At 35.5% G+C, this 72,089-nt stretch overlaps 1 protein-coding gene and 1 long non-coding RNA gene across 2 annotated transcripts; both read left to right on the forward strand.

Annotated features, from left to right (window-relative positions):
* Nucleotides 1-37,723: 37,723 nt before the first annotated feature.
* On the forward strand, nt 37,724-38,405 carry LOC131062478 (uncharacterized). The gene is made up of 2 exons (XR_009110894.2): nt 37,724-37,970; nt 38,053-38,405. It is a non-coding gene; the product is annotated as an uncharacterized LOC131062478 (long non-coding RNA).
* Nucleotides 38,406-57,437: 19,032 nt separating this feature from the next.
* Nucleotides 57,438-58,891, forward strand: LOC131062479 (3-dehydrosphinganine reductase TSC10A). Its single transcript, XM_057996141.2, has 4 exons — nt 57,438-57,700; nt 57,782-58,045; nt 58,182-58,329; nt 58,437-58,891. Exons 1-4 carry the CDS (start codon nt 57,479-57,481, stop codon nt 58,742-58,744), a joined length of 942 nt encoding a protein of 313 aa, XP_057852124.1. The 5' UTR covers nt 57,438-57,478; the 3' UTR covers nt 58,745-58,891.
* The last annotated feature ends 13,198 nt before the right edge of the window (nt 58,892-72,089 follow it).

Below are 72,089 nucleotides of genomic sequence, written 5' to 3' on the forward strand. Positions count from 1 at the left end.
TTTTATGTAGCAGGTGTTGGAAAGGATTACACTTATCTGCAAGTTGCGCTATGAATCTTCGTATGGACTGAAGTCTACCTTGTAAGGATCGAAGTTGACTGATATTTTTGGGTGGCGGCATGTCCAAGTTAGCCTTGACTTTTGCTGGATCGGCTTCGATTCCTCTTTTGGAAACAATGAATCCTAGGAGTTTCCCGGAGGTTACTCCAAAGACACATTTCTTGGGATTTAATCTTACTTTGACTGAAAGTATGTCCAAATGTGTATTTCAGTCTACTGATTTACCCAAGAGATCGTCAACATAATCTTCCACAGTTACGTGCATGAGATCATGAAAGATAGTAGTCATGGCTCTTTGATATGTAGCACCTGCATTTTTTAGCCCAAAGGGCATGACATTCTAGCAGAAAGTTCCCCAAGGACAAGTGAATGATGTTTTGTGTTGATCCTTGGGTGCGATCCTTATTTGATTATAACCAGAAAATCCATCCATTAATGATAACATTTCGTGACCTGCCGTGAGATCAACAATCAAGTCGATATTTGGTAATGGGAAGTCATCTTTTGGACAAGCTTTGTTGATATCTCTGAAATCTGTACATATTCTGATGCTGCGATCCGGTTTACTGACAGGTACTAAATTGGAGATCCATTCAGGATAATCAATTGGGCGTATGAATCCGACATCCAATAACTTCTCCAGCTCTGCTTTGACTAGTAATGCCACTTGTGGATGCATTTTTCTTAATTTCTGTTTCACTGGCTTTGCCCCCGGTTTGACTATCAAATGATGCATTACCAAATCCGGATCTAGTCCAGGCATATCAACATATGACCATGCAAAGTTGATTTGTCGTTCTTTGAAGAAGCTTATGAATTTTGACCTTTCGGACTCTATCAATGATTGAGCCAGGAATATATTGTGTGGAACCTCTTCCATACCAATGTTTGTTTTGATAGTCTCCTCTACCAGCATGGATGACTTTTCCTCATACGAGGCTGGGAGAATATCGAGCCTTCCATTTTCAGGTGCCTCAGAGAGGTTTTCGCCCTCAGATACGTCCTTTCTTTTTACTTTTTTTGGGATCAAATAGCGCCACGGTGTGGTTTTTTCCATAAGACCCTTGATTTGTTCTTATTTTCACATTTTTGTGACTGGAAGGTCCGACACCCTCACCAAAATATGCCATGTTGTTGAGTTCTATAGTGTACCCTGCTTTATGGTCCCCAGGGGGAAGATCATCTCGTATGCCAAGATAGTCAATAATAGCTTCATCATTTTGGAAGGTGTCAAATTGTGTTGGTCCTTCCTGATCCCAGTCAATGAGTTGGTGGTGGACAAGGGGAAGGCCTTTAATGTCTTCGGAGTTTGCGGGGTTAAGAGTGAAGATGTGGTTATATTCGGGTATGTCGAGGTAATTATCGAGGTCATCGATGGCACTCTCCTCATCAGTCTCGATCACAAGCGAATCCAAATTGTCATCACTAGTAGTGCATTCTGGGATAGGTGTTCTCATCCTATGTGATTTCGACCTAGAACCTTGAGACGAAGACTGTGCAGAATCCTCATGGTTTGTTTCTTGACCAACTCTGAACTTTTTATAAAATTCCTCTTTTTCTGTGGGTTCATCTGGCTCTCTGAATATCTTGGTGAGCTCATAGTCACTGGAGGATTTGTTTGAACCCCATTCCCATTCATTGGAGTCTGTGGAATAGCGATCCTCTTGTTGAACTTTGGCAACTTTGATTTGTGATGCCTTTTCTGTCCTTTTAGTGTGGATCTTGGAGGTTAGAAAACCAAGTCCCTTCGAGCGTTCCCTTTTTATAGTCAATTCAGGTTGTAAGGGTTCCATAATGCCTTCTTTTCGTAACCCAAGAGGGCTTTTTCCATCATACCCAAATTTTTGTAGAATCTTGAAGCCTTTGCCATATTTCTCACAGGGTATATTGATCTGATCTTGTGTGTCATCTTCAATGTCTTTGTAGAGAATTTTGTATAAACCTTCCTCTTCCAGTTCGCCCCATCTTTGAAAGGTAGTAGGATCCCATTTGAATACTATGATGGATATTTGCTTGCTAGGATGTGGCCTTCCATATTCTTTTGGAGAGCTCATGACTTGTCGTAAATACATGGTCTGATTTAAAGTGTATTCTCCCATGCCTTTGTCCTGAAATCTGCCTTTAAGTTCACCTTGTTTTGATGTCGAAGGTTTCAATGACTTAGGGTCAATGTATGCCGAAGAAGGAACAGCTTCACGATTACTGGGAATGATGGTCTCAGTATGTGATCTCAAGTTATTGCAATATATGAACGGATTAGGATCGCCGTTAACTGTTACCTCGACTCCGTTGTGAGGAAACTTAATGCATTGGTGATATGTCAACGGGACTGCCCTCATTTCATGAATCTAAGGACGTCCTAGCAATATATTATAAGTGAGCTCCAGATCTAGAACTTGACAAATCACATCCTTTGTAACTAGTCCAACTCTTAGAGGTAAGGTGACTGTGCCTTTAGATGAGCGCTCTTCATCGTCATATGCCTTGATGGTGATTTGATTTTTTGAATGCACAGCTTTATTGGAATATCCCAATTGTTTAATGGTGCTCAATGTACAAATGTTTAGACTAGCTCCTCCATCTATCAGGACTCGCTTTATTCTATGTTTGTGTATGAAGGCTTCAATATGTAATGGTGCATTATGTGGTTGACTTACAGAGGCGTCATCGGCTTCTGTGAATGTAAGGGAGTGTGGAATGGAAAGGCATCCCACCATGGCTTGAAACTGGTCCACGTTCAAATTAGTAGGGACAACAGTGTCTCTCAAGATTTTGTCAAGAATAGCTTTATGAGCGGGGGATATGCGTAAGAGCTCAAGGATGGAGATGAGCGCGGGTGTCTTCCCTAACTGTTCTACAAGGTCATACTCAAGTTTGGTAGATGAAGAAGTGGTGTTTTTAGTTGAGGCACCTGGCAAAGTAATTTTACCTCGACGGGTTGTAACATGACATTCAGAAGTAGGTTCGAAAGAAGATCCAACACCTTTTAAGACAATCTTGGGTCTCTGGGTAGAATTCTTAGACGTTTTGTCCTTGATGATAATAGTAGAGACACAATTGTCCTTTGAGATGTGATTGATGGTTGAATCATAGTTGTAGGATGTTCTGGTATAGTTGGTTTGGTCATCTGTGGCTTTAGCTTTTCCATTGTCATGCTTTGGGAATGGTTCCTTAAACATTTCATGTTCTTGATTGGATGAGTGTCCTTCAATCTCAATGTCACCTCTATTAATGAGATCCTGTACGATGTTCTTCAGTCGATGACAATTTCCTGTTTTATGACCCTTGCTTTTATGAAATTCACAATACTCATCATCATTCCACCAATTTGGTTTAACCTTTGGTTCATATGGAGGAAATTCTGGAACTGTGATCACTTTGTTTGCCACAAGATTTTTGAAGACTGATTCAAGTGGTTCTCCCAATGGAGTGTACTTCCTTCGTGATCTAGAAGTTGTTTGAGTACTCACTTGATTGTTTGTAGAACTTGATCCCAAAAAGATGAATTTGGGTCGCACTGTATTGGCATCAAAAACACCATCATTGACTATGTTCTTGTTTTTATTCCAAAATCTTGGCTTGTCTTTTCCTTTAAAGTCATCTTTGTTTTCCTTGAATATCTTAATGACTCCTTGTTCAATTAGAACCTTTTCTATTGCTAAGCCCTTTTCAATGACATCCTTGAAGGTGGACAAACAAGCTTTTCTTAGATCATAACCAATGTCTTTGTTAACATTCTGGGTGAACATTTCTACCATTTGTTTTTGTGGAATTTCACAAGAGCATCTGCTGGCTAGATTTCTCCATCTTTGTAAAAATGATGCAAAAGATTCTCCCTCTTTTTGCTTGGTGTTGCACAAAGTAGTGACTGATATGTCTGTCTCTATATTGTAGGATAAATGTTGAATAAATGCCTCTGCTAAGTCACCCCATGACTTAATACCAGGTGGGAGTTGGGAGAACCATTCCATAGCTTGATCGCCTGAGCTTTGTGGGAATAATCTCATCAAATATGTCTCTTCTGAAGCTACTTCAATGCAAGCTGTGAAAAACTGTCTTATGTGTGCCTTAGGATCCCCTTTTCCTCTATACTTATCAAACTTAGGCGTCACAAAGTGTGTAGGAAATGGAGGCATTGGAATGCTCTTGTCGAATGGATAAGGACATATGTCTCTCATTGTGTATGTTGGCTTTGGTGTATTTATGTCCTCCATTTTCTTTTGTAAGTCCCTGATTTGTTGCTCCAAATTGCTCTTAGGTGGAGATCAACTTCTTGAACCATACCCCATGTTTGAGGCACCAATTTGAGGAAGAGCATGTTGCATATATGGATGATATTGATCATACACATGTTCATATGGAGGAGGTCTATAATGGTGCTGCCTATATGGACCACTTGGTATAGATTCATGTTGAGGAACACCATATTTGTTTTGTGCATGTATGTCATACTCTACAGGTATGTCTTGTTCTAATGTGTTGCCCCCAAATTTGACATGGGTTTTCCTTGTGTCCAAATTTTGAGCATGCCTTTGAATATCCAATTGTTTTGGTGGTTGATCCTTAGCATTAGTATGTGATTGAGCATATCTATCTGCGTAAGACCTCCATAATGGTCTACGAAGGTAAGTATCATATGTTTGACCATGTGTATGTGGGACCTCTGGTTTTTGAAGCAAAGCTGATGGTGATTCAGGTACCATATATGGTCCTCTATTTCCTCCACTATTAGGTCTCCTTTGATCCATGTTGGAGTGAGTTTGTTGCAAAGGTCGATTTTCCATTATTTGAGACATGTCAAAATCATGAGGTATCTTGGCTCCACTTTGTGCCATCATTTGTAAGAAGTATTGTCTATCCCTCCTCATTATTTCCCCAACCAATCGATTGAAATGGGGATTCATAATGGATTCTTCCACATTTGCTGAATGTATTGAAAAATTGTCCATATTGTCATTGTGTGTAACATTGTTGTTTGTAGTGTCTGCGTTCTCCACATTTGGAATGTTTCTATAGACATCCATTTCAGGCAATGTAGTGTGATCAGTATTGAAAAATAAATCGTTGTCATACTCATAAGAACTCATGTTTGTGGACTCTTGAGCCTCTTTAGTTTCTCTCCTAGATTTTTGAAGACGGGTTTCAACCATGAACTAGGTATTGATCAAGATGTGTAAGACTAGATGAAAATGGAAAAAGTATGGAAGACCAAGAGTTGGATGGAATGTAAATGAATCTGAGGTGTACTTGCAAATGTCCAAAGTGTAAGACCAAGTATGTATGTAGTAGAGTAGGTGTGACTTCCAAAGAGAGGATAGTTTCTCTTGATGAGGTAAGCTGACCTTGACCCTAAGTAAGACCAAATGAGACCCAAAGGTAAGAAACCTTGATGAGGGACCACTTAGCAAAGTGTTGTTGTATGTAGTGTGTTGACAAAGTATGATGAGGACAAGCAAGTGACCTTTTGACTTAAGTTTAGACAAGTATGAATGTAAACTGAGATGTGAAGCAATGATGGACTATGTGAGACCCAAAGATAGGTTGAATGCTAGTTGAAACCTGAAGAAACAACCTAGGAAGCTCAAGAATTCCGAAACTGATTTCTTTTGTTTGCTGGACTGTGAAATTTTCTTGCAATTTTGAACACAGATGCTCCTGTATACTGCACAGACGCGGTTATCCAACTCAAACGTGTTTCTATTCAACACAGACGCTGTTACAAACATAGACGCTATTCTGTCCTTCACAGACGCGTTTAGATGACTCAGACGCGGTTAAAACAGACACATACGCGTTTTTGCAATTTTTTCCAATTTGTGAAGTCATTTTGTTGTGACTAAATCTGACTGTTTGACTATTTTTCGTGACAAGAGGACACAATGTTGATGAGGACTCAATGTTTGCAAGTGTTTAGATTGACAATGACTCCAAGAAAAGTGTGTTGTTTGATGGAAAATTGTTTTGCATACACTTGAAGACACAAAAGACACAATGTTTTGCTGTTTGGTCTTGAATGTTAAGTCAAGCACAATTCTTATGGCTGGCCAAGACAATAGTTGTTGATCCCACATGGGGTTTTACCCCCGAGGCTACACTATTCAGAGTGGATACCTAGATGCTTGACCTCACTGGCTCCACCCTCGGCACTCACTTCTCGGGTCAGCCAAGCATCAGTCCCCATGAAAACTCCCCATGGCAAACTTTGTATCTCTACTAAGAACCGTATGTGTGTGGGCTGCTACTAGAGGTCCGACCTCCTGCCCCAACAGCTAGAAGGATTTGGGCTTCTAAAACAAAAAGGTACTAGTAAGGGCATCCGCTCGTGTGGCCATACATGCAACACTTTCAGCTCTGTAAATACAGAAGGCTCCCAGCCGGTAGGGGTTACACCCTACAAATGATCAAATAAATTTAATCAAACGGGTTTATGGGGAGACATAGTGTCGGTATGAACTAATCAGCACACGTTATTCATAGTTTTCACCATGAATACATTTGATTATAGTGGTTCGGAAGAGGTGGGTTTTCCTCGCTACCACTTGGGTCGTTCTCTTCTCACTAGTAGTCCTAATGACCACACGGGAAGACAGGCCCTCTAAAGACTAAACAAAAAGAGCCTATTGCTCAAGACACAAAAGACAATGATTCAATTTTAGTGCACCAATTGAAGTGTTTGCTAGTCTATGAAAACAAGGCACACAATAAAAATCAAAAACTCTTGCCAAGGACCTACAACAAAGAGTTGTTAGTAGTTTGGGTTGTTTGAAATAATCACCCCTTCCTGCAAACACACAAGTTAGGTAAATTTTAAAACCCAAAAGACTTTGTGAAAATAGGGGCCTTCAACCAAACGATTTAGCTTCCAAGGCAAGCTGCACCAATTGTGTTAGCTAGATCTGAAAATGTTAGTCCAAAAATAAACCAGATCTGAAACCCTAAATGCAAAATCCGAAAACTGAATCAATAAAATTTCCAAAATTTTGAAACAGGCAATACATAGACGGGATTATTGCCTACGCAGACGCGACTCCGCAACAGAAACGCAGTTCTGTGAGACACAGACGCGATTAAAAACCACAGACGCGCTTTCTGTACACAGACGCGGGTGAAAACGACACAGACACGTTTCAGTAACACAGACGCGCCTCCCTGGAACCTACAAAATGAAATATGACCAAAACACAGACATGGATACAGCTGTCTCAGACATGCCAGAAAATCAAAAACGCGATCGGAAAGTGCGCAAACGCGAAAATACCAAAAAATGCTACCGAAAATGTCCGATCTGCAACTTCAAAAACACAAGACCTACAACAAGGGGGTTAAATGCAAAGGGACAAGCGTCCCACCGGGCGTGCCAAAATGTGTATGGTGAAAAATGGATAACAACAATAACAAAATTGAAAGGCTAAATGAATTCAACCACCAAACCCTAGCCTAACAACAACAAAGATCCACCATAACATATGAAGATTACCTAAGACAATGCAAATCAAATGAAATCACAAAGATTATACCATCACATGTCCAATAGGGTTTTGATCTCCATTCTTCCTATCTCCATTGATCTTGCTTGATATATTTGCTCTTAGATTTTATGTGCACAAGAGCTCAACAAAGAACGGAATGTAGTTGCAAGTAAGATCATAGTGTAGCCAAGTCTTCAGGTTTGTCGATTAGGTCATTAGGTCATTAGGGTTTGATAATGAAGGAAGCATCTCCTTAAATAGAAGACACTATATGAAATGGAGGGATAAGATTGAGAGGTGTAAAAGGAGGTTGGCTATGATTAGAGGATAGGTAGAAGAAATAATAAAATAATGAAAGAGGTAGGTAGTGTAGGAATTAAGAGATGAATGACATGTGTCATGTGTAGAAAAGGATAATGAATTAATTAAATAAACAAAGATTTATTTAATTAATAGAAGAAGTAGGATAATTAAATAAATAAGATATTTATTTAATTTAGGAAAACGATAATTTAAATAAATAAATGTATTTATTTAAATGAGAAATAAGGCTAGAAGAGGATAAATGAATTAATTAAATAAAAAAGATTTATTTAATTAATAGAAGAATTAGGCTTAGATAATTAAATAAATAAAATATTTATTTAATTAGACATGACAATTTTGGGTGTCTACACCGGCTAAATAACACGACATGCAACATTGAGCATGAAACCAACAATTTTGACATCCTAGAAGGCAGAGAACATCCAGGCCTATGACAAGTTGACGAGCATCTCGAACAAAATACTTTTTGGTGAGGTCTTTGACACCTCGAACATTCCATGAGATGTAATTCATGAAAAAATTTGCATATCTTCCTCGTCCCCAAAACAGGAGAAGCAATTGCACAAAAAATATGAACTAAGACTAGGAAGAGAGTCCCCATCGGAAATAACTCATCGTTTTTTTCTAAACCACCATCTGCAATCTCAACATGCCCATACGGGCTGCGAGATCAGCGCAAAGAGTGTGGAGTAGAAATCGCAGATGCAGCCTAAGGAGTGCGCATGCAAGGTGGTTGAGTGACACCCTCAAAAGAGTCCTTCCCCTACTAGTCAAGAGTTGAAACCAACGTGGGCGGCATAGAAACCGCCTGGGTAGATGGTGTCTGCGTAGGAGGTTTCGTCATCGGCTAAGAACTAGAACCAACGGAAGTCTTTTGGGCCGAAGGCACAAAGTTTTTGCCTTTGCGAACTACAATGGTCCATTCATCCTTCTTATCTCCCTCCACAAGTCGAGAGCCAGACTCCTTAATAAGGGCTTTTTTTTTCAGAATAGCCAAGGGACAATCCCTGATCTTGTGTTCCACCGACTGAAACCAATAACAAGTGTTGGGAAGGTTCAAATAAGACACCTTTTGGGTGAAGGTATTGCCTCCCACTTGGATATCAATAGTTTCTTTCATTTCGCGTGAAAGGTCGACCTCAACGCAAACCCTCTTTTAAGGGCGAGCATTAAAAAATCGGTCTGGCTCAAGACAAACAACTTTGCCAATAAATTGAGCAATGGTTTGCATGAAAGGCCAACAAGGCAAAGGAAGACCGGGGAACTCAACCCAAACCAGGACTCGCAACTTTTTGTCATCTAAGATAGAAAAGTTGTGAGACCAATGCTGAAAAACCATCTCCTTCGATATGAAACAAATGTCTCCTCATCACCAACAGTTCTTCATCTTCCAGTTTATTGTCTGATCTGGTGGGGTTTTCTTCCACCACTGCTACTTTTTTGGTATTCTCTGTCTTCTTACACTCGAATGCATGATGTCTTTCTCCTCCACACTTATAGAAAGTTCCTCTAAATGTCCTCTTGTCTTGTCTTCCAAAATTCTCATTTTGGTAACCATTCGGTTCTCTCCTCCAATAGAAATTTCTATCATCCTTCCGATATGAATTACCTTTTTTGTTCACTTCCTTGTCCTTGTTTTGATCTATACTAGTTCCTCTACCTCTAATATATCCTCTTCCTCCTTGAAATCTTCATACGGTAAACCTTCCACCTCTGCCTCTCTTCCTCTGCTCATGTCTTTTGTTTAAGTTCTCTTCTGCCTTTAGGGCATACTGGTAAGCCTCTTCAACACTCTCCAATTTGATCAAACTTAGTTCATCTTGTATATACATCCGCGATCCATTCAAATATCTTGAAACTTGTTCAACTTCATCATCAACATGTATGGATCTGATGTTCAACTTGTAAAATGCTTGAGTGTATTCCTTCACACAAGATTCCTTCTGTCTCAAATTTTGCAACTTCTGGAATAGATTCACTTGATAATCAACTGGCATAAACTTTGATTTCAACTTAGAAATCATCTGATCCCATGTCTTAATCTTCTCTTTACCTCTTCTGTATCTATCAACTTGCAAATGCTCCCACCAAAGAGATGCATGACCTTTTAACCAGGGACAGGCATATTTCACCTTCCTTTCTTTTACAGTGTTTTCAAAATTAAAATATTTCTCCATCTCCAAGATCCAATCCATAAATTCATCTGAATCCAACTTCCCATCATATTCTAGTGGGGTAAAATGGGGTTTAGTATTCGCCCTACTCAAAACCCTCAAAAACCTTTCCTCATTCGAATCAACCGCCGGTGGGTTTGCTTGTTCTATCGGGGCTTCTTCACCTTCATCTTCACTTACATCTTAGATATGTCGGCCTCTTCTCTAAGATATCTCCATAGCTTCCAATCGGGCTGCTATACCTCACAACATCTCCATCACAGCAGGGTCTACATTCCCACACACTCCACCATTCCCAGCTCCTCTTCGCACCATTGTTCACACTGGTCCTCTGTAGTTGTAGGTCGGATCCGCAATCCACCACCCTACAAAAAAAATCTCAGGACACACAAACTTCTGGAATGAAACTTCACTCCGATACCACTTGAAGCAGTCACCGGTGAGGAGGGACCTCAAAGAGATCAATTTGGACCGGTCAGCAAGAGTAAAAACAACAGAAACACAAAGATATGATGAAGGGAATGCAGTGCAGATTGTTTTATTTCATGAAAATTGATTACAACCAACTGGTAGCAATCGAATTATAGCATAATTGGCTCACAGGCCTAGTAGAACATACAGAATAGGTCACAATCGAGACCTTGAATCTTAAGATCTATCCTCTACGCACAGTCTCGCTACGTGATTCTTTGATTTATTACATTCTAATGTGCAATTATAATTATATATATCGATCCAAAGGATCTGGTCTGCCCAAAAGGGAACCGAACCCAAAGAACAAGACATAACATGTAAAATCAACAAGGTTGGCCTCTGCCAAGAGATTCCTCCGAAAAATACAAAGGATGAAGTGTAGATCACGGAAAAAGGTCGGCCACATGCCAAGGAACATCAAAATCAATTCCTAAGGCTCCACAAGCTTCAAAAGGGGATCCGGTAGATCACCAAAACAGGTCCAGGCAACCAGTAACAAGAAATTGTCAACCTGTAACAAAAAACTGTCAAGGAAACCGATAGCGATATCTTGTCAGAAAATGATCCAAATGCGATGCAGTCTGGAAATAAGATATTCGATCAATCCAACTCCATAGGATCTGGTGAGCCAAAACCAGGGTAGATAGAAAGAAAATTTGAAACTACAAACAGAAAACAAACAGAAAGGAAAATGTTTTTGGTTGATGCAAGATTGCTATGAACCAGGGATGCTCCTACATCACCTATTTTTATAAATGTTAATTTATATGCCATTATGTTGCTAAATTTTATTTATTTCCTATAATGAAATGATAGTGTTTAATTGATGTGCATTACACATGGCTATATTTTATACTTTCATGGACTAATAATAATGTCTTCATTGTAAATTTAAAAGAAGCATCTAGAAAATTGTAAGACATGTAAGAAACAATCTTTTATCTTTGTTAAAATTTGGTTATCATTTTAGATTTGGGGAGTTTTTCCATCATTTAGTGGGTTGTTTTTGTCCTCTAGTGAAGTTGAACAACCAAATTCATAAGAAAATACCTTGAACCTTGTAAAAGAATTCTTGCAACTCTTGAACACATTTCTTGAATTTTCTTTTCTTGTTGACATATTGATTCATGGTTTTAGCTAATGGTTTTAGAGAACCATGTATGGTTCTGAAATTGATTAAACTAGGAGAGGGACCAAACCTAATACATACCAGGGTGGAACTCACAAGCAACGAGCCCACCAACACCTACAAAGAGGAAAACCCTTTGTAGAAAGAGAGGCTTTCAACCAAATCACTCAACTAGTGGGACCAAGGATTCTAAGTCCTCAAAGGCTTACACTTTCAAAATAGAGGGCTTTAGTAGATTGCACTAAACCATATTTCAACCAAAACCCCTTGTGCTAGCAACAAGCCAACCAAGAGAAAAAAATAAGTTTTAAAAGACTTCTTGCAACCTGTCCTTTCTAAATAGGGAGGAGACCACAAGGGTCTCAATAGAAGTTGGTTTTGAAAGGCACACAAAAACCTTTTGACATAAACACATATCCAATGAATATGAACACAATACAAAAAAGATACAATGTGGATAAGATTAAGCAAACCAATAGGGTTTTGAAAGGCATCCCTAAACCTTTTATAATATTAGATCCTTGTAGGAAACAAATCATGGCCTGCCTCAATAGGACCACAATCGGCAACAATAGTAATCAAAGCATGATGGACAATGACAAAAAAGAGCCACTAACCATCAAATCACAAACAACCCAATAATCAGTAGAAATTCCATGAGTGAGAGACCTAGAGGGAAAACCAAAAATGCATAAGTGATGGGAGGAACAAGGGGTAAAATTAGAATTCTTCCACAATGAAAGTAGCCTCTAAAAGTAGCAAGAGTCGAACACTGTAGCAGGCAAATAAAGGATAAATCCCTCTCTAGATAGGCACCCATAGGGTAACCAACCCTCAACATACATCCAAGGTAAACCACCCACAACACAAGGAAAAATACCACCAAAAGAAACAACTCCATCATGAAGAACAAAAGTAACACCTCCTAAACCCCCAACATAAGAAAAACCCTAATTTATGAACACCGCAACTTCAAGGATCATTTCCATAGGGTCATTGAAAGGAGCAGAGTGAAAGAAAATTTTAGTAATCAATCCAGATATGAAGAGATAACTAAGAGACAATCTCACAGAGTGAAGGAAAAAGATACCCTTCTAAAGAGACCCACAACACCAAAGGACAACATCCATCATAGCGTAATAGCCCCCTCCATGGGACCATTAGGACTGTACAAAGGAGACTGAAGCTCCACAGAATAGGGAAAGCAAGTTGTATGAAACTAGAGACAAGAGCCAAAACCTTCAACACAAAAGAGACAACAAAACATCTCAACCACCAAGAATAAGGCAAGCCCTTAGCAAGCAACCAAATATGAAACACCAACCACAACATTGCAACCCCATTGTGCAAGAGAAGACACATGGTGTGGAGAGAAGGCCACTCAAACCCCAATCTCACACACACACTAGAAAATCGAGAATGCAAGAGCTCCCATAACCATAAGACATAGCCTTGTCCAAACAAAAGTAGCAACAAGAGGGGGGAGGAAAATAATGGCCCCATCCAAGCGACAAATACAACAGCCACAACAAAGAATCTCTCACCCAAAATTTGTAGCCATCATAGTAGTAGCAAATAGAGGCCCAAGGAGAGAGTAATCGGCCAAAATAACCCACCAAGACAAAAACATATAAAAGAGTTTCCAAGATCCACCAGACCTCCAACCAAAAGCCATGAAAGGTAGGTCAAAAATAGACCCACACCTATCATTAAAAATTGGCCAATCTTCCATGGTCGCACCACGAAACAAGGGCCCAAGCCCCCCTGCCCCCCCAACACCATCAAAATCACCATCTCCCTCATCATCTTCCCTTGCATCTCCCTCACTAGTCAAAACTCTATCACCCAACCCGCTCCTACTCCCACTCATCTTTGTCTCAAAAACCATGTATGATTTCCTAGGATGTCTTTTGTGATTTGAGAAGTGAGGTGAGGAGTTTTCAATGTAGGTTAATGCTATTGGATTTCCTTTGCACAAGAAAGATGTGTATCACCATTTTATGACTCTAAGGGCACAAGTGTATTGTAGAATACTCTTTTTGTAAATTAATAGATGGGTTGAATGATTTGGTTTGTTGGATATTTTACCTAAAAATATTATCATGACCTATATTAGTATTTCTTTCTTCTATCTAATATTCTTATTTCTTGTTCCTAGAAATATTAATTTATATACCATTATGTTGCTAAAAATTAATTTAGAGGATTATGGTAAAAACTTATCTTCTTAATTTTCTTTATGAAACCATGGTTATATGCACTAGTATCAAATACATAGGCTCTAATACCAAAGGTTGGGGATTTTAAACTTATATCAAAACCATCAATTTATGACTTCAATGAATGAGATGCAAGGATTGGGCTAATATAATATAAATATATGAAACTTACATGTAAATATGAAATTAAGTTGCTTCAATGTGGAATTACCACTATTACATCCATCTTCTTTATGATCATAAAAATCAACAAACATGTCACGCTTATAAGCACTACCTTATACGAGCCTATAATAAAAATAAATAATGCATAACATCATCTTAAGATAACAAAAAATATGCACACGTCTAAAACATAAGAACATCATGTAACATAGGATTTATATGGAGAAACTCTTGCGAGATAAAAGTCCACCAAGAAGAGATACCAAGTATGCATTATCTTCAAATAAATGAGATTACAATACATTTAGTTTCATTCTCCTCTCTTCCTCAAATATGGAAGCATCTGTGTACTTGTGAAAAAACTCTTTATATCTCAACCTATCCTTGTTCCTGTAGAGTAACTCTACATTCAATTTCTCTTCATTTTTTTTCTACATCCTAGGAGCTGATTTTATAGACATGCCAAGAGCTATTAAAAAAAAACAAGGCATCCAATGAAAACTCTTCACTACAAATGTCCCAAACTCTTAGACTGCCTCCTCAAAATGTTGAAGGACACCAGCATTGGCTCCAATACTTTCCCTCCAACTTGGTCACCCAAACATGGAAGATAAAAATTACATTAATGCAATAAATGATTGATTTCCAAGAGACACTTGTCGTCTCTATTGGATATTGTTGCTGCTAGGATATGTTGTTGTCATTGATGTCAACATATTCCTGTGTTTTAGTGTTGCAGAGAACTATTTTGGTCTTCCGGTGTTTGCAGTGAGTTGATCTAGTTGGTTTATCTATTTTGGATGTTGAATCAACTAGAGATACTTCATTCTTTATTGATTCCATAATGCTATGTGATGATCCAATCGAGTTAAGGATTCTGGTATGGAGATTGGTTTTTAGTGTTCAGTGTTGCAGTGTTGTAGTGTTTGATCCATTGTGCTCTTGTATGATTATATCTTCTGTTGCAGATCTGTGAGAGTGTTTGGGATGTTCGTGTGTATCTTCATTTCAGATGGTTCATGATTTGATGCTCTGCAAGCTATCTTTCTTATATGAGTTGTTGTTGATAAGTGTTCTTGTGTGATAGCATGTTGATCAATGAGAATTTGAATAAATGGTGTTGGTGCAGCTATTGCGGATGGTTCTAACATGATTTTTGGTGTTTCCTAATTGTGTCCTATTTGTTTTGGTGCTCCGCATTGATCCTTGTGTGAGTTATTAAAGATCTTCTGGTTCTGATGATATTCTTCATGTTATGCAGTATTTTTGGTGGTGTAGCATGTTGCAGTTGATCTTGGCGAGATTTTCGATGGTGGTTCGCGTTCGAGGATTTGATTTGGGTCCGTGTTATGTTTTCTATGGCATTGTATTGGATTGGTGGTTAATTTATGTATCGGTTGATATTTTGTAATTAGGTGTTAAGGGTTTTGTCGATCTTGTAGTCAAGGTTGATGATTTGTATAAATAGGTGTTATATTTGTGCTTCAGTGATGAATGGGTGTTGAGTTTGCATTACTAGAGAGTGGTGTATGTGCAAATAAGTGAATTTATCTTTCAATGTTGTGTATTGAGTAGATATTATTGTAGGGAAGACAAATGTGCTTAACCAAAAATGTCATCAGGCATTAGCAGATGCTATCTTTGCAGTTCATCTTTACCGGATTACACTCTGAATTTTATTGTAAGGTAGTGAAACTTCCCTAAGGGTTGTAGCCTTATGGGTCATTGTAATTTGAGAAGTGAGCTCTAGGCTGTGTGACTGAATGCAGGTGCATTCCCCATTGTAATATTTACACATACTACTGCAAAGTATCATCTTATTGTGGGTAGGTTCCCACCGTGGTTTTTCCCTTAACCGGGTTTTCCATGTTAAAAATATTGGTATTATGTGTGTTGTTTTTATTGTTTTTATTGTCGTTATCTTTCTTTTTTTCTATAGTTGATCAAATCGGAGATAGTTCTTAATTCATTTAATTCAGTGAAAATTGATTCACCCCCCCCCCTCTCAGTTTTCCTTCCTTGTTGTTGCCAATAGTCTCTTCCAAGAATCCTCTTAGAGAATCCCAATAGTCGCTTATTTGTCCACTTTACATGCCATTAAATAGTCTATTCTAGGTGTTCATGTGTGGGGAAAACAATATTAAATATTCATGTCCACAAATCACCTTTACCACTACTAGTGGAACCCATCACCCATTATGAATGTATTACAAACAATAGTAAAAATAATTTTTATTTTTTTTCCAATACACTCTAAGTGTGTAGGGACACTATCAAAGGATGTTGGAACTATGCAATATGACATAGGATTTACAATGTAGATTGCACCTTAATCCTAACACTTGTTAGGAAATAGTTCTAGAGGTGCATAACAAGCTTACAATAACTACCACATGTTTTTTATTAATACAATAGAACCCATTATGTTTCCTATTGATTTTTTATGGAATGATATCTCTAGAAGAATATTAATCAATAGGTTTGATGCTAGACCGTTTTATTTATTTCTTACAATGAAATAACAATCTATAATTATTTCTCATTGCACATAGTTATATTTTTTCTTTCATAGGCATCTATAAATCTATTAATAGACTTCATCAACACAATGTAAGTATAGGTGTATCATAGGTTATCTTGTAGTGCCAAACTTGGTTAAGATTAGATTAAACCAATAGAGGATTGAACCATTACAAAACCGCTATATAAACAAGAAAGTGAGAAAAACCATGGGACCCATGAGGAGTGAGAGCCCAAAACCCGAGTACCATTTTCCAAAAAGAAACAAACCCTTCAGGCACCCAAAACCTGACACCACAAAACCTGAAAACTATAGTACAGATTATAAGCAAGTAGAGAAATAAATCAACAGACCACCAAAGGGACAAACTGATTTCCTACCTGGTGGGGGGCTGCTCAATCTTCCAATCTGGGCTCATAACCTTCACCTTATCAAAGAAGGAGAGCCTCTTGTTAGATCCTTTACTATATAAAATAGGAGGGACTTTGGAGTTGCTTACACCCTAGACATCGATGCCTTTAAACCAGTAGCAAGGCAAGAATCCAAATTTTGCTTCTTTCTTTCTTATATTTTGTCGATTTATTCCTAGATAGCCTATAAAGTTGTTGAATTCAATTTGAACATTCCATTATTATGAGTCATTACTTCTTCCATTTTCCTTTTAAGGGACACTTGGTTATTCTACAACATCTCGATAGCCACCATCATCTCCTTTCCACCCTCTTGATCAATCTTCTCACAAATCCCCTTTAGTTCCTCCTCCATTCCTTCCCATTTATCAATATTTTCAGCTAAATCTTTGGCCTCGGTCCAAACCCTCTAATAAAGTTAGTAGGCATGGATATCTTTATCCTCATCATGCCTTCAAATATTGGAATTACAGTATCTTGATATATTATAACCTATCACTTTCATCCTTTGATAAAAGAGTATTATTCTCTTGTAGATAATCTTGAAAGAGTCGGTATAAAATACTCTATACCATGTCAGCTATGAGAGATTAATACGTTTCTATAAAATAAAAAAATGATAGATTATAATAGATTAAGATTGTTGCAAATTTTATCATTGATGTAAAAGAGTGTTGTCATTATTATCAAAGATTGATGTTGTCCCATATCATTGCAAATGTTGTGTATATTGTTATTGATATCATTAGAATAGGTTAAATGGAAAATTTCAGTTGACATCTCTGGATTGGCATTTGGAAGCTCTATTTCATGGTGTGTAGGGGTTAAGATGGCTTGCTAGGGTTTTAATTTTTTTCCTTATTTACAAAACCCTAAAATAGTCTAGTCCTATTCATTTCTATTCTATTTTGTAGTTGACTGACTCTAGCTCATTCCCAGTTGCTTAAGTTATGTCTTAAGCCTTTTAACTTGTGTATGTGCCAAACCCATCATCCTAAGAAAGTGTCTATGTATTAACTTAAAATGCACACACATACGAAGGGCAGACAATTTTTTTTTAACGCCTCCCTTATACATAATACAATTGATGTCCTTGGATAGTCACAGGTTCATCCTAGAAATACCTTTGGTTTCAAACACTTGATATATCACTTGTAGATTGCTTTGGTACCGGATAGTTGCACTCACATGAGATCTTCCTTTTAAAGACAACTTAAGCTATTTATTCTTAAGTGACATGAGTCACATTTAAAGTGGGTGATATTTAAGAAGAGTCACATTAAACCCCAACTATTACATCTTGAAGAGCCTTTTTAAAGTAGGTAAAGCTTGTTAAATATGGTGTATTGACAAAAAGTGGCCTTCATTTCATGGCATGAGATAGAGAAGTGTGTGAATGATATCTACTCTTATAATGTGTGTCATTGAATACCTCCTAATAAATAATAAATGAAGACATTTAAAATGTATTAACATTCACTTAAAAGACTAAAGTTGCTCTTTCAAAAACCAATGTTATAAGTAAATTCTTACATAAGAAAATGTTACATTTATTGTTGAAGATGTGATCTTTTATCCAACCACTCCTTTTCTCTTTTTCTTTTTTTTGTGAATATACATATTATTATTTCTTAATTAATAGAATGAAAAATTCTACAAATAGTAAATATCCTTGTCTATTCATTTACGAAGTACTTCCTTCAATGGATCATAGCCTTAACGAACGTATCAACCTAAGGAAAGGTGGCACCCAAAGAGAGAGGACTGAAACCAAAGAAAGTCGGTGTATTAAGCAGTCTCTGATGGATCAAGGTGGATCAAGTGGAATTGATCTTGCCAGAACCTCCACTAAATTGGAGAAAGAAGAACAAAATCTTGCCAAAGATGATGGTACCAAACATTAATAATCAACTAAGGATTATCTTATTCCTTCATTCTAAGCTTATCTCAAGCAATGAAATCTTGATCTCTAATCTGGTTTTTACTTTTGAATAGGTTGCAGAGGTAGTAAAGGAGTATTTTTTTGAAGATCTGCATGCCATCGTCAGTCTAACTTGACAGGATTTGTCAATACTGTGCCCAAACATCCATTTCTATTTTTCTCATGACTGGCCTGACAGGACTAGTAAGTTGTTGGTAAACTTTTTCAGTCTTCATTTCATAAATTGTGAATGTCAGTTCAAAGTCCTAGTTATCATAACAACATTTATATCTAATCCAAGAAAGCATGTGTTTGGAAGATGTTTAACCATTTTATCATTCTACCTGTTATCCTTCTATACATAGGAGAGTACACTAAATTGTGTGCATATATATAAGATTGCTTTTTTTTAAGGTAGGCAACCTTACATTTTTCTCACTTTACCAGGCTAATACAACTAGTTGAAGTGGTATTCTAAAGTAAATACATTAGATAAAAGATTGTAATATATGTACATAGGATATTGCAGTTAAAGGATATATAAGAACAGCTCAAGCTCTTTGATCTTTTCTTTAATTTTCATTTATTCAAGTAATATTCAAATGTTACAATGCACCCGTGCCAAGAAGCTCAAATAATTTATTTAACAGAATATGTTACTGAATAAAATTGAAGATAATATTAAAGATATTCATAAAGTTATGCTTAATAAATCATACGTATAATCATTTCCTTAAGCCAACCAACTAGGGATCCATGAAGGATCACATTATGTAGGAGTAGGAAAAGGGAAGCCTATATATGAGAAAATAGTAGATAGAGTAGGGCCACTTTAGCAATAAGGTAACAAAATTACAAGAAGAATAATAAAATATGTAACAAAAAATACATTTAATAAAGAGAAGTTGAATGGTTTCACTTTATAGTGCCACTTTGAGATGACAACCTCCAAATAAAGCTTACGCTCTAATTACAAACATCTAAGTGCCTTCCATTTAAGACTTTAATACAATCTATAACTCAACTTGTTAAAAACAACTACTACCATCCCATACATGTGAGATAAGTACTTTATGATAACTAACTAGTGGGATGAGTTACATAACATAAATACACACCTTTATTTATTATTGTATAGCACGTTGGAATACAATGAATATGCACACCCAACTGGTACTCATAAATATATAGTAGAATAGTGCTCATTATATTGTCCCCATCAAAAGGATTTAATCTGAAATCTTGAAATGAGGAAACTTCGAGGGAAGGTTGGTTGGTTCCATGTAATATTTTTTGGTTGTATAACCTTCTATAAAATTAAAATATCAAATTTAGAATGAGTTTGAAGGTACTTGGTCAATTTGTCTAATATAACCTTAGTTCTAAAAGGATGGATTCTCTCCTCATCTAGTGTCCATTGCTCCATTGAAGTTACACTTATAATCCTAATGATGTTCTTGAGGTAAAAGACATGGAGATATGCATGGATTTCAACACAAGGTGGGAGTGCTAGCTTGTATTAGACCTCATTAATGTGTTGGATCACCTAAGTGTGGCCATAAAATTTGAGCACAACTTACGACCTTTCTCGTCCTACAAAAAAATCTACTTATAGGGATGGAGAGATACAAGGACCCAATCACAAATAGAAAAGGTGTGGTATATCTTATGTTGATGTAGCTACACTTTAATGAGATATTTTCTTGTGTTAATTGGTCTTGACAATCGAAGAAATTTGTATATAGCTGGCTCGGCTAGTAGCAACTATTGTGATCTTGAAATAACTTGAAATATAATTACCCAAGGAAGGTGTAAGAGTACCATAGAGGCCCTAGTAGGATGTCATCTTGAAAGGAACATGATAAGTAGTAATATATTGCCACTCAACAAAAGACACCCACTTAGCCTATTGTACATGTTGATTAGATGTAGAAAAATAGAAGTGAATCTCAAGGAAATTAATGACCTTTCTTTGGCATTTTTTGATGATTTTTTTTATATACCAAGAGGTCACCTACTTAGCTTAACTTCATCAATATGATCATAAAATAAATATTGTTTATAAATACAATGGGATAAATACAAACACATAACAAAATATAATATTTCAATGATCCTGGATGGGGTGCATCCTAGTTAACAATTTATTGCTTGTAGATTTCTTAGGTACCATTTTTTTTTCTCACATGGGATTTTCCTTCCAAACATGCTAGTATTCTTAGGCTACACGGGTCACATTTTCATGTAGCTACAATGCAATCAATTTTATTACTTGGATGGTAACTATGTATGGTAAGTTCAACATGGATTTAAAATAGGATATAAACAAATGCACCCCAATTATGCCAACAATTCATGGGAGAAATTATCTATGATATGATTTTCTAAACTTTTATTCAAATTGGGAAAATTTAAATGCTTTTAAATATTAAATAGAGGTTGATAAACAGCCATCACTAGGATAGTCAATGACTGATTGATCATCAATGACATTTCTAGGATATTTAATATGTATTTTGGAGATATATCCTATGGAAATCAAGGGTTAGGGGACAATAGAGGGATGCTTCTAATGTGTCCCCCCATCAACCAAGTATAATAAACACTAAAATGTATAGCTTATAATAATATTGGTGTAAGAAAATTGTTATAAGAAATCAATATCTATTGAGAAAAAGTTTATAAATGTGTGAAATCCTAAGAATAACTATTTTATTCAATAAGGTATATTCAAAGGAATACCTTATTTTTCTCAAATCTACACTCATGTAATTGCTGATTTTGGTATGTCTTAGAAAGTACTGCTCAAAGTTGAGAAAATCCAAGAGAATGGTGGTCACAAAACAAAATGAAGTAAATACCATTTAGTCCTTGACAATTAGTAAAGAGCTTGCAATTTAGTGCCTGACAATTAGTTAGCAAACACACAAATCCAACTGAATAAGATTAATTGGTAACAAAATAGATGTGCATTGTATGAAAGTGGCCTAGAATTAAGGGATCAACCCATATAAGTTAGACTCTAATTGATCTAAAGCATTTACTAGCAAGGAAGATCCATATTTTAATTTCAAATTTTATTTTATTTTTCACCATTATTTTTTAAGTTAAATATCATATCTATACTATTTAATTTTGTGATTTGACATTTCAATTTTAAATTTATAAGTTAAAAGTTTTTTTTTAATTGTTTAATAGCAACTAGGGGAAGCACCCTTATATTATATCAAAATGAATTAAAACCCACTAGAGGCCCTTAACAGACTTCAACAAAAAAGCAACTTCCCATCTCACACAAGAAGAGAACCCAATCCTAACCCTTACTAACTTCAAATTTGTGCCCCAAAAACCTACAAAGGAAACCCCATAAACAGGGTTCTGAACTACATTGGAAACAACAATACTAAGATTTTGCTCTATAGTTGGCATGAGAATGGTGAAGCATATTGAATGGGGTCTAAATTTTCTTCCTTTTAGTTGCATCACTGTCCAATTTTCTCCAACGCCATGTCCATCCCTCAGATCATCGAGAGAAACCCTAGCCCAAGGGGCGCAGTAGAAGAACACTTAGAGTTACCTCCCAACTCCATCATTGGGGAAGGAGTCATGACTGCCTTGTCACAATCCTTACCAACAAATGGTGACCCAATTGTGGTCCTCATCATGGTAACCTTTAGTGGGGTCAGCGTATCCACCTTGCACTATGCAAAACTTTCTGAGAACCAACCTCAGTAGCCAAATTAGTAGCAATAGTATTCCCCTCCTAACATGAATCCTCCTTCTCCACTCTATAGTGGTGAGGAGAGACATCCCTCCATCAAGTAGCGTGGTTATCTGTCTAATGTTCGGAACAATGGACAACTAAATGACCAACATTATAACATCTACGACAACGAAAGCTTCAAAATCTATAATCTCGTTCCAACATCTACCGGTGGTGTTCAGGGAGAGATCCACAGGAAGATCTTTTGTAATGTCTATTTCAACCAAAATCCAAAAATAGATTGTGTGCAGGTAATTTGAGGATCCCTCATCGATCTCCAAAATTTTTCCCAAGGAGTTGTCAATGGCTTGTCAATGGCTTCAAAGAAGGAATCCACTGCAAAACTGCACGAAAGATTCTCGAGTCTTACCTAGATTAGGATCGCGTAGAATCATTTAGAAGCTTGGTCGAAAGAGGGGTGCCAGATTTTTATAATTAGAAGGTGCTCATCGTAATCCCATTGATAGATGCAGAGAATCGTACGCCAATCCTAAAAGTCATCAAAGACCCTTACAAAGAACCCACGTGCACGTGGATAAATTTGAATGTCACTCTCTAGAATAGGCCTCCATGTGTCTGAAATCCATGTTGAAGCTTAGAAAGATTCAACTAGAGCCTTCTGAACCTATTAATAGGTCTTGTTTGTCAGCCTTAAAATACACACATTAAGCAACATATTAAATTTGGAAAATATCAGTCAATTTTGAAACCTAGAAATCAAAAACTTAATGTACCTGACTTAAGCCATCCAGACCTTGCCTAATAAACAAGCCTTCATTCTTGGAAACTTCAAGCGAAATAACCTCTCCCAACTCCACTTTCAGAGGGGACTTAGTTGTATACAACGGCATAGATAACAGAGGGGGTTCCAAATCCCTTTATGGTAGATCCCTTTCTGAGAGATAGCTATTTGTACCCACGGTAGAAAACCCCCTACGGACCTGGAAAAAGGCCCCACACCCCTAGAGCCAAACTCTACCCTAGAAGAAAATAAAAACTGATCACGGCGGTCAACCTTAATCCTCTTCCCATCCTCACCATTGCAAGATTGTAGGGGTGGCATGATGCATAACATCAGCAGAGGATCTGGTATCCCAAACAGATGAAATACGGACGCCATTAGCAGGGGATGTAGATCTTGCCGCTGCCATGGTAAACGACACCCAAACATCCCTTCAAAACCACTCAAAAACTCTAATTTTGGTAGCCTCTCGACTAATTTAGTAAAAGGAATTTTTTTTGTGTACACATTCCATTTTATTTCTTCTACTTCATTTTTTTTCCATTCACATAAGAAGGATTTGTGTTGTCGTTTTTTCACTGGACCATTTAAAAAAAAAATTACACTCTTCAATTGTCATACAATTAATACTAATTTAAAACCTCACCTCTACCAAAAAGTGGTCAATGATTATTTTGCACCTATTAACAAAAATTTACTTAAATTATCCATTACGATCTCAGTTACCGAGTTCGCTTGTTTGGTCCACATATTCGAACTGGGTTTGCCCAGGTTCGGGTTCACATAGGGTTCTCCCTGGGTACACCTTCGGTATGTACCCAGGTGTTTGGGTTTACCAAGTACAAATCCGGGTGTATCCAAAGGCGTTGAATGCCAAAACATAACAAAATAGACATTTTTTACCTTCTTTTGCAATTAAAAACCCTAAAAGAACACCTTCTATCATTGTGTTTTTGTCACACATTGATCAATGATGAAGTAGCATACTATTAAATGTATTTACTTTTATAATTCTAAATATTTCTTTAATTTTTTACATATAATGTGTATATATGTACTTATATATATACATGTATATATATACTTATCTGTGTGTGTACATATACATATACAAATAAATATGTACATATATATATATATACACACACACACATATACATATACATATATACATGTGTGTGTGTATAGACAAAGTTTACCCACAAATCTAAAGGGCCATATACATATATACATGTGTATGTGTGTATAGACATAGTTGACCCATGATTCTAAAGGGCAAAAATAAATTTACCCGAACCCATGAACTAGGTTCGTGTACTCAAGCTTGAACCTAAATCCGAACCGATAACTTAGATTACGATTAGTGATATTTAAGAATAAACTCACTAAATCCTCCAAACTCTTGTTAAAACATGTGGAGCTTTTTAAGTGTGCATATCCTTTTTGAGTTTTAAATCAAAACCTTCTATAGTTGGATTTTAGAGTTGTAGAAATGCTTAGGAGTAGTGATACATTAGTCAAATATTGAATGGTCCCCAAAAAAAATTAGAAAAAGAACACCTGAACAAACCTATAGGAGAATACAATAAATTGGGTGCATAAACTGGAGATAAATTTAATAAAGTAGAAAACTTTACATTTTCCCTACTTTAGTAGGCTAATACATGTAGGCAAAATATTATGCTATTAAAGTAAATACAATAAACATATTATTGAAACATATGTGTGAAATATTTTTCAATTAAAAGATATATATAAAGAGTGCTAAAGCTCTTTTATGTTCTGCTTAAATTTAATTTAACCAAGCATATACTCTTATACTACAATGCACCCATATAAAGAAATAAAAATGTTCATTTAGAGAGAATATTTTACTAAATAAAATAGAAAGAAATGATGAAGGTATTCATATAATTATTCTAGATAAATCACATATTTAAGCCTTTCCTTAAGCTATTTTTTTTTGTTGCAACTCTACCAACCAACTAGCTAATATATGAAAGATTACATAGAGAAAGAGAAGGAAAACAAAAGGTTATATACGAGCCAAAAGTAGAAAATACATTTGGGACACCTTAGCAACAATTTAACAAGTTTGTAAGAAGATTAATACATTGCACATTATAATATACATGATAGAGTGAAATTCAATGCTTTTATTATCTTGTAGTTCCACTTTGAGGTGGCAACCTCCAATTAAAATGTATACTCCAATTACACACATCTAAGGTTCTTTGCATTTGGGAAGTCATTATTGTTGGCATTAGATTGTCATTGATGTCAATAGTTGAGAAGATGCACTGGATAGACATGTGGAGATTAGATTTGATAGAGATGCAAGATGATGAAGTGTCCTAGAGGAAGATTAGATTGATAGAGATTGTGTTGTCTCAAGTTGGCAGAGGTGAGCATATTTCATTGTATGTGAGCAAGTTGAATATGCATGGAATTGGCATTTAGTCAAGGGCCACAAAGAATATAAAGAATACAATTGGAGTTAGCTATTGGATCTGGTAATTGGACAAAGAAGACAAAGGCCATTGAGTTGGTAAGGCATTGAGCAAACTGGTTTGACTCATAAAAAAGTGCAGTTGTAGTTATGCTAACACACCATGTTAGTCACACGTGGTTACAGGGAGTGTCGGTTGCACACTGTTACAGGGATAGCATAACACATCATGTTATCTCTATCACTATTTCACAATCAACTCTCTACCTTGACCAAAGGCAGCTGCAAAACCCTAACAAGGGATGTAAATAACACGACGGGTTAGTTGCCCCACCATCCCAAAGCAAGGAAGACTTAAGACATAAGTCTTTGCAGGTTAGTTTCCATTGTGATGGGTTAGTTGCCCCTCCATCCCGCAACAAGGAAGACTTAAGACAAAAGTCTCTACTGGGTAGTTTTCACTGTGACGGGTTAGTTGCCCACTATCCTGCGGCAAGATGGGCATGAGTAAAATGGTCATGCAGAGTAAAAAGAATAAAAGAAGATTCAAGCGCCCCAATATCCCACAACATTAGGGATGGAAGTAAATTACCTCGCGAGGTAACATAAAAGTGAAGCAAATGAGGTCCCTTGCTATCTCACGACAAGATAGTTGAGAGTAAAAAGACCTCGTGGGGAAACAAAAAACCAAAGCAAATGGTGTCCCTCACTATCCCGCGATGAGTAAAATTCAAGTGAAATGGTCTCGTGGGGTACCATAAATATGAAGTAAGAGGTGGCCCCCACTATCCCATGCTGAGGTAAACTAAAGAGAGATGACCTTGTAGGGTAATAAAAATTAAGGAGATTAAGGCTCCCCGTCATCCCACGGTGATGAAGAATGGAGAGAAGGTATCTTGCGAGGTAATATCCAATGTGATGAAACCTGTGGTCCCACCAGATCAAAGACAAGAAAACTAATGGAAGATGATCTCGTGGGGTATCGTGAAAGCGCATAACATGCATGTTAGTCGATGTACGGAATAGACCAGCACGTAGCCCGTGAATCCAATGTGGATTTCTTCTGCACGTGGACCTTTTGTGAGTAGAGGGATTTGTTGATAGGTCCCACCATCCACCATGGGGTTGAGTAACATGTGAATTCTCTTTGGACAAAATATTTGACTAGTCTATAAATATAAGAGCACACATATTAAAGGAGATTATTTTTTAGTTAATACGGAAAAAAAGAAATGGAGTTAATGTTGAATAGTGTTGCATTTAATCGATCATTTCAAGAATAGAGATTGCGTGTTAAAGAAAAATCCAACTGTAGAGATAGCTGAGAAAATAAAGAAGGTAGCATTTAATATGGATGGCTACCAGATTGAAATGAAGAGACAAGGTGGATCTTCTAGTGGCTCAAGAAGATTTTATTTGATTTTATTTTTGGAGGGAAAACTCTTGAGGTGAGTAGTTGACCAGGAAGTGGATTAAGTGGACATGTACAGTGGGAAAATAATGTAGGAGGTGTATGAGAGAGTGAGGCAGGTGTGTAGGTGAAGAATCTCTGCAAAAATAGAGGTTATAGAATAGAGAGAAAAGAAGAGAGCATTGAAAAGCATTTTCCGCAGGTGCACATAACATGACTCCAGTGCATAAATAACACCGTGGAAGAGATTGCATGCATAATGATCAAATCTAAAGAGGAGATAAGAGGTAGTTGAAAGACAAAAAGAAGAGTGCATAAAACTAGAGGATTAAGAAGAGAAGAGATTAGAGACCAGAGAGTAGTGAGCTATTGCATATAACACAAAAGGTTATACACACAGACTGGGGCAGAAAAAGAGGTCTGAACAGAGCAAAAACCAGAGAGTTGTATGTAGAGACAAGAAGGGGACAAAGAGAAGGGGAAAGAGGTTGTTAGTAAAGACCAGTGAGCAGAGGATTAAGCCTGCACAGGGGTTTCAATTAGTGAACCTAAGTTATAGGATGTGTGTTCATGGCATACTAAAGAATCCCCCTATTTTCAAAAAATATTGCCCTAAACTCCTTTTTTGTTACCCCCTCCCAATACACAACCTAAATTAAAAGCCCCCTAGTTTAACTAAATATTGTATTTTTTCATACATGGAATTTAAAACCCCCCTATTTTTCACTGATAAGAAATATATTGCACCCTCATTTTTGAGATATTAAACCCCCCAATATGAATGCACGTGATGTGATATTGCCCACCCAGTGAAGCCCCTATGTAAGCCTGTGAGCATGAAAGAGCATAATCATTCTCAGGTGCAGAAAACACGGTGCATTACAAAACCTCTTTTGTAACAAGGTGCTTAAATTGTATTTGAATACTTTTTCAATGTAATAGTCTGAGTGGGTGCTCATATAGGGGGTTGGTGCTCCTTTGGGTTGGTGCCCATAAATGTGTAATCAGATTTTTATTTATGAGGCTAGATTATAGTAGTAGACTCTAACAGCATTTCTCACCGAGGTTTTCCCCCACTCTGGGTTTTCCTTGTATATCTTGTGTTATGGGTTTGCCTTCTATGTGTGTGTGCATATTTATTTAGTATCTTTTCTCATAGTTGCTTGACCAGTTTTTAGAGTTTTAATCTTCTATAAAGTTCAAGTTTTTGAGTCACCACTGATTCACCACCCCCCCCCCCCCCCTCTCCCCCCTCTCAGTGATTCATATGTGTTCCTTCAATTACAATCTATGGAGCTTTGATAAAAAAAACCACTACCATACCATGCATGTTGGATAAGTACTTTACTCTTGCTAACTATTGATATGACTTATAAAACATATGTATTCTCACCTATTATTAACGAGGGTAAACATACAAAGAATATGCATCTACTTACTATTAACTAATATATAGTAGAATAGGGTTCATAATTTATTGCATCGCCCCTGAAAACATTTATCCTCAAACCTTGAAATGAGGAAATTCAGGGAGAATCTTTATTGGTTCCATGTGAAATATATTGGTTGCATATTTTTTATAAAATTAAAAAATCTTAATAGAATGAGTGTCAAGGTGCTTGGTTTATGTTCCCAATATAACGTCAAGTTCTAAAAGTATTGATGGACCCTCCTCATCAAATATGTATAGCTTAGAAGTTTCGTATGTAGTCCTTCTAATGTTCTCAAGGTGTTGGTAAATAGATTTGTCACTATGATTATTTCTCCAAAACTGGTCATATTTGCTTGAAGAGAAGTGACAACCGTTCCAACAATTGAAAACATCACTATAGAATAATAATATTCCTCTATGTTTGAGAGGGGAAACTCCCTTGTATGATGAGGTTTTAGAATTTTTTTGTACTTTTAACCTGAAAGTTCATAAAGGAGAAAGACAAAACTAAAAGAAATAGATAATGGAAACCTTGTTGGCAAATATACGAATTCCAAGTAAGACTTCATGAATGATAACTAATTACAAGGGGATTTATAGCACAAAATAAGTTTTGACATGCAATTATGAATAAAGAAAGATAATAAATCTCGATATACAAAGATATAAGCTACTTTAGCGCACCCAATTTGAGATACCAAGAAATGACTATGTATCATTGCACAATTGGCATAGATTGTTGATGGTTTGCTTGAATAAATAAAGGGATCATTCATTCAACATACAAGAAATAATAATTAACAATGTAGGAATACATTTAGAACATACGAACATATGCATTATTCATTATCATTTGAAACTATACAATTCCAAAACCCTTTTATACATAGTATCAAATCAAAAAGCATTAACATTTTCCCTCTAAACTTCTCTAGAGTTTCCTCTCAATAAGAGTCCCCCTTTTACATTACAAGCTGCCTTGTATTTATAGTCTTCATGAGAAAACTACCTAGTAACTAACTAATAACCACCCAATAATTACCCTGATAAATAACCCCTAACTTCATTTTTCTAAATATACATTGTTTTTGAAAATAATATACCTTATTTGGTTAGGTTTTTCGCCGCTTTTGTGCAAATAAGGTCCATTTTCTAACCTTTAGTTACAATAGTTGACATAAGTCACTTTTCAAAAAGATGATTGAAAAATAGTTGGAGTAAGTAATAATCTTTGTCAAGGTGGACATTGCATCTTCCTCCAATTCACAAGTCACTTATTCATCATCAATTTGATCTTCAATTAAATATACTCCAATTCAATTTGCTAAACATCCTTTTTGTTTCCATCAACCTATAATAATACATTTCCATCCTCTAAATAGTATGCAATGGCATCTCCACCTCAGTCAAACCCAAACATGCCACATTCATAAGGCTTTATGGAACATCATAACCAATGAATGAATTATGAGAAGATAAGGATTCTACATCTTAAATTCATGCATGGGCTAATACGGATGTTGTCAAGGCACTTCACATTATTAACTAATATTATGTATATATTACCACTTGATTGGAAAATATCATGATGATCTCTTCGATATCATTAATTTAATCACTTTTTTTTTTCTTAGAGTGATAGTCTCGTGTGCATGGAACATAAGCTTTGTTCCAATGTATAATAAAATGAATATACCACTAAGAATGGATAGATTTTGTTTTGAACCATCCATGAAATCAACCATTGTATGCCTATATATCCAATCTTGTTTTTCCATCATAAGGTATGACATGGTGCTAGCACCATCAATTGCACTTAATTTCATGAACAAGAAACCTTACAATCCAATTATTGTAAGATGCATTCCATTTTTTCCAAAATCCCTTCTTGTATAAAAAATAAGTTCATGTCTTTCACTCCTCTTTCATACCCTTTGTTGTTGAATTTCATTCCTGCAGAGTATGACCTTAACTCCAAGTTGGGGAATAAGTCTGAATTCCTCGATAGGAGCATGAATCTAATCAGGTGAAAATACACAGGACAAATTCTGCAGAATCATGGACAATGTTACTTTGACCTCCAGCAGTGCAAAGTTTTGGCCAATGTTGATCCTTGGGCCAAATCCGAATAAGATAAATGTCCTTGGATGCTTGGTAGAATTTGAAATTCCCTAGCTGAACCGCTCTGAATTGAACTCATGTACATCATACCCCCCATCAATCTCCATAGAGAATTTCCTCAAGTAGATAATTAATAATTTGGCCTTCATTTGGAGATGTACATGTATCATTTGCATGGTTTTTGGTAGTCGAAAAATAGGGCCAAATGCTTTGCACAACCCCATCTTGTTTCTTCATCTAGAAGATTTCTTTTTTGATGTATTTCTTTATAAAAGGTAATCTTGGAGATTATTGGTAATGTTATGTTTGTAGGTGAAGTGTTATGCTGCCGAAATTAATCCAGGTTGTGGGTTGCAATTGTAAACTATTGTTGAAGAAGCTAAGTGCTGATATTATATTGTAAAATTTTAATTACTGGAGTACAAAGTATTGTTCTTTTGGAGTGTGGGGTTTTTCACTCAAAAGGGTTTTCCGCATAATATATCTTGTTTTCATTATATTTATCTTTATGCATAATTTTTATTTACTTGTAAATGAGTTTCTGATTCTATAATATAATAATTCTAAAGAATATTTTCACCATCTCCCCCACTAGATTAGTGTTAGGAAGTTTTTTCCACACCTTATCTTCCATTCAGTTGGTATCAGAGCCTAGCCGATTTTGGTTTTGTTGTTGGGTAGCGGGTTTTTCTGTATTGATCTCAGCTTGAGTGGGAGATTTTATAGAGTATTTTGAAAATATTGTTGTAGGAATAAGATGGAAAACACATCCACAAAAGTTGATATGGAGAAGTTTAATGGCAGCAAATTCAAACTCTGGAAGTTGAAAATTGAAGATATGCTTGTGGATAGAGATATATGGGATACAATAATTGGAACAAAACCTCAAACCATGATGCAAGATGATTGAGATAAAATGAATTGGAAAGCCAAGGGTTTGATAAGACTTTGTCTAGTTGATTCGGTGCTACAAAATATCCTTGGGGAAAAGACTGTAGCTGCACTTTGGAAAATGTTTGGTGATATTTATCAAGGAAAATCCCTGGCAAGTAAGTTATTATTGAGAAAGAAGGTGTATTCTCTAAGGATAGAGGAAGGAGGATCTATAGCAGATCACATGAACATGTTCAACATGTTGGTTGCTTAGCTTAATTCTATCAATGACAAGATTGAAGATCAAGATAAATGTATATTTTTGTTATTTTATTTTCTAGACTCATGGGGTCACCTTGTGATGGCCATTGGAAGCACAACAATCACTTTTCAAGATGGATGATGTGGTTGGTTTATTGTTATCTGAAGAGATGTGAAGGAAAAATTCTGAGTCAGCTAAGGAGGCTCTTGTGGTTCGTGGTAGATCAAAAGAGAAAGGCAAGAATATGGAGAAGAAATATGAAAGAGGTAGATCCAAATCTCATGGGAGATCTAAGTCTCCTAGGAAGTCCAAGGAAAAATGTTGGAATTGCAGAAAACCAGTCATTTCCGTAAAGATTGTAAGGAGGAGAAAAATAAGAAGAAGAGACCCTTCGATTCAAATTCAGACAAATCCTCTTAAGATGATGGTGAACCATTTGTCGCAGCTTTGGCAATGCATGCATCAGAAGATGTGTGGCTAATAGATTTGGGTGCATCTTTTCACATGATCTCACATCGGGGTTGGTTTTGAAAGTATGAAGAATATGATGGTGGGAAGGTGTATCTTGGTGATGACTCTCATTTGAAATTTGTTGGTTGTGGAAGAGTCAAGATTAGATTCCCTAATGGTAGAGTGAAGGAGATCGATATCGTAATGCATATACCAGGTTTGGCACAAAATCTACTTTCTATAAGTAAGTTGAGTGATGTGGGTGTCCAAGTTAATATCTTGCAAGGTAGATACAAGATGACTAGAGGTTATATGGTGCTTTCTAAGGGTGTTCGGATAGGCACCTTTTATAAGTTGGATGCATGCACTTTATAGTAAAATAGTGTTGTTGTGGAGTCTAAGAAGAGGGCTCTACATTCTTCATCCCCACCATTAGATCGATTTGTGAAGAGGATTGTTTCTTCTACATCTAATCGTCATGATTTTTGGTTGCCTAAGGCTATCAATTCTTTGGAGATGAATCTCCCAGTGGAAAAGACAATGTTATGACACCAAACACTTGGTCACATTGGTGAGAAGGGTCTCAAAACCTTGAAAAATAAATTCCTTGTGAAGGGGCTTGATGATTGTAATCTTGAGTTCAATTTTTGTGAACACTTTATCTATGGTAAACAAAATCATATTCAGTTTTACTCTAGTTCTCCCAAAACTTTTTAGGTTGTTGGACTTGATACATTCTGATGTTTTTGGTCTTGTTAATGTTCTTTCAATATCAAACTCTGTGTATTTTCTGTCATTAATGGATGAATATAGTAGAAGGACATTTGTTTATTTTCTTAGAAGTAAATTTGAACTCTTTAGTCAGTTTAAGGAGTTTAAGGCTCTTGTTGGGAATCAAACTAGTAGAAAGATTAAGTATTTGAGGAAAAACAATAGTGGTGAGTTTTGTTTGATATATTTTGACAAGTTTTGTAAGGACCATGGGGTTGAGAGGCATAAGACAACTCCATACACCCCTTAGCAAAATGGAGTTGTTGAGAGGATGAACAAGACACTGATGGAGAGGGATAGGAGTATGTTTAGTGGTGTTGGAACAAAAAAATTGGGCTGAAGTTGTAGCCACTATTTGCTATCTAGTAAATAGCTCACCTATATTAGCACTTGTTGATAAGACACCTATGGAAGTATTTTCAAGAAAGAATCCCTTGATGAGACATCTCAGAGTATTTGGTTGTGAATCTTATGATCATGTTTCAAGTGAAAAGAGATCTAATTTTGAGAACAAGGAAGTAAAGTGTATCTTTATTGGCTATGGTGTCAGTGTAAAAGGGTACAAACTTTGGGATCTGGTACAAAGAAGGTTCTCTATAGAAGAAGTGTTATTTTTAGAGAGATGAAACCTTCCAATATTGAGCTACAACCAAAGAAAGAAGAGAAATAGAATTAGGAGGAAGTTGAAATTACTTTTACCTTTGAGAAAGAAGAACTACAAGCTCCTGGTGGACCCGATGATGTGGAGAGTTCTAGAAACTCTAAAAGTTTAGAAGAAGATGAATAACCTCAACCTTAGCATTTGAAGAGGTCTACTCATGATAGGCGACAACCTGATAAATATGGGTATTCACTAGATAGGTTTGGATGTTTATTGTTAGATTCTAGTTGTATTTTTGCTTTGATTTCTAACATTGGTGAGCCTAGGACTATTAGAGATGGTATGGGTATGCATGACACAAACTCCTAGATGGAAGCCATGAATGATGAGATGGCATATTTGAAGAAGAACAATACTTGGGATATGCAAACTTTTCTTAAAGGACGTAAGCCTGTGGGATGCAAATGGGTCTTCAAGCAAAAGTTAGGCCTTGATGGCAGTATTGAGAAGCATAAAGAATAATTGGTTGCAAACCTAGGTATTCTTAGGTTCAGGGAATAGATTATGGTAAAATTTTCTCTCCTATTGCAAAGATGACATCCATTAGGTTCTTGTTATCACTTGCTGCAATTCATGATTGGCAAAGCGAGCAAATGGATGTAAAGACAATATTCCTTCATGGGGATTTGGAAGAAGAGATTTCTATGTCACAACCAGAGCATTTTCATAGTGAAAGGTAAAGAAAATCTAGTTTGCAAGTTGAAAAAGTCTTTGTATGATTTGAAACAATATCCTAGGATTTGGTACCAAAAGTTTGATGCCTATGTGTTGAGTTTGGGTTTTTAGAGGTCTAAATGCAATCATTGTGTTTACTTCATAATTGATAATGGTTGCATTATATGTGGATGATATAAACTACTATTTGGAAATGGTTATTTAATTTTTGACTTGAAGTCTCAGTTGTCAGCACAGTTTGAGATGAAATATTTAGGTGCAGCTAGGTACATTCTTGGGATGAAAATCAGAAGAGAGAGATCTAACAGACAACATTGGTTGAGCCAAAGTAAGTATGTGGATTCAATGTTGGAGAGATTCAACGTGATAGCTTGTAGATCTATGATAGTTCCTTTTACAATGGGAACAAAATTATCTATGGAGGATTGTCCAAAATCTCCTTCTAAGGTGGACAACACAACCAATGTACCATATGCGAGTGTAGTTGGTAGTCTCATTTATGCTATGATTTATACAAGACTCGACATTTCCCAAGTAGTGGGAGTCCTGAATCGATATATGGCTAATCCTGGACAAGTGCATTAGGATGCAATTAAGAGAGTGTTAAGATATTTAAGGAGTACTTTTAAGTATTCCTCGTTCCATCATGGTTATCCTACTGGAACTTGGCATTTTGTAAGTATTCATGGATATGTGGATTCAGATTGGGCAGACAACATTGACAACAAAAGATCCACCATTGGTTATGTCTTCACCATAAATGGTGGTGCTATTAGTTGGATGAGTAATCGACAAGTTTTAGTCGCTTTGTCCACGACAGAAGAAAAGTATTGGCAGCTACTCATGCTTTTAAGGAATTCATTTGGCTTAGACAGTTGTGTTCAGACATTGGGTTTGATGTAGGATTGATTACCATTTGTTGTGACAGCCAGAGTTTTATTTTCTTAGCAAAGAATCCAACTTTCCATGCCAAATTGAAGCTCATTGATGTTCAATTTTATTTTCTTTGAGATATGGTAGATAATGGGAAGGTAAAATTGGAGAAGTTTGACACTTTGACAAATGTTGTGGATGCATTGATGAAACTAGTGAGCATAAAAAAGTTCATATGGTGTTTTAGTTCTATAGGCCTCAACCCCCTTGCAGTTGATCTATGGGCTACTTGAAAGGTCTTTGACAAGTGGGAGAATGTAGGGATTAAGGTGTCTCAAGCTTTGCAAATCCTAATATTGATTTTACATTTGTTTATTTATTATTTACCTACAAATATCTAGTCATCTAGTGGGACCCACAGGCTTGGTGGCATCCTACTTGGCGATGACTATATGACTCATGTTGCACATGTGGAGGTAGGCTTCCCACTTTGAGGATCTTGACAAGTGTCGGCATATGACATATTCTATGACATATTGGACAAGTGGCAGGAGATACCTTTTGCATGGAGAAGGTGGGTGCCCAAGTTGGGTTATGACGGGTTATAAGAGAATAAGCTAATATTAGCCATTTATGATGGATTCTCTTACAACTGTAAGTTTTATTAGTTATAATTGTTGTAAGATGTGTAAGAGCATATGTTATATCTCCAAATAGTAAATTTTGGGTGCCCAACTGAGGAGGTTTGAATGGACAGTCATTTGGAGACATACATTTGTTATTTGCATGTTTTTTGGAAGCCAAAAAATAGGGCCAAATGCTTTGCATGATCCTATCTTGTTGCTTCATCTAGAAGCTTCCTTCTTTGATGTATTTCTCTATAAAAATTAGTTGTGGAAAGTATTAATAATTTTATGTTTGTAGGTGCTACCAAAATTAATCCAAGTTGTGGGTTGTAGATGTAAACTCCTATTGAAGAAGGTAAGTATTGATATTGTATTGTAAGAATTTGATTACTAGTATACAAAGTACTGTGCTTTTGGAGTATGGTTTTTTTCACCCGAAAGGGTTTTCCCCATGATATATCGTGTGTTCATTGTGATTATCTTTATGCATGTTTGTTATATACTTGTAAATGTGCTTTTTGATTCTGTAATAGAAGATTTGTAAAGAAAATTTGCACTATCTCCCCCACTAGATTAGTGTTAGGAAGCATTTTTTGCACCTTATCTTCTTTTAAATTAAAAATTTTTTAATTAACATTTCATAAGTTAATCAAGGGTTAGAGGATAGTGGAGGAATACTTGTAAGGTTTTCTATATCCTTTCAACTTCCAGTATACAGGAAAACTCAAAAAAGTGTTAGAGGATGCATCCTTCTGTACCCTTGATTTAAAGACATTACATGTGCATTTATTATCATAAGCTATCAAGAGAACAATCCTATACATTACAAATTAAATAATTATAGGAATATTTCAATTTGGAGCATTAATAGGAATTCAATCTACATATAAGTCACCTCTAGATCATTTGCATTATCCAAGATTATTATTTTTATCATTTCTATGATCATAAACTTGATTCAATCAAAAGAGTTAGCTTAAGAGAACTTGGTTGTCACTATCAACAATTCTACAAGATATTTTTAAATACCATTTAGCTATTGACAATGGAACGACTTAAATCACACACACTAAGCTTACACTTCTAGGTTTAAAAGTGTTAAACACTCTGAGTTGACTGATATTTTCTTGACTTAATATGTTGCTTAATGTATGTGGTCACACTAAGAATACACTTCTAAGCTTAAAAGTGTTAAACACTCAGAGTTGACTAACATCCTCTAGACTTAATATGTTACTTATTGTGTATGGTTTAAGACTGACCCCTCTTAAAACACAAATCTAACCAAATTAGATTAATTGGTTACAAGATAGATGTGCATTGTGAAATAAAACTGACGGGCCAACCTTTAGAAGTTGGAGAATTTAATTGACCTTAGGTATTTACCAAGCAAGAAAGATCCATTCTTAGTATTAAGACAAGCAGATTTCAACGTCACGTTAATTTTTTACCACTATTTCTAAAGTTGGGTGGAGCTTATTAATGTATCAACTTAAGGAATGCTGACACCCACTGCGAAGAGAGAGGAGTTACTACCTGTAGCAGAAATGAATAACTCTGCAAAGACAGAGGAGTTATCAATGGACGAGTGAAACCAAAGAAAGTCGGTGTATTAACATTGAATAGTCTTCATGAACGTATCAACCTAAGTATATGTGTATTACTGCGAAGTGAGAGGAGTTCCCACGTGCAACAGATATAAATAACTCTTCATGAAACTAGTTAGGTATTCCATCGAAAAAAGCTCCTCTTTTCTTCTTTACTCCACTCCCACAGTTTTGTAATGAAGATTTCATCATCATGGCTGCAATCTCTGGAGGGCAAGCATATCCTCTTAACAGGTGGATCAAGTGGGATTGGTCTTGCCATTGCTAAAGAGTCTCTCTCAAGGAGCATTCGTCACAATTGTAGATAGAAGGTCCACTGAATTGGAGAAAGAAGAACAAAATTTTGCCGAAAATGGTGATATCAAACATAAAATATTAACCCAGGGTTGATCTTATTCCTTCATTTTAAGCTTATCTCAAGACTCTAAATCTTGATGTCTAATCTGTTTTTTTAAATTTTTGAATAGGTTGCAGATGTGGGTGTGTATGAAACTTTGGCAGAGGCAATAAATGAATCTTTTGAATGGAGAGCTGTTGACGTGCTGGTTTGCAATGCAGGTGTGGCAAAATTTGTACTTCTGGATGAGGGCAGGATTGAAGATCTGCATGACATCATTCAGACTAACTTGACAGGGGTTGTCAATACTTTGCATGTTGGGATTCCATTGATGAAGAAAAGAAGTCCCCAAACACCCATGTCCATTGTTCTCCTTGAATGTAAATAGGAGGGGGAAACCACTCCCAACTTCAATTGGAGATAATCAAAAGTCTTCTTGGGAAAAGGTTTTATAAAAATGTCTGCAATTTTTTGTAGTCTGAACATACTCCAACTTCACTTCTTTTTCAGAAACCTTCTCTCTTAGGAAATGATACTTAATTGTAATATGTGTTGTCCTTGAATGCATTACAAGAATCTTTGAAATATTTATGACAATTGTACAATCAAAAGGATTGGAAATGGGATCATCAAACTCTACTTTGATCTAATTCAATTTTTAACTCATCCATAAAACTTGAGTGCAACAAGAAATTGTTGCAACGTACTCCACTTTTGTTGTAGATAGTGACACTAAGCCTACTTTTTACTCAACCAAGATACAATAGTTTCACCAAGAAAGAAATATCCACCACTTGTATTATACTAGTCATCTACACCTAAATGACCCAATCTGCATTTGTGTATGCAATCAATGTGAAGTTTTCACTCTTAGAATACCACAAACTTAAGTTGAATGCAGCCTTTGGATATCTAAATATCATTTTTATTGCCTCAACATGGGTTTCCTTAGGTGTTGCCTAAAACTTAGCTATCATCCCCATTGCTTACATTACATCCATTCTAGACATAGTCACATACAAAAAACTACCAATCATTGACCTAAACAAGCTCTAATTTATTGGAGTGGATTCAACATCTTTGCTGAGTTTATACCTAGTTACCATAGGTGTACTCACCAATGTATAGTCTTCCATATTAAAATTACTCAAAAAAACATTATGGAGGACCTAGGATCTACATAAAGGACTCTACCAGCTTTCCAATCCCTAGTTGTTTGTAAAAAATGGAGTCTAGATCTGTAAGTTATGACCTTGGGAGTGCAAAACTAAACATATGACTTCACAAGCTTGCTACAGAAACTTAGTGCAAAATCTAAAGAAATTACTAAAGCTATTGGATCCATGTTGGAAACCGCTTTCTATTGATATCTTGTTTGCACAATTTTGACTCTATATGACCAAGTTATTGCCAAAAAATCACAAACAGGTCAAAAAGTAAACTAGGTTAAAAATGTAATACTTCCAAACTACCTTGATTACCACAAAAAAGCTCATGAAATATTATTTGAAACCTCTACCAAATTTAGAGTTGTGCAAAATTTACTGGTACTCGCAAAATTTAGGGCAGGCCTAGAGTCGTACTTGTCTGCATGTGTAGGCCTATGCAAGGAAGGTATGAACCTATAAGCTTTTGAAAAAATTTCCTTTTCACCAAAATTTAATTAAGTTCCAAAAAAAAAATTGCTATAAAAACTTGAGATTTTTTGAACCTACAAAAAAAACGTATATGTGGGATCCAGTTTTTTCCTGATGCAAGATGAGTACGGCACAGGTTTGTACAGATCTATACGATTGTACAAACTTTGAACTCTAACAATATGTCACCCAAAAAATTTTGCCTTGTTTTTTCCCATCTTGGATTTTAATGATTTGATAGGTGATCGGGTTTTTGGAGATTTTGAGCATGATGGTGATGTCCATTTCACTCTAAAATGCAACAAAAAAAAAATTCTAACCCCCAAATTTTGTCTCAATTTTTGTATGTTCAACTAAATTGATCCAAAACTTCAACTCCTTGTATTTTGATGAAACAACAATCGATCTATAGGTTTTATGGCACTCTATATGCAATGACAGTCTCTGTTTAAGCTCAATGTGAAAAAAAATAAAAAATCTCAAGGCTAGATCACTCAAGAATATTAACAGGGACTAAGCAAATTTTCTCTAATACCATGTATAAGTTGATGATTTACCAAGAACAAGTCAAGAATCATCTACAAGAATGCCAACTATCATATAGACAAATCAAGAAAGTATAATTTTCTCAACACAACCTAAGAATTATGTATTGATTGCATAAAAATATTGTGATTACAATGAATGAATGAATCCTTCTAAAAGGATGAATGAAACCCTAGATGCAAGATTAAATTAGTTAGTGTCAAGTGTCTTAATCATAATGAATGAGACCACTTAAGCTATTATTAGCCTAGTTTAATAAAAGAAAGAAACACCTAAATTGAATAAAGTAATTAAAGGACCTAATTAAATAAATAGTTAGATATTGTCCTAATTACTCTAACAACCTGTTGTGACATTTTTCACACATCACCCCATTACAAATGAGGACCCCTCTTTTTTTCTCTTAGTCTTAGGTTTTTCGAGGTTAGTTTGTTGAGTCTGATTCTTTGAATGATTGAGTTTGAGCTTGGTGAATGCATATGAAGGTTTGAGATTTAGCCATTAGCTTCTCTTTGACCTAGCTTGATGGCAAGATTTCGTTTGGACAAAGCATCTCCCCTGGACCGATAGTCTTTTCCTTGATTTGAAAGGATGATTGACAACATTTTGCCACCTTGCATTCACACGTTTTTGGACAATCTTCCATGGTCAACCAAATCAACGAATAAGAGGCTGTTTGTATTCATTTGGTACCATCCCCTTTGCGGTTTTGAAGGACAGACTCTTCATGGGCCAGACTGATTTTATCTTAGTCCGTCCCTCCTCATGGCAAATATACAACTTAAGCCTTGGACCCATCCTTACGTAGGATAGATTAGCAACTTAAGGGAATTGAGCTTGTCTCTATTTATGGTGAGAAGGTAACAAAGGGGTCATCAATTGGACTTTCTTCAAGATAAAAGATTGTTTCAAGTAGATCATTTCATCCTCCCATAGTGAATCGACGCCTTAGAAAATTTTAGATGCATCCTTACTTCACCCAAATGAGCGACTTAATCTTCAAGTTCGTCCCTGCACTGGCTTGTTCAACGACTTAAGAGTTGGGTTAGTCCCTGTCAAGGAGAGAAGAGCGACATAAGGATGATCAATCTGTCCATGGATGATCAATCTGTCCCTACCTTAGTGGAATTCGTGACATAAGAAGCTTCAAGTTTGTCCCTTCCTAGACCAAAACAACGACGTCCCTTGTCCAATGGAATCAATGACTTAAGGATCTAATCCATCCTTAGCTCATCAAGATTGGCGACATAAGCATGTGAATTTTTCCCTAATCACCCCAAATGTGCGACTTAAGGATCTAATCCGTCCTTACCCCAGATTAGTGAATTAAGGAACTACAAGGCATCCCTACCTAAGTGAAATCAACGACTTAAGAGTTGGTACGGTCCTTACCTAGATCAGATCAGTGACTTAAGGATTTAGCCCATCCTTGGACAAGCAAAAGGAGCGACATAAGTAATTCTTCCTTACTAACAAATGAAAAACCACATTTTATCAACCAAAAAAAATGCAATTCTTTTTTAGAATCCCAAATTTTAATTTTAAAAATTAAAATCCAAGTCGGTTGGCATAAGATCAATTGCAAAACATTTAATAAGTGTTGCCAAGTTAGCCAAATGAAGAGATGCGACCCTTCCTTATCGATGCGTATATAGTGTGTTGATCATTTCATTTGATCAAACATAAATTGAAGATATCTCAACAATTTTAGATTGAAGGACAACAACGATTATCAAAATGGATATTGTCAGCAGCGAATTTGATTTCTTCTACAACTTGTCCATGATATATAAATCCAACAACCTCGATCTTGATCAGACATTGTTCCAATTGTTATTGATGATCACAACGAACTACCTTATAGGGAAGACGATTTTGACACAAAATCCAGCAATCAATCAAGAGCACACTCATTTGAAAAAAGACAATTTTGTCAAAAGGAGCAATCGAACTGATATAATTAGTCTGTTATGAAATCAATGCAAATCAGACCTGTGGGAAACATAAGATCAAACATGAAGCAATCAAAATCAGACCTTAATATATATCATTTGGTCAGACAAAATCAGAGCATAAAGAGATGCAAGGTAAGAAAAACTGAGCATATGTTAGGTGTATTTAATGCCTTCTTGTTTGTTTTGTAGGTGACAAAGGAGGAAATCGAAAGGGCAGGCCTAAATGTAGGGAGATCAAAATGGCACTCAAAGGATTGTGGTTCAACATTGACACATTAGAGCCTAGTCAACAAGAAGATCCAAGTGAAGGTTGGAATGAGCTCACTAGGGAATGGAATCATGATCAAGAACTACAATGATCCATCAAGTTGATAACACAGGAAAGAAAGTTAAACTTCAATAGCACAAGAGGATGATAAGTCAAGAGTACATCAAGTGAGAGATATCTTAACCCAAAGGATAGGTTCAAGGAATCATCACATGGTCTACATCGAAATATCATCAAGGAAACAACTAGCAATGGGGCGAGCTGATCAAATCAAGTGATCAAGACAAGCGATAATTTCATGAGAGTTAATCAAAGTTAGAAGATCAATTTAAGCAAAGTCATCACCATATTGTCAGACACTTGGAAATGTTGAGTATCAAGAGATATGCCTCATTCATTCACACACTTGTGATGAGTTACAAAGAGAAAGCTAAGGTGGTGCCCAATCATCACACCTAATCAAGATATGGCATCTAGACTCAGTGCACCTAGCTCATCCAACAAAGAGGATAACTACTACATAGACATAAAGTTCAATGTAGCTAATGTCGTCATCTATTGGTTAATTATTCAAGGAAGGACATGTGTCCTATCAAATGTAATTTTATCATTGGTCAAACATTAAATGCTTTGTAATGGGTGTAACAAACCCTAAGTAGGGTTTCTATCTTTCAATCTTGGTCATTGATTGTGAATCAATCTCAGCCACTCAATTGTAATGAGAGCACTATATAAGGCTCAACTTCTTCATTTGTAAATAGTAGTAGTCTAACAATAGAGAGTGAATAGACAATTAATAGTAGTTGATAAATAGGAAGTAGCAGATAGTAAATAGTTAGAGTAGGAAGAGAAGGAAAAGGTTGTTGCCAAGACATTGTTGCAAAAGGGATGTAAATTTCATTGAAGACATGGTGAATTCTATGTGTTGATTCGACAATTTGCATGGTCTTTACTTCTCAATTTGATTTTCATGTTATTTAGATGAATGGAAGAAATTTGTGTGATTAATGGTGAAATTCATACATACATACTACTAATAGTTTGTCGATGGTAAAAGTGTCTTGCATAGTCAATTGGATCCATCTTAGCCAAGCTTAACTTTAATTATCGCTCCTTCATTGATATGCATCAACTTGGTGGTGTCTATGCTTGTGGTGTTGATTTGAAAATCATAAAGCTATCCTTAGAAGATTGCACTAGCCTTGTGGAGATATTCGTTTCATGTCAAAGCAAGACTTAGTTGGAGTTTCATCAAAGATTGTCCATTACTCTTACATTTCTAGAGTTTGATTAGCTTCCTAAACCGTTTTCCTTTTTTCATTTTTTTTTAATCAATTGAAATTCCTACATTCTAGCATCATTCGAGCATTAAAGCATTCAATGTGATTCCAACAATATCACATCATATACAACTAAGTCTATCCAAGAGCACGACAAGACCAGACATTTGAGAACCTTGGAATCGTCCCACTTGATCACGCAACTTAGCATTTGGGAGTCTTTGTTCAAGAGAGGATAGATTACTTAGTATTTTATTCTATGTTGCATAGTGTGTAAAAACACCATCAACACAACCCAAGTCCCCAATGGTGGGGGAATAGAAATAGTATCCTAAGAAACCGAACTAGTCAAAGCAAAAGGAAAAGGAAGCACCAAATGAGCAATTTGTTTGGTGAACCTAACTTATCTTACACCCCCTATATTTTTGTCCTTAATATTTTTATCAATCTTTTTTAATTATATGTCTTTCATTCTCGATTTAATTAGGTTTTGCATACCCCATCTATTATGTTCCTCACCATTTTTTAATTAGGCTTTGATCTTTTATCATATTATCTATCTATTTAGCCTCTACTTATCCATAAGCATTTATTTAAGAATGTTATTATTGAATACTAATTTATTTTCAAATATGAAAATTCCTTTAAAAAATTCACTTCTATATAAACACATTACCCTTGGTTTATTCTTTCTTTCATTTTAGGTATATGCATTGTATTTTTGTTGAAACATCATTTTCTAAAAAATAAAAGATAATATCTTGTTAATGACTTGTTATAAATATTGTGCAATGTCATGTTTAAACATAAAGTTGATACGTATGAAATCTTGCTACAAATAGCTATATTTGTGCTTTATGAGTTTATTTTCTTTCTGCTCAAGGTTGAGACAATTATGGGTTGCATTTGAGCAAGTTAAAGCTTTGGATGATGGTAGTTAGATACTTGAAATTAATTAAACATCATTTATGTCTATGATATGTTTGCATACAATGTTTTATATTTAGTAATTATCTTTTTTCCTTCTTATTTACCAATATGATCATTTTAATCAATTATGTTTGACATAATTTTTGTTTTACCTAATGTTTGTGCAAGGTGCCCTGGATTTACATATAATTCTCATATTTTTGATAAATATTTAATATGGCCATGATACCTTTATAGGGCCATTTTAAATGATAAAATATAATTAATATATGGAACACTAGAGTTTATATGTAGTTTTTAAAGTACAAGCACCACTTATTTCTCTTCTTCTTAGTAAGTAATATGTAATTGATAGTGACATAATTTATAAAGTAATTAATCTCTTATATTTATCAACATTTGATCAAAGTGTTCTTTTGAGAAGGAAAAACAAATATAAAGTTTGTGTTTTATTTTAAATCATTAATAATGTTTTAGGATAATTGTTAGAATAGGTAAATTTGATGAGAATGCAATTTATATATTATTAATTTATTTTATGTTTATTAATATTTATTTAAAATATATAATCTAATAAAATATATATTATAATTTAAAATATAAAAAATAATATGATTGAATAATAAGGCTTATGAAGTTATTTATTAATTATTAAAAATAAAAATCATTTATTAAGAGTGGTAAGAATAGTTCTTATAAGATTGTTATGAGATCTTCTCAGAGATAGAGAAAGTTTAATTGAAGATGGTAATGTGGTTTTGTCAATGTTTAAATGAATAATCACAAACCACTTAATTCATGGAAGTGTATAGTCATAATATAGCTCCATCAAAACATAAACATATTTAAAATTTTAAAACATTTGATTTAATATATCATATATTAGGAAAATTAGTGGGTTTGTGAAACATGGCACACCAAAAGAATAGGTTGTCATGACATGACAAATACACACAATGAGAGGATCCACAATAGAATGGAAATGGGTAGGTTCAGTGGGAGAGTAAAGTTGGGGGATGGGAATCGGGGACTATGCACCATGCAAATAAATTGATGATTCAATCCTAAAATTGATGTCATGAAGAATATGTGTACGAAAAGGTGCATCGAGAGAGAAATTATAAAGAATATTTGTACCAAAGCTAAGAACTAGAACTAGAAATTATGAAGAATATTTTTCATATCCATGAATTATTAGAGCGAGCATGTCTGGGTAGGAATTTTTATGCTAGGCATGGTCCTAGTTGTCTTCCTAGGTCGCCAGAACATTCAACACCCTACTATTGGAGTGCCATCTCTTGAGTGCCTTGAGTTCAAAAAATTATCAAACTTTGATGGACAAATTCTCAAAATATAGGGCACATATGAATGATCTGTTTGAACCCACGGGGTCACATGAGGCTCCTCTATAATAACCTATCTTGTATTATGATGAAACAAAGCCATTTTCTTAGGGTATCATTTTTTGTTGATGCAAATATTGTCAGTCACACGCAATGCAAAGTTGCAAGATAGGGTGAATTTCATTTTATTTGTCATATCTATGAAGCATCAGTGCAAGCATGTCTAAGTAGGCATTTTTATGCTAGGAATGGTATTGGTTAGCTTCCCAGGTCGCCCAAATGTTTAGTGCCCTACTATCGCGATGCCATCTCTTGAATGTCGTGAGTTCAAAAAATTGTCAAACTTTGATGGGTTATTTCTCAAAATATGGGGCACATACAAATAGTTAGTTTGAACCCATAGGGTCATGTGAGGCCCCTCTATAATAACCTATCTCAAATTTTGAAGAAACAAAGCTATTTTCTTAGGGCAACAATTTTTTTGTTCATGCAAATATCATCGAATGCATGCAATGCAAAGTTACAAGATAGGGTAAATTTCATTTTGTTTGTCGTATCCACAAACTATATGTGCGAGCGTGTCTAGGTAGGCATTTTTATGCTAGGCATGGTGTTGTTTTTCTTCCCATGTCGCCTGAACATCCAACACCCTACCGTAGTGATTCTATCCCTTAAGCATTTTGTTAATGCAAATATTGTCAGAAGCATGTAAAATTTACACATTAACAAAAGTATAACTTGCATGAATTTGAATTAGAATCATAGAATTTATCACAAAAAATTATTTATGCATTTATAATCATTTGGTTGTTTGTATATACAAAAATTGGCCCCTAAATAGGTACAAATTAGCTCATGGTCATCTATATACAAAATTGTGCCTCTAAATAGGTACAAATCAGCTCATGGTTGTCTATATACAAAATTTTGCCTCTAAATAGGTACAAATCAGCTCATGGTTGTCTACATATAAAATTTGGTCTCTAAATAGGTACAAATCAGCTCAAGGCCATCTATATACAAAATTTGACCTCGAAATAGGTACAAATCATCTTGTGGCCATCTATATACAAAATTTGGCCTCTAAATAGGTACAAAATCATCTCATGGCCATCTATATACAAAATTGTACCAAGGATATTACAAAATTTCCAAAATCATTCCTACCCTTTTGTAGAATCATTCTTGACCATACTTTTCCAACAGATTGAATACTTGCAATTGGCCCAAATTCAATTAATGAACCTTGTGGATAAGTTCTATTCCTTATTGTGTCAAGTATTGCCTCATGGTCAGATTCACAAACTTTCCATAAATTATTATTGAGTGGTCTACCACGATATTAATCAACTGAATATTTATTGCAACAAGAATGTTAGAGTAATGAACAATATGTTTATGTGTGTCAAAGTCCTCGAACAACCAAACATTAGATTTCTTGATAGGGTACCTTCTAAGCCATGTTCCTATTACAATAGCAGGCCATATTGGGTACTCAATACCCTCTCCATCAATGATTGTGGTTGTCAAAAAAAATTTGCCTCAATACAACAACACAAAAAGTAATTTGTGTCTTCTTCATTGTTTTTGTCGGCAATAACCAGATGCACATGTCCTGCATTTTATTGAATGATAAATTAGCACCAAAAAGAATGTACCATGGAATAAAATGAGTTAATTTTTTTTATTTCAAGTAAGTAATAAGTCACAATACCTAGTTGCACTAGGTAAGATACATTGTCAAAATCCATGAAAACTTCAATCTAGTTCAGCTATAGTTCTTTGGGAAGTTGATATATGTATCAATGGGAACTAAAGGTCTACAAGAACATTTATCAACTCACTCATGTGATTCATAATCTTCCCACAAAAAACTCCATACATGAAGAGAAAAAACATACAATCTCAATAGTGTAAATAATTGGTGAGCTTGCATCTGAACTTCTAAATGAGTGCAAGTCACTCAATCCTGTAATTATACAATAATATACATAGTTTGTAACATCAAATTTACATATCATCCAAAAATATCTAGAGATAGTAGAATTACCTTGGTTACTTGGTCCCATTGTCGAGTTACACCATTGCACAATGGTTGTTGCATCTATTAACTTAGCACCACCTTTGTGCTTTAGTTCTTCTCTAGAAAGGGATATTTTAACACATGTGCATGCACCATCATGCTCTCCATTTCCATGTCTAGCCTCACTAAAATTCCAAAAAAGTTGTACACTAGTCCTCACATGCATCCTAATCAACCAATACAACATCCTTGCATTCTTGAATTGTGATGTGCAATTATTCGACCATATGATGTGTTGGTTTTATCTGATATTCCTTTCTCTTAAATTCTTATAGTAGAGTTGAAATCATTCTTGCACAAACTTAGTCGAATGAATATGTGTAGAAGCGATATTCTCTTACTATCTTTCTATCCTACCCCTTGCTATCATGTCCATGGATGAATGCTATGTAAAAAAATTGTAACTTGTTGAGAGTGGTAATATTGGGATTTCACTTCATTTTGATGTTGTATATTATAATTCTTTGCAAAATCTATAATAGAGATAATGGTACAGAGAGGAAATGTATCCTAACATATCTTGAATTGCTCATCCAACCACGGAGCTCTATGTGTATGCATTATGTAGTCATAAACTACTTTCTCCTCAAAAATACTCATAAAATTTGCTACAGGTATATCTTGATTCACCAACTCACATCTCTTCAACTATTTTCCATCTTTAACCCCATATGTTACTGAATTGTATTTTCTATAAGTGACCATTTTGTTTCCAATTTCATGTGTACTCTCTAAAATGTATACATTTTTGCAACTTTTGCGAACCACCACATGTAGCACAGGAACCTGTGAAGTTACACATCATCTTTTTTACATAATACACTTGAAATAAAATATCTTGATGACTTTGGAGGTACTTGTATACTACATTCCTACAAAACATCGTTATTGTGCGAAGTACAACATATATGACGATAAATATCATAATGCATGGAAAATTCAATATGCATTCTACAATAACATGTAGTTAGTACATGATTTGTCTTAACATAAAAGTGATTTTTCATTTCAAAAAACCTTTGACTAATTCTTATTTGAGGATAGGTTTGAATGAATTTCTCATAAAATTGTGTTTGAGTCATATCCAAAATGCATTTTAGATGTGGCTCACGATTTCTAGATCCAATTCGCCTTCTAACAATGTCTCTTTGATTGGGTGAAACTCTTGTGTTGTCATGCCAATTTTTTTTAATTAATTGTCTTAATGCATTGAAAACAAACTTGTCTTTCCATGGAAGTCTACTCGAAAAATACCCAAAGAGAATTATTGTTAGGATCCTCAATTTTTTTACGCCTTCGTAAGGCATGGTGTACTATTGTTCTACTTATCTTTAATGACTTACTCAGTTTTCTTATTAAATGAGACTTTTTAGTTTTCTTGCTCATTATGGTTGACATAAGAACACATCGAGTAGCATTTGCATCTTTAGAATGTGATGTTGAACCAACTGCTTGATACATATAAAATAAATTGCTTACTATAGTTTTTTCACTATTATTTTTTAGATGATCTTAAGCCAATAATTTGCATTGTCTCTCTAAAATTCAAAATTCTTATTAAATCAACAATTAATCGGCATCTTCCAGTTTTATTTAAGCTCTCAAAATAGTTTTTCCATATTCTATTAGTCATTCTTCGATAAATGCACTCAAAATTTTTATCAGGCAACGACTTCAAATTTTTTTTATCAATTATGTCAATTATATAGTTTGGTTTTCTATGAATAATTCTAGGAGGTGTTAATATTGGTGTGTGTTCTTGGCTTGTATGAAGTATATATTTGTTTGATCGTTGATTATAACTTGTTCTTGATTTGCATTAGATTCATGTAATTGATTTGGTGTAGATGGCATACCTTCTCCTCCCAATTTTCTCATTTCACGTAGTCTATTCATGTGCTCCCTCTGCCTTTCCTTTGCTGCCACTTGTGATTCAATGTTTCCTTTCTTGTTCCTTCTCATCATTATTATGAATTGTTCTAAATAACATCATATATGTTAGTAAATATTATACAAATTAAACAAACAAATCATTCATAAAAATATAAAATTTATTGAATTTGACAATCAAAGCAATAAAAGAAACAAAAAAAATTTGAAAAATCAAACTAATTATGAATTTCAATCATTTAAAATTATACAAAATAAAATAAATCTTACACAAGTTTGAGAATGTCACGGGTGAAGATATAGTTACAATGGGTCCTTTACCATAAATTGTACTTTATTGGCAGTTATGAAAATACCTATAGTGACAAAAATCGATCGTGGTTTTGACACTATAGACAAAGAGAGAGAGAGGGAGAGTGTTGCAACGTCTATAGTGACCAAAACCTAATCGGGGTTTTGACACTATGGACAAAGAGAGGGAGAGTATATAGTGATTAAAACCCTAACAGGGTTTTGACACTATAGATAAAGAGAGAGGTAAATCCTATAGTGACCAAAACCCGATTGGGGTTTTGACACTATAGATAAAGGGAGAGTGTTGCAACATGTATAGTGACCAAAATCCAATCGGTGTTTTGACACTAGAGAGAGAGAGAGAGAGAGAGAGAGAGAGAGAGAGAGAGAGAGAGAGAGAGAGAGAGAGAGAGAGAGAGAGAGAGAGGAAAGGGGGATATTGGCAACAATAATGAAGGAAGACTGAGAAGGTAGGGTGAATCAGTCTTCACTGGATCTACTAACTTAATCACAAAATAGATATGATAAACTACAACAATAGTAAAGATAAGAAATTTTAAAGCATAACACACAATAACAATATTTTTGATGTGGAAAACCCAGTTAAAGGAAAAACCACGGTGGGAACGTACCCACAATAAGATGATACTCTACAGTAGTATGTGAAAATCTTACAATGGGGAATGCACATGCATTCAGGCACACTACCTAGAGCTCACTGCTCAAATATAATGACCCGAAAGGCTACAACCCTCACGGAAGACTCAATGACTTACAACAAGATTCAGACTACAATCTGAAAGGAATGAACTAAAAGAATAGCATCTCCAAATGCCTAATTACAGTTTCAGTTAAGCATAGATGTCTACTCAGCAACACCAAACTCTCCTCAATCACAACATCGAAGGATAAATCACTTGTTCGCACATAAAGCACTCTCTGATCATGCAAACAAAGCATTGATATCCAAATTACATGACAATATCACCTATTTATACAATTCATCAACCTTGACAACAAGGTCGGCTAAACCCTCAACTCACAATTACAAAATTACATCACACGATACAAAGATCGACCACCGAACTAGTATGATGATTTACATGACATAACATGGACCTAACTCAAATTCCCAAATGCTCAACTCCACCAGAAATCACACCAAGAACAACCGCAACACGCTACACTACCAGAATTACCGCATAACACAAAAATCATCACCGGTTCATGAAAACCACCAAAAAATCAAACAACGATCAATGTGGATCATCAAAACAAATAGTAAACAATTAGAAAAGACCAGCAAGAACGTTAGAATCATCACCAATAGTTGTACCAAGACCACTTATCAAATCTTCATTTGTTAACATCTGAAAGCTCAAGAATACAAGCAATCAGCAACTGTCACGAAGAAAGATAAATTGTGGAGCACCAAATCACGATCCATCTGAAATGAAGATACAAAAGACCATCCCAAACAATATCTCAAAATATTAGCTCAATATCCGATCACACCGAAATATACCAGAGTAAATACTAAACTCTACAAAGCATCGATACATCAAAATAAAACTACAAACCGGATCATAAGATCTTCTCAATCTGCAATCAATGGAGCAAATCATAGGAATATGTTGACATCAATGGTAAAAACATATCCTAGCAGTAGCAATGTCCAACAATCTCCCCCTTTGGCATTGATGGCAACACATGAATGTGAAAAACAGTCAATGCAATGAAAAAAGATATCTTCGGCAAACCCTCCCTAAGATCAAGACAGATAAAGAAGTTTTTGACACGATCTCTCTCCCCCTTTGACAACAATGCCAAAGATCTCAAAATAGAAAACCAAAACCTCTCTCCCCAAAATAGAAACATGAATCTCATAAATTTCTCCCTCTAAAACACAGACTACTCCACCAAAGGAGCAGCACCAACTCACCAGTCCGGATAGAAAGATAAGACTCCGAAGTTTGTCGGATTGATGCAACTGAATGCATCTAGTTCTCATCAGGAGGGGTAGATACCCCTGATTTGTCTCTCAAATAGATAAATGTATCTACAAGCAAAGGCTTAGTGAACATATCAACTATTTGTTTCTTTGTAGATACATACTCCAGCTTCAATTTCTTTTCACTGACTTGCTCTCTCAAGTAATTATATTTGATTGACACATGTTTAGTCTTTGAATGTTGCACTGGATTCTTTGATATGTTAATAGCACTAGAATTATCATAGTATATGACAGTAGGCTCATCATAGATAATTTTGATATCCTTCAACATTTGCTTCATCCAAACTACCTAAGTGCAGTTACTAGTAGCAGCAGTGTACTAAGCTTCAGCAATAGATAAGGACACTGAATCTTGTTTCTTACTAGCCCATGAAACCAGTTTCTTTCCCAAAAATAATGCTCCATTGGTAGTGCTCTTCTAATCATCAACATCACCAGCCCAATCAGCATCAGTGTAGGCACATAACATGAAATCATCATTCCTCAGATACCACAAATCATAGTCCACAGTTTCCTTCAGGTATCTGAATATCCTCATAATAGCAGTGACATGACTCTCTTTTGGATCAACATGATATCTAGCAGCCATGCACACAACATGCATAATGTCTATTCTAGTCTAAGTAAGATATAGCAGTCCACCAACCATAGATCTGTACAAAGTTTGATTAGCTTTCAGAGATTCATCATTCTTAGACAATTTGCAACTAGTCACTACAGGAGTTCCAACAGGTTTGGAGTCATCTAACCCAAACTTCTTCAACAATTCCTTCACATACTTAGTTTGAGATATAAATATACCTTTTCCAGTCTGTGAAATCTGCAAACCTAAGAAGAATTTCATCGCACCAATCATAGACATCTCAAATTCTTTTTGCATATCACCAGAAAACTTCATTCTCAAGTTATCATCTCCTCCAAAGATAATATTATCAACAAAGACTTCAACAATCAAGATGTTATCATTCTCAATCTTAAAGTACAAATTACTATTAGCAACACCTTTATTAAATCCCAATTTCAACAAATATTTATCTAATCTAGCATACCATTCTCTAGGGGCTTGCTTTAATCCATAAAGTGCTTTCTTCAGTTTACATACCATGTCTCCATCATCTGATAATGAAAATTCATCAGGTTGCTCAATGTAGACTTCTTCCTCAAGATCACCATTTAAAAAGGCATATTTGGCATCCATCTGATATACCTTGAAATCTTTATAAGCAGCATATGCAAGCAACAATCTAACAGCTTCAAGTCTAGCCACCGAAGCAAAAGTCTCCTCATAATCAATTCCTTCTTTTTATGAATATCCTATGCAAACCAATCTTGCTTTATTTCTAACAACTTCACTGGCCTCATTCAATTTGCTCCTGAATACTCATTTATTACCAATAACATTCTTATCCTTAGGCCTAGGCACAAGCTCCCATGTATTATTCTTTTCAATCTGATATAATTATTCTTCCATATCTCTCATCCAATTTTCATTTTTACAAGCTTCAGCAACATCTTTAGGTTCAATTTTAGAAATCAAGCATACCTCTTCAACAATTAGCCTTCTTTTGGTCATCAAACCTTTATTTGTATCTCCAATAATCTGATTTTATGAATGATTCAATCTTGCATACCTTGGGGTCTTCTGATTTTTCTGATTCTCAGGTTCTTGCATTTCTTCACCGACAGCAGCAACATCTAGATTAATAGTATCTACTAGATCATTCTGATTTGGCTCTTCAGTCTAGATAGGGGCTAAAACAACATGATGTCCATCATCATATCCACATGTTCTAATCTCTTTCCCATGGTTCTCATCCACCTTCACATTTGCACTTTCTACTATCTTTTCAGTCTTTTATTGTAGCACCAGTAGGTTAACTCTTTGTAGTATATTCTAAGAAAATTCCTTCATCACTTATAGCATCAAACTTTCCTATATCCTCATCTCTCTTGATATAACATTTGCTACCAAATACTCCTAAATATCTCACAGTGGGAACATGACCAAACTATAGCTCATAAAGGGTCTTACCAGTATCACCTTTGATATGAACTCTATTGAATGTGTAAACAACAGTGCTAATAGCTTATCTCCAGTAGATCTTTGGAATAGTTCCTTTAATAAGCATACTCCTTGCAGCATCCAAGATAGTTTTATTCTTCCTTTCAACAACTCCATTTTGTTAAGGGGTTCTAGGAGCAGATAATTGTCCTCTGATTCCATGCTTTTCACATAATGAATTAAATTGACTATAAGATAATTCTCCACCTCTATCAGATCTCAAACATTTCACCTTCAATCCAGACTCAGTCTCCACCTTTGCTTTGAATACCTTGAATTTGTCCAACGCTTCTGATTTCTCCTTCAAAAAGACAACCCACATCATCCTGGAATAATTCTACTTCGAAAAATCATTAAAAAAAATACACAACAAAAAATTACAAAAAAATACACAACTTCTAGTGCTCACTCTAAACTATCTTTATACCAAAGGGTTTTTCAAAATACTAAATGTAACTAGAAATTTTTTAATGTGCACGTTGAAACCCCTTAATCTTATCCAATTTTGAAGAAAAAAATAGTAGTTTGAAAACTAGATTCAAAGTACTACAAATTTTTTCTTTGGATATATTCAAATTTTGAGTGGACGAGTCTCAAATTGCTCCTCCAAGTTCAAGCTTAGCTTATTTCAAAAAAAAAAAGTTCCCACTTATACCCCCCTTTTTGTTCACCATCTTGGTGCACTTACCCTACATCCTAGGAGTTGATTTTATAGACATTCCAAGAGCTATAAATAAAAATAAAATAAATAAGGCATCTGACAAATACTCTTTGATTATAATTGTCTGAACCTCTTATATTGCCTCCTCAAAATACAGGACATTGATTTTGGCTCCAACACTGTCCCTCCAACTTGGTCACCCAAACATGGAAGATAAAAATTACATTAATGCAATAAATGATTGAACACCAAGAGACACTTGTTGTCTCTTCCAATAACCCACCTGGAGAAGCCCAATAGTCACTCACTTGTCCACTTTACATGTCATTAAACATCCTATTCTAGGTGTTCACAAGTAGGGAAAACAATATTAAATATACATGTCAACAAATCACCTTTACCACTACTAGTAGAACCCATCACCCCTTATGAATGTATTACAAATGATAGTAAGAATATTTACTATAAATTATTTTCCCAATACACCCTAAGTGTGTAGGAACACTATCTAAGGATGTTGGAACCATGCAATATGACATAGGATTTACAATGTAGATTGCACCTTAATCCAAACACTTGTTAGGAAATGGTGCTAGAGGTGCATAGTGGGCTTACAATAACTACCATATCTTGTTCATTAATACATTAGAACCCATTATATGTCATATTGATTTCGTAAGGAATGATCTATCTATAGAAGAATATTCATCAACATATTTGTTGCCAAACTATTTTATTTATTTCTTACAATGAAATGGAAATCTTTAATTGTCGCTCATTGCACATGGTTGTATTTTATTCTTTCATAGGCATCTATAAATCTAATAATAGACTTGATCAACACCATGTAAGTATAGGTGTATGTCAAGTTACCTTGTGGCACCAGATTTAGTTGATATGAAAGATACATTTAATATAATGATAGTTGTGAGAAGGATAGTGTACCATTTATGTTTACTAAAGGTTGGTTAATGTTATGATTGAATAGTTTTCTATTAATTTTGCTATTCAATATTTTTATAATGGATATTATGGGTTATGTGTACTTTAGAAGAATCCTATTTCAGTTGATGTATTTTTATTTCATTAGGTTTTAGTTTAGATGTATTTGTAGCCACACTAATTGGATTTTTTAAAATGTTTGTGGATATTGATTTGGTGGGATGCATAAGTAGATTAGGGAGGTGATTCTTAGAATTGCAGGTCTACTTCAAGGTAATCCTTCTCACTTGGTTCTAGTTTAACTTGTTAGTCAAACAACAAGCAATGAATAATTTCTCATCTATAGAGGTTGAGTATCAAGGGGCAACTAATGCCACCAATAAGGCCATTTGAATTCAACATATATCAGTGACATTGCAATTCCACTCTTGTCTATAGGTTATAAGTTGTGATAACCAAAGTATTACATAAATCTCATAGAATCTAGTCCATCACTAATTAACCAAACATATTAAGCTACACATGCACTATATCTAGGAGCTAATTGATGATCAGATAAATGATCTTAAGATTTTTCCAATGTCAAAGAAAATTATAGACATTGTCACCAAACCCTTCACTAAAAGAAATATCCTTCATCTATGAGCTTTGTTGGAGGTGTCACAATTGTCTACTTCCGAAGACCTTCTTAGTCCTTCACTTTCCCTCTCCACTTTTGGGGGGTCTTTTCTCTCTCTAATTTTTAAAAGAGCCTACTCCTCATGTAGGGTATTCTTCTCTTTTAGGGGAGCTCTTTATACATGGCTGCCTCATCAAGCTTTTTTTTTTCAAGCTATCTTTTCATTAACCTAACCTATGCATAAGAATGGTGTTACTATAGGTTTTTTATTTTTCTTGTGTTGGCGGATGTTTCTTTTCCTACATATATTATTAAACTTTTCCAAATTAATTAAACATGGTTCTTATGAGAGCACATGTCATGATCCATGAGTTACATGTGTCACTCTCACCCACTTCTGGGTAATTGAATCTCACGCCCTCTTTAATTAGAACTTATCTATCATTACCATTTAGTTTTCCTTTATTTATGAAAGTACAACACACACTTTACATATGTCACTCTCACCCACTTTTAAATAGTTGAGAATCACGCTCTCATTAGAATTTATTATTGTTACTTTACATATGTCACTCTAACCCACTTTTAAGTAATTGAGCATCACACTCTCTTTAGAATTTATTGTCTATCCATCATAACCATTTTGTTTTCCTTTATTTATGGAAGTAAAACACTTACTTTACATATGTGGCTCTCACCTACTTTTGAGTTGTTGAGTGTCAGCTCTATGTAAAATTTATTATCTATCTATCATAAACATTTTGTTTCCCTTTATTTATGAAAGTACAACACTTACTTTACATGTCAGTATCACCTACTTTTGAGTAATTGAGTGTGAGACTCTCTTTAGAATTTATCATAACCATTTTGTTTCCCTTTATGTAGAAGTACAACACTTAATTTACATGTCACTCTCACCCACTTTTGAGTAGTTGAGCATCATGCTCTCTTTAGTGTTTATTATCCATCTATTATAACTATCCTGTTTTCCTTTATTTATGGAAGAACAACCAGTCTAACTTTTAAATTTACATGAGGATCGGTTTGAAGACTTCATCATCATGGCTGCAATCTCTGGAGGGCAAGCATGTCCTCATAACAGGTGGATCAACTGGGATTGGTCTTGCCATTGCCAAAGAGGCTCTCTCTCAAGGAGCTTTCGTTACCCTTTTAGCCAGAAGCTCCTCTAAATTGGAGAAAGCAGAACAAAATCTTGCCAAAAATGGTGATACCAAACATAAAATATTAACCAAGGTTTATCTTATCCCATCATTTTAAGTATATCAAAAGACTTAGAAATGTTGGTGTCTGATCAGATTTTGATTTTTTGAATAGGTTGCAGATGTGGGTGTGTATGAAACTTTGGCAAAGGCAATAAAGGAAGCTTTTGAATGGAGGGCTGTTGATGTGCTGGTTTGCAATGCAGGTGATGCAAAAACTGCACTTCTGGATGAGAGCAGAATTGAAGATCTGCATGCCATCATTCAGACTAACTTGACAGGGGTTGTCAACACTGTGCATGTTGGGATTCCATTGATGAAGCAGAGGAGTCCCAAAACACCCATGTCAATTGTTCTCATGAATTCTCAGTCAGGAATGGTATGCTATTGGTAAAACTAATTTGTATGCTTAGCATTTACTCGTAAGACAGGAAAGTGTGTTTTTAGAGTGTTTAAGCCTTTTATGATTCTATTATTTAGAATAATGTTTTTTGGTTGTGTTATTCTTTTTGCAGTATCCTGTGTACGGGAATTCTGTGTATACTGCAACCAAATATGGTCTAAAAGGACTCGGGGAAACTCTCAAGCTTGAATTGATGCCTCACAACATCCGAATAAGCATAGTCTTTCCAGGTTATGTGGAAACCCCCATGCTTGATTACTGTAAGTAGTTCAAATTATTGAGGAGTGTTCATGCTTTCATTCTTTTTCATGTATTCTACAAGAGAGTCTGATATCATTTTGTTCTTACATTCCCAAATTGTATGTAGGTGGTGCGGAAGATAACAGAGATCTCTTTGAGTTAAGTAAGATCATAAACTTTTATGATCGAAGTAAAGCAGACACAGCTGAGCATGTTGCAAAATATACATTAGAAGCAACAAAGAATGGTACTTTTCTTGTCACAAGCCAATTCAGTGGTCTTATGTTATCCACATTCTCTCGTGGATCTATGCCTGCAGAATCATTTGGAAGGGCCTTGCTTGAATTGATATTATATATTCCTGGTAGACTCTTCAGTTTCATTGCGGCTGCTTATATCTATTATCTTATAAAGCATAGAAATCATAAGAAATGAAAAGGCCAGATCAGACCATTTCTTATTGAACAAAAGCTTTTGATTAAGTTGTTTATCTTATGATGGATTAGGGCATGTCCTCATGCTGTTGCTTAGCTTATTTTGGCTAGCAGCAACTATTCAACTTTTTAAGGAGCAATTTGTGGAGCAGGTGGCCCCGTGGATAGTTAAATGCAATCTTCTTAAATCATTTTGTAAATGAAATTATTGGTAGTATTGCAAAAAAATATGGTGAAGCCATGTGTCTTTTTTAAATGTTCATAAGCAGCTGCATGGGGACATGGGTTATTGTACCATCTAGAACAAGAAAAAACATATCTAAATTTTGTATTTTATTATTACAAAACAAATTAATGTTAATTTTAAATTATTAATGAAATTATAAAGTAAGTATGAGGGTCAAAGAGATTGTGATAATAATGTATTTTATTTCTTATATTTATTGACATTTGATTAAAATCTATTTTTAGAAAAAAAAAAACACATTTAATATTTGTGTTTAGTTATCTCAAACAAGCGTAAAATTACATTTAAATTATTAATAAATTACAATATTTGAAAGGAAATTTTTTAAAAATTGGTTACAACGTTTGAAAAGAAATGGAAGATATCAATTATCTCAAAATTAATGTAAATTCTTATATGAAATGAATCATTCTAATCGAATAATAAATTCTATAAGGAATGGATTTCATTATTTGTCAATTTCTACATCATTAAAGGAAGGACAAAAATTAAATGACATACTAACTATTATTAATCTCATATAGATGATTTTATCCATTCTAATGATATTTATTTAATTATTTATCACAAAAAATATAAAGAGAAGATTGCGCACTGTAGTTTAATAATAACATCTCTAGAATGCATGAGTACAATTACGTTTAAAGTATAAATAAAATAAGTATACATTTTCTTCACATGTCTATTCAAGAACTATATTGTGCTTAGACTAAACACTACGAACCTATCATTTTAGTACTAAAATTTGAGTGACAAGATGCCATTATACAACCATTATTGTTAAAATTAATTATGGATTTGTATTGCACATGTATTGCATTTATGTTAACTTTATACTAATGGTTTTGGAAAGAAACTCAATTTCTAACATTCATGTCAATGCAGAAACAAGTCACCTGATTTCATTTTTGTTAAACTTCTAGTTCTTATGATCAAGTTTCCTAAGTTTCCTCTTTACAATTGATTATCCTTACAACATCATGGTTTCAAAATTAAGGTGAGACTATCTTGGTGACATTCACACAATATATTTAGATAGATCAAATAGATATATTATACTGAATGGTTTTTCTAAATAACTTAGTGTTTAATGATTATTAATGATAGAATAAGTAAGCCCCTTGTCTAGAGCTTCATTCCATACTAGAAGGATCCATTAATCCTAGTTTTTAGATAATCTTCATTAATACAAGATTAACTTCAAATATTTTATTTTGAAATGTCAAAATTATAGCGTATTGACAACAAGTTCTTTTCTCTCATTCCTTTCATGTCTTAAAACTAAAATGAGATTACACCTCATTATTTGTTATACTAAAATATCACTACATGTCACAGTAAGAAAACAACTATTTACTATATCTATTTCATAATATTTTGTCGATGACACAAGATAGTTATAAATAGAGAGATTTGTTTCTATAAGAGATGTACAGGAAGGATAGGATGAATAGAAAGAACCAACAAGAGGGTTTAATTTGGAAGTTTGGAATGGCCAAAGATAGCTGAGGGCAATGTTTTACAAGAAATAAACCTAGAGAACCAAAAATTGTTGACTATTTGATAAGGTGTAAATATCTCAACTCATGCATTATCTAGAATTTGACCAATCAAATAGAACCAAGATCTCCCAAATAATTTTATGATAAGCAGAAAAACTAAAATGATGCCCAAATTAGCTATTATTGTTTGGGGAGAAAGTAACCTGGATGACTAAATAAATACACAAAGGTTGGAGGTTGTTGGGTTTAATATTAAAGTAGAATTTTGGAACAATTGAGTAGTCAATAAATAAGTTGAATTTGACTCTCTTTATTCTAATGATGGATCACGAAGTGTGATCGAAAACGTTGATGCAAAAATATTGTACACAATTGAATCCAGAAACTACATTCTCTCATTTATATGATGGATTGTAAAAAATCTCTTAAAGCTGACAAGTTGAATAATTTGAATTCATACGAATCAAGGGAGGTCTTGACAAGAACTAAGTTTCGGTTGCCATGATAAAGAACAAGTTTGGATTGCAGCTAGATGATTGGTTGTAAAAGTAGTAGTGTAATTGTGTATTGATGTTGAGGGTGTATGGCGTTTATTCCTATTGCAGTTAATGAAAAATAGATAAGGCTAGTCCATCTATAGCTTGAAATATGAAGATTCCAAAGACAGTAGATGCCTAACCCTAAAGTTGGTATAGTTAATAATTATTCAACTAATCTGAGATTCATATGTCTGAGCTTGAACAACACTATTTACAATGTAGGGGTAGAATGGAAAAGGAATTATAAAATAAGGAATCTTTCCTAATCTATAGTCTTATACACAACTTCTAATTGTGATGAATACAATTTTTATCTTGTATGAGGGATAATATTTTCATTGGGCGCTATGATTACCCTATATTATTAAATTATTAATAATGTTTTAATGTATATGGTCTATTTTAAGGTAAATATTGGTAATCATCGTTATAATTATAATTAGTTTGAGGGTAAATGTGTGGAGTAGTCCATACAAAGTTATCAAATTAAAAATTAATTATGGATTTGTATTTCACATTCATTACATTTGTTGCTCATTAAGAACTATATTGTGTTTAGACTAAACACTAGGAACCTATCATTTTATTATAAAAATTTGAGTGACGAGATGCCAATATACAACCATCATTGTGAAAAGTAAAATAATGTACTTGACAAGATTACCCTAGATTATTAAATTATTAATAATGTTTTAATGCATATGGCCACATTTTTATAACTAATTTAAGGTAAATATGGATAATCATCTTCCTAATTAAAATTAGGTGAGGGTAAATGTGTGGAGTAGCCACATTTTTATAACTAATTTAAGGTAAATATGGATAATCATCTTCATAATTAAAATTAGTTGAGGATAAATGTGTGGAGTAATCCGTACAAAATTTATTAGAATTTTGTGAACTATCAAATTTAAAATTAATTATAGATTTGTATTACACATTCATTGCATTTGTTTCTCACTTTATGAATTTGTGAATTCTAAATTTACACTTAATTATCCGCATTCGACATTTTCTATTAGAAAAATTTTAGTTCTTTCTATCCTAAATAAATTACATCGATATCATTTTTCTTTGGAAGAATCAAGAGTCAACTATCAAATAGGTGGGCACTCTCTCAAAAGTGTACAAATAGATGAGAGATAAAAGCTTTAACCCAACTTCAATCTCCTTTCCTCTTGAGTTTTCTATTAATATTATAATTAATTGTCAATTTGAATTATCTTTTGTATTGTTTATTATGCATGATTAATCTCTATAACCATATTGGAGTGTTTCTCCATTGGCCAATATTTTTTTTCTTCTTTTTGTCTCCATTTGTCAATAAAAAATAAATTGTAGGCATTATATAATAGTTATTAATAAATTGCACCATTTTTTTACATATTGTAATGTTTCATATCATTGTTTATCATTTCTTAAGATCATGAGTTGTTATAGTTGTGTAGCACTCCATAATTCCTTCCTATTATTAGTATATTTTTGATATATTCTGTAACATTTATTTTCATTACGTAGTAATATTTTTGGTTTTGAAATATTATTTTTGTGTATCATCATGTATGTTTGTGTAGTTTATAGCATTTTCTATATTTTATAGTATTTCTTAGCATTATATAGTAAATGTTAATCACGCAAATATATTGACAATGGGGCGAACCAATAAATGTCAAATATCAACTTCAAATCTATTTAATTATTAAGATTATTACCACATCTCACATTATTGTTAAAGAAGTTATGCACATAATAAACATGATCACACAACAACATATGAGAACACCAGATATACATAGAAATTTAAAGGGAAAAACCATGGTGAAAATAGTTGCTCAGAACTACTAGCCAAATCTAGCCTCACAAAGATAATAAAGAACTTATAATATTTTATAGGTGCCAAAACACAAGAATTACAACCCAAGATGGAGACACCAATCCCCTAATGCAAAACCTGAGCACCAACTCAGATAATGAGGCACCAACTTCAACATATAGACAAGTGATACAAAGGATATATAATGTGGACCTTCACTAAAATTTGAACTTCTATTTGATCTATTTTACATCAAAACACACAATGTGTATAGGATATATAACTTGATTCACACACTTCAATTCATCTATGCTCCTTATTGAATAAACAACTTGCACAGATTTTGTCACATCTGCTAGCTATTTCAGCCTAGAACATATTTGCAACATCTCAAGCCATCCACAAACATTTTCATTATACCAAATGTATAGTTAGCTCAATCTTAGAGCCAACACATTACACTAGGAGTAGGAATATGATATGCATTAGTTGACATTAACTCAAATGGTCCAAAACCATCTTCACAAACTTCCTCTCTAGCTAAGACACATTACCATCTTCTAGCACATCCAACAAAAAACATCAACATAGTCAACAAGCCAACAAAGTGACCACTCTATCACTTGAAACTTTTTTCCTGCTTGTCCAAATCCTCTGAAACTCTAGAATAACATACAATTCATGTATCACCCTACTTTACTTCCAAATCACAAGTCATAATACATTTCTATGGTAGAATGTGGTACTAAACATCATGCTAGTCCAACTAGATGCACATATTGTCTATGAGCAACAAACCTCAAAAACCTACCATAGACACATGCAAACAGCAACACATATGTTAGACAATCAAGAACAATTGATACCGAAATATAATGATAACTTTAAGAGGGCAAAGTTGATCATAAAAAAAGGTCGGCCAAAAAGAAAAACAAGCCACTAAACAAACAAATCTCCACCACAGAAGCTTAGAACCTGCCATTGATAACCTTTCACAGATCCTCAAAAACCAAACAAAAAGGTGTCAAAGTAATCACCAAATAAGACTACCCTCCAAATTCATTCTGTAGTCACATAAATCTGTCCACTTAATTAAATGAATATTTAATATTTATTTGATTATTTAACCATCAATTAATAATTAATTAAATTAATATATTTAATTAATTCATCTTAACCCTCTTCTCCTATTAATTAAATAACTTATTCAATTTATTTGATTTAATTCACTTAACCAAATTCAGACCATTAATTAAATAAATAAATCATATTTATTTAATTAAAATATTCTCTCACATTTAAATAAATTAATATTTATTTAAATCCCCCAAAATCCCACCTCTCACATTTAAATAAATTAACATTTATTTAAATCACCTTTATCCTCTACCCACTTGTATTTTCCTACAAAAGCAAGTTGCACAATTATTTTAAATAAATAATTTATTTAAATCACCTTTATCCTCCACCCACTTGTATTTTCCTACAAAAGCAAGTTGCACAACTATTTTAAATAAATTATTTATTTAAAATCCTATTTATCCTCACCCACTTGAAACCTTTAATGGTTTCCCTTAAAGTATTCAAACTTGATGGCTTTAAAGTCTTCAAACTTGATGGCTTCCTTCTATAGTCTTCTTAAAGACTTTAATGGTTTTCCTTAAAGTCTTCAAGCCTTTAATGGTTTCCCTCAAAGTCTTCAAGCATTTTAAATGCTTTATCTTCTTTTTCTCATTTAAATAAATTAATATTTATTTAAATATTTATCCAAATTCAACTTACACCATTTAATTGAAATAAATGATTTTATTTTAATTGAAAATACCAAAATTTCTCCCACTTGCATTTTCCTACAAAATCCACTTGTATGCCTAAACCCCTTCTAAATTCTTCTAAACCCTTCCTAATTAGCCTAATCCATCCCCTAAATATTGTCACATTCCTAAGCAAATCGGAGTCACTTCTCAAAGACTCCAAAGTCTTTGAAAAGCAATTAATGCTTTGTGTGTTCAACAAATTAACCCTCAAAGTCTTGGATAACCTTTGAAAGCTTTCAACCTTCAACCACTAAATGGCTCAAAGTCTTTGAAAACCATTGAAGGCTTCCAACCTTCAACCACTTAATCCCCAAAGTCTCCAATAACCATTAATGGTTAATTCAACCCTCCCACATGGTTAAAACATTTGTTTTGACTCAACCTCTACCCAACCCAAAGGTCTCATCAGGCCATTAATGCTTTGACCATGATTATCTCTTAAACATTTGCACAAAGGTTTATCCTTGGATTAACTCTTAATCCAATGGGTAATCTTAATTTAGACTTGACCCTTACCTTCTAGATAACCATGAGGTCTTCTCAGGCCTTTAATGCCTCCAACCTCTTCTCTCAACCCAATCCTATGTTGACACTTGTCACCATTTTATTGGTGCCAATTGTGCACATGGATCCCCAACTTTCAAACTTGGCCCTTGATTAAACCATTCAATCTTAACCCTTCATTTCCCCATTTCTTCTATAAATAGAACCCTTCTCCTCAAGCAAAAGAAAGCATTTTAGAGTATTGTTGTTATACTGGCATTAGCATAGAGCTTTTTCATAGCATCACTATCTACTCTTGCATAGTATTTGCTTATCATATTCAACCATCTTGAATCTCCATATGGCATCCATGGCTAGTGCTAAAAGCTGAGAGCTACACTCATTTGGGACTTGGAGAGGAGAGGAACAAGGGAGGAGCAACTATGAGCATCTTGATTAGCTATTTCATTCTATGTTTATGTGCTTTCTATTTCATGCTTAATATCTCTCTTGATATGCCTGTTTAGGATAATCTTTTCTTGCTAACACTAACGTTTATTTCTTGTGCTCTTGTGTGTGTTGCCATCAAACAGATTTTCTAATCCTTTTTGCAGAGCATCACATTCAAACTGCTACAAAATCTCAGTTACCATTTTTGGAACATGGCACCGATCGGCCATAAAACAAGGCAAGGGGCTGGTGAGTGCCTCAAAGGAAAAACAATTGCTCACCAATAATCAATGCCTGGGAAGTTTTTGATCTGTTGAATGACAGACCATGCGGCCACTCAAAGAATACTTTATCATTGTTTCAAATCCATGAAAATCAGACTAACTAAGGCACAATCTTGGCCTCGAGTAAAAAATTGTAATTCAAATTTTGACATTGTATAGTCGTTCTTAAGGTTTTTGGACCTTCTAAATGCAATAGTTCTAGGTTTGTTAGACACAATGCACCACTGAGAGGGGGAGGGGGTGAATCAATGGTTCTCAAACTTTTCCCTTTAGTTATCCAATGCGAGCACATCGGTTATTAGATCTAACTATGAACAGACTTACCGGTTAGTGAGGAGACTAAACTCAAATGCAAACATACACAAGGGGACATCCCATAACACCAGCATATACAAGGAAAACCCAAGATGGAAAAAACCTCGGTAAGCAATGTTGTTGGAGTCTACTGCTCCAATCTAGCCTCACAATGAAAACACTATTACAAAGTTTAGGGCACCAACCCAAGGAGCACCAACCCCTGACTTTATGGGCTACAACACAAAGGAGCACCAACCCCTGACTTTATGGGCTACAACCCAAAGGAGCTACAGCCCCTACATCGAGCTACAACTCAGTGTTCTTAAAATAAACTTCAAATACAAAAGTAGTTATCTTGTTACAAGTGAATCTTGCAACCATTTCATATACCTTACTCTGACAGTAAGATACCTTCTCTGCAACACCAACTCACTTCTCTTGCTGCTCTTGACCTGTTGCTTCTCTGCTGGTAAGCCCCATTGGTACATCTCTCCTCTTCTTCTGCTCTGCTGGATCTCCACCTTAATCTTTGCTCTTTACCGGTACAACTCTTTGCCAGTTTTATGTCTACCTTTTCTGCAACCTCCTTCACTACTGCTCTGCTGGTATGACCACTACCAATTCTGCCCTTTACTCTCCCTCTTGCCTCAGATACTCTTTGAGCACTTGGCTGATTTGCTCCCACATGCGGAAGTAGTCACTTTGCAATAGCACAATGTATTTTCTCTTCAACAACACCTAACAATGTATTTGCCCTTCATATTTATAGATTGGTTTCCCGCCAAAAGATAATTCAAATTCTAGGCGGTTAGGGTTTCTTCACCATCCTTGAGGTAAATCGAATCCAATCAAATCCTGTCTGATCTGATCTTTTAGATTTCTAGTCTGCAAAACTTCACCATTTACGTGCCCCCTAGATCACGCCTTCCATCTCTGGCGATCTTCTTTTTACCCTATCGGTTGGTCTCTTGGTCAAACACCAAGATTTGGTTCTATTGTTTCCTTCATCTGCCTTGATCTCCTCAATCACTCTTAGTTGGCTCAAAGTTGTCTTCCAGACCTCGATCCTCAAACCCCTGCAACCACTCTGCAACATGTCCCATGATTTGTGGGACCTTCCATTAATGTCAACCAACCCTGCAACTACCCTATTGGTGTACATTCCATCCTTATCCGAATGCAAGTTCACCACCTTGACTCCAAGTGGCATCCATATCGACCAACTACCAGCTTGGCTCTTCATGTCGGTCTAATAGGATCATTGACAAAACCCTTTACTGGTTCCTCTTTCCTGCCGGTTTTCTAACCCTGTCGGTATCTCACACACTACTAGTTACCTCGTCATGTCTGCACTCAGCTAAAATGCAGTTGGAACACCTTGACCGATCGTCAGACATATCTCTCTTGAGCATGCTTATTCCCACAAAGTGGGAAGACATTTGCATCTGTACCTTGCTCACTTTATCGGTGGACTTACATATCGGTAAACCTCCTTGATGACATTCTGTCACCAACCTTCACCAGACACCAGCTTCAGTCAAGCCACTTCTTCTGTTTGCATCTGCTTAGCCTTGCCTTCTTCTTGATCAGCCAGGACCATATCACAATCGGTTTGTCAAGATGACAAATACATTATATTCCCTCTAAATCGGCATTTCAACATGCCTTTACCACATCTCTCTTATCTCAAAGAATCATGATGTATATCATGCATACCTCAAGATAAGTTCCACTTACCGGTGGAGTGGCATCTTGCCTTCTGCATCCTGCAGTGTCCTCATTTGACTTCCTTGTTTGTACAACATTTCTTCTAACAGGCACATGTGATCCAGTGATGGCACTTTCACTGTCAATCATTGCTTCTCATCATGACTGCATCTTTCATAGAGTGGGAGTCCTATTGTTCTGTAACCTCACAGCATACATGTGATCTTCTCATTTAATGTTGATGTGATTCAAGTAACATTCTGCCTCTTCATCACAAACAACCACTTAAACACCTTGCCCATCCTTCTTGTGCACTGGTCATGACCTTAGCAGGCAAACAACTAGTCACTTGGTTGATCTGACTTCCCCATGTCAATACATCACTTACCAGTTGTCATCCTTTCCTTACTGATGATGCACTGTACCAGTACCGATCACCTTACCATTCCATCCACACAAGTCAGGTACCAGCTTGTGTACTGGTAACACTAGTGGTCATCCACCTGAATGGCATTCTCTTCCTTAATTTTATCGATGTCCTGCAACACAAAGTGATATCAAGGATATCTCAACCTGTACTCCTCCATGACAGTGTTGCACATACATCTCTTCTACCAGTAGTCATCCCATATTGGTTGACATCAATGACAACACAATGCCAACAATCTCCCCCTTTAGGATTGATGTCAACTCTTGTAGTATCTGGCATACTACATAATCCTTCTCCCCCTTTCTCTAATCCATGGATTCTCAAACACATGTAGGATATTGTATACTATAGAATCCTTCACCCCCTTTGACAACAGTGGCAAAGGGTACTGTCAGGATATCATTCCTTGTATTTGTCAAGCACTGACAACATTCTTTCTCCCCCTTTGTCTTTACTAGATGTCTCTCCTTCTTTGATACCAATTTGTTACATTTTCTCAAGTCACAACACTTGAGATGGAGGATTCAACCATCAACTGACACCAATTGAGCATGCAAGTCTGATACTACTTGATAGAGTAGTTAATTTGCAGAAGGACTGATACCAATTGTTGATGTGTCAGTGAATATTACTCACCTGCCGGTCACCCTGCAAATCTTCCTGTTTGATCCCAAATTTCTTTAGGAACCAAATGTGATTGTACTATGAATACAACCAACTAAATGACAGGTAGACGCCCCTTGCAATTAAATTCTCATGGGTATTCCTACTGCAATTTTCATCACTTGTAGTTTGGGTAGTCAGTATCTTTAACAGTTCAAGCATGCCGACTCTGCATCATGAGTACTTGAACTCCCCCTAAGTCACACATCTTAGGTTCTTGTCACTAGTCAGGTCCAATACTGGGACTCCAATATTCACCATATACCAATTGAGTTGTGCATATATGATCAGTTGATGTTCCTTCGGTTCCATTGTATCCATCACAGCTTATGACATGATCCTGGATCTACACAATGCCAGACAAAGTCATCATTATGTCAAGATTTAAACCGGTTAGCCCAAAAATCATGCAAGCCTACATGATCAGGAGCCGGGCCCACTCATGTCATCCAGGTTTTTTCCAATACCACCTAAGACATAGACACCTCATTCCATGCTACCAGAGCTAATGCAATGAACTTCCAACTTCACTGTCTTACATAACCTGCAAGTACCTGTTAGCACACATGTCGGTAATAATTTGCACATACGGGTTAACATTTTATATCAATTGTTAACCTCCACTTGTTGACACATGCAGAAGTGATCCATCACTGATCTGTAGGTGTGTAGTCAAGACGGCTTCTACACACATTTATCTTCTCCTCGTTTCTCTTTACATCGGCAGCAACATGTTCTTCCATGTTACCATCTTTGCTGAGGGGGTGAATGATAAATTCAATGTGCCACTCCCCCTAGGGTCCTACATCTCCTTTAGGCCTTATGAGATATCACTTGTGCATTAGATGCACAATGCTGGTCCATGGTCTTCTTCCTCCATGCCTGCTTGGTCTCATCCTTCCTCCCATTTTCAGGCTTGGGAGCAGGTCTTTCCTTCTTCTGCAGATGGGTCTTTCCATTTCTTGATTCTCCATCATAGCCCGAAGTAGTGCTATAGTAGAAAACAACATCCATCCCAGCTTCATTATTGGGGAGTCTCTTGACATACCGGTTTGACCATCTTCTCCTGGTAATGTTGATGTGACTAGCAACCGGATCCGGTGGACCTCTTACTCCTGCAGGGACACTCCTCCTTTGGTTCCATGCAGGTCTCTGACTTCCAAATGCTCTGTATCCACTTTTCTGTAGAGCATAGTTGTCATGTCAGCCTCCATGTGACTGCAGATTCCTCTTCCCGCATTCAAACTATCTATGGCCAAAAACATTGTTGTTATGACAAACAACATTTGCATAACCGGAAAAAGGGGACATGCATGTATCTACTGCTGGATACATTTTGATGATATGCTTGATTTCTAAGAGATCCTACATTATCCTTTCTAGATCTCTTTCTACATTCATGTGCCCTATGTCCATAAGCATTACATGCAAAGCAGTAACCGGTAAATGATGGCATATGACTTACAAATTTATTTTGCCATGCATGAGGAGATCTTACCGGTTTCGCATCTCCATTTCTTCCTTTTTGAGAATGGATCCTTGGTTGTCCATTCTGAGCAGCTCTTCCATCTAATCTCTTCTTCTCCCACACTTTCTTCCCCCTGTGGGTGGTAGCATTTCTTTGTCCTCTATCAATAGAGGGTTTTCTTTGCTGCTTCCTTATCTTCCTGCTTCCGGTGAAGCTGTCTTCTCCCATTTTCCCTTTACCCTTGGGATCTGCATGATTCTTCCTTTCTGCAGCACCGGTCTTCACTCTTGTCTGCAAGTCCTCACCATTTGTGGTCAGGTCAACCTTCTTTTGAGGAGTATTTCTAACTGGGAAGGTCTAGCCTTTGTTTTCTCCAAGCAGCCTCTGATGTTCTTTGTTTTTTATTTCTAGCTGAGAGGCTAGATCTTCACACTGGCACACCTTGTTGTTCTCTGCCTGAGACTTCAACTCTGAGATGCATTTCTCAAATTCTTCAAGGCATTATGTCACTATTGCAGCATTCTTGAATAGCTTGTATTCTCTTCTGACTCTACTAAGTTCTTCAAGTGCATTTACAAGCTCTCCTTCAATATCAGCCTCAACTTCCTCTTCTTCTTTACCTTCACTTTCACTCCCAAACACATCTTGTCGGTAGGAGTAATCTACATGATCATTTTCAGAAGTGTGCCTTTCATCTTTTGATCCTTGAGCCATGAATAGGTTGGTTCCTTCTTCATCATTGTTGCTGCTACTAGCAGGTCTATCTTCATCATCCTTATAAATATGAGATGTATTTCTCATATTTCCTTCAAATGCTGATTTTGCAGTTGTGGGCTCATTTCCATAGAGCTTCTTCAATCTTTCCCATAAGCTCTTTGTTGTTGTGCATCTATCCAGTTGTGAGGAGACATCACTGGTGAGTCCACTAAATATAGCTTTCATGGCTTCTTCATTGCACTGGTTTCTTCTTTCTTCTACAGATCTAGTAGGAAGACTGACCTTTCTAGGGAGACCATCAACTACTGACATCGATACATCAAATCCTAAAGAGGATAGGAAGACTTCCATTCTGCAACTCCAAATAGAAAAGTTTGAACCATCAAATACAGGAGCAGAGATTGACACTAGACAGACCATTGTGTCCTTAGGCCAGAATCTACCCAGGTTGGAGAACACTCTTCTAACTGGGAACCTATGCTTTGATACCAATTGTTAGACACAATGCACCACAGAGAGGGGGAGGGGATTAATCAGTGGTTCTCAAACTTTTCCCTTTAGCTATCCAATGCGAGCACACTAGTTAGTAGATCTAACTATGAATAGACTTACCAATTAGTGAGGAGACTAAACTCAAATGCAAACATACACAAGGGGACATCCCATAACACCAGCATATACGAGGAAAACCCAAGATGGGAAAAACCTCGGTGAGCAATGCTACTGGAGTCTACTGCTCCAATCCAGCCTCACAATGAAAACATTATAACAAAGTTTAGGGCACCAACCCAAGGAGCACCAACCCCTGACTTTATGGGCTACAACCCAAAGGAGCACCAACCCCTAACTTTATGGGCTGCAACCCAAAGGAGCTACAGCCCCTGCATTGAGCTACAACTCAATTAATCTTGCAACCATTTCATATACCT

The sequence above is a fragment of the Cryptomeria japonica genome, chromosome 1 (genome assembly GCF_030272615.1).
Source record: "Cryptomeria japonica chromosome 1, Sugi_1.0, whole genome shotgun sequence".
NCBI lineage: Eukaryota > Viridiplantae > Streptophyta > Pinopsida > Cupressales > Cupressaceae > Cryptomeria > Cryptomeria japonica.

What these genes read in the sequence shown, in the direction of transcription:
- LOC131062479 (XM_057996141.2), top strand. Translation starts at nt 57,479, where the DNA reads ATGAGGATCGGTTTGAAGACTTCATCATCATGGCTGCAATCTCTGGAG. An exon ending in AACATAAAATATTAACCAAG is followed by an intron (nt 57,701 to 57,781) that starts GTTTATCTTATC and finishes TTTTTTGAATAG; the next exon opens with GTTGCAGATGTGGGTGTGTA. An exon ending in AACCCCCATGCTTGATTACT is followed by an intron (nt 58,330 to 58,436) that starts GTAAGTAGTTCA and finishes AATTGTATGTAG; the next exon opens with GTGGTGCGGAAGATAACAGA.